Source organism: Kogia breviceps, chromosome 5, assembly GCF_026419965.1.
Source record: "Kogia breviceps isolate mKogBre1 chromosome 5, mKogBre1 haplotype 1, whole genome shotgun sequence".
Classification (NCBI taxonomy): domain Eukaryota; kingdom Metazoa; phylum Chordata; class Mammalia; order Artiodactyla; family Physeteridae; genus Kogia; species Kogia breviceps.
The window spans coordinates 42,183,459-42,255,547 of record NC_081314.1 but is presented as its reverse complement, the minus strand read 5'-3'; the positions used below and the strand labels follow the sequence as shown (position 1 = coordinate 42,255,547).

General features: G+C 40.8%; 1 protein-coding gene across 2 annotated transcripts; it reads right to left on the bottom strand.

Annotated features, from left to right (window-relative positions):
• Window positions 1-42,066: 42,066 nt before the first annotated feature.
• On the bottom strand, window positions 42,067-70,829 carry TIPARP (TCDD inducible poly(ADP-ribose) polymerase). Of its 2 annotated transcripts, none has more exons than XM_059065591.2 (6): window positions 70,496-70,829; window positions 66,729-67,685; window positions 51,500-51,668; window positions 50,019-50,179; window positions 44,877-45,155; window positions 42,067-44,167 (listed from the first exon to the last, which is right to left on the bottom strand). In XM_059065591.2, exons 2-6 carry the CDS (start codon window positions 67,643-67,645, stop codon window positions 43,720-43,722), a joined length of 1,974 nt encoding a protein of 657 aa, XP_058921574.1. In that variant the 5' UTR covers window positions 67,646-67,685; window positions 70,496-70,829; the 3' UTR covers window positions 42,067-43,719. The 2 variants fall into 2 exon arrangements, with proteins under 2 accessions (XP_058921574.1, XP_058921576.1); XM_059065593.2 differs by having other exon boundaries at window positions 70,391-70,802.
• Between the last annotated feature and the right edge of the window lie 1,260 nt (window positions 70,830-72,089).

The window sequence follows — 72,089 nt, the reverse complement described above, 5'->3', positions numbered from 1 at the left end:
TGCCAACCCATCCCCTGCGTTTGTAATCCCTGTCTTTCTGCACCACCCAAAATGTACTGCTGTGTTTTGTAAAGACTCACTCCTTCCCTGTGCTATTCCTCATTGGGGGTGGGGGAGAGGCAGAGAGAGACAGAGACAGAGAGACAGAGACAGAGAGAGAGAGAGAGAGAGAATGAAGAAGGGAAGGGCAAAGAGAGAGAATGAAGAAGGGAAGGGCAAGGGGCCATGAGAAGAGATGAGAATAGCTTGAATCTGGGGCCCCAGGCTGTGAGCAAGCTTCAAATTGAATTTTTCTTTTCAGCAGACATTTTCTAATTAAACTTTAAACCCAAACCCTTGTTCCACCTTTCTCCAAAATGCAAGATGTCTCCCTCCTAGTTAGCATGAAATGATTTCTTCTTTTTCCTTCATTAGAAACCGAAATTGATCTTCTTTAAAGATAAAAATTTCATTTGGAACCAGTGCATTTTCATCAGAGTAACTAAGAAGCCCTGTGAGAATCAGCTCAGAAGAAGGAAGGTGCATGAGTGTCACGATAAGTAGCACTTCTCATCAGACCTGCTGTCCAGGGATGTTAAAGTGCTTTTTAAAATGGGGACAAATAAGACCACTCAGCTTTTACTGTTTTCTAAGAGCCTTAGCTAAATTAATCATGGCACAGAATAACCTTTACTGTAAGGTAAAGTAATGATTCCCGGTATTTTGAAAGCAATCGCTGATCCACAAAGAGGGAGGTAACATCTCCTCGAACCAAGATTAAAACTCCACTCCCTTCCTGTCATCAAAGGCCAGCTTGTTTGTATCCGAGCAGGGCCTTGGGAGAGCCAGGCGCTGGGTCGGAGCAGCTGCAGCCACAGAAATGGGAGGCCATGCACCACTGAGGCTCTGGAAATGCAGACTCCAGGTGGAGGCTGTTGAGGTTTTGTTTACTAATTACATATTCTCTCTGTAAGTGGTCAGGCATCAGCCGGGCTTCCTGCTCAGGGACTCAACCCAGCCCAGGCCTATCCAGGGGGAGCTGGCTGCTCCCGCGGGCCCGGGCCACCCACAAACTGGCACTCTATGCACTTGGAGGCCAGCTCCCCTCCTGCATTAGCTACAGCGTGGATTCCTGGTCACATCTGCACAGCCAGAGTGAAAGCCTGTAATTTCCATAGAATCCAGTTCTTTTGAGTCAGAGCTGCAGATAAGTGTTTGTTTTATTTTTCTTTTCAAGGTGATTATACATCCTTTGGTTGTGGGGAAGCCTGGGCTATCACGAAGGGAAGAGGCTGGGTGAATTATTTTAAAAGTATGCTGAGAAGGCCTGAGAATCGCTGTGTAGGAGGGATGGAGTGCCTCCCTCATCTGGGGGCCTCTCTGAGGAAAAGTAGAGGGGACCCCAGGAGGCTTGTTGGAAGACAGTTTAATTTGGAAAATAAAGCAGCACTTCACCTCCCATGTGCTGGGTGGGGAATTGTAAAACAGGACGCAGTCAAAATAGGCAGTAAGGCCAAACCGAAATCAGCCCAAAGCCAGGCCGTGCATTCCCAGGAACCTGCTGGGCTGTGTTATTTGCATACATCAGTCTCCAGTCTCCATTGTCTCCCACAGGAAGAACTTGTTCCATTCCATTAAAGATGCCTGAATATTTTATTGACTAAAAACAAGGCCTGAGCCGGATGGTAAACAAGTTTGGAGTGCTGTTTTTGAGTTGTGTTTATGTTTTATACATGGGGCAGTTTTCAATATTTTTTTAAAATTCAAAACATTCCAGAAATTCTGCAGCTTGAGGGGACAACCACTACAAAAGTTTCAGAGCAACATTTGGACACTTTCAAGATTACTTCAGGGACTTTAACGGTGAGAAACAAGAAGGGAAAACTTTCATTAACGAAAACATTTTAGCAGCTGTATACAGAGATCAAAACCAAGGGCAGGCATTCCAAATTCACACTGTGAAGAACCTACAAAAAGATTCTTCTGTCAGCTTTCACAATATGGAGAGTTCATCTTTTCATCTCATCAAATAAAAATATGCCCCAATTCCCGAGTAGGTATTCAGTTCATACAAGGGAGCGGGGGAGGTGTTCTCATTCCGCAAACGCTCTGCACACTCATCCAGTCAAAGATCCCCGTGGTCTAGGCTAGTGAGAGAAAGGGGTGCCCTCTGCCTGGCTGCAGCTTCGCAGGGATCAGCTTTCGCAGATGCAGGCAAGAGAACAAAGGGCAGGCTTCATCTGCCCGCGCCCCACAGGCCCCTGTGCAGGGGGAGCGTCATTCCAATGCCCATCACATGGCCTCTGTGGCATAAAAGCCTTTTAATAATTCTGATTTTGAATATCAAATTGAAATGAAAAGTGCGTTTAGGAAGGATGGGCTGTATCCACGCTGAAGAGCGTGTTCTATGCAAACAGGTTGAGCAGGCGCTGTGGCTCTCAACTTGGCTGCACGTTGCACCACCTGCTCTAAAATGTACTGATACTGCCACCCTCCCCCACTCCTAGAGTGTGATTTAACTGACCTCAGGTGTGGCCTGGGCATCAGGATTTTTTAAAGCTCCAGGTGATTCTAAGGAGCCAGCGTGGGAACAGCTATAGAGTGATTGAGGACAGCACTTGAGGCCTCTCCATAATCTAGCCCCAGCCAAACTTTTTGACCTTTTCTTTCTCCACCCCTGCCTCAGCCTATACATGAGACACAGAGAGAGACCTTCTCACTGTGCCCGAATGTACTTTGTCCATTCATATTTCCATGCTTTTATGCACCCACATTTTCTCACTCTGGGCACCAAAGGAAGCCCAGCTAAATGTCCTTCTCTGTGCAACCTTCCCTACCTGTCACCTCACCTTCACCAGTGAGTCACTCCTTGTCCCTTGTCCCTCGATCACAGTACATAGCTTTATTAGAGCATTTCTCACATTATATTAACATCATCTGCTTGTAGATCTGCCTGCTCTCCCTCCCCAGTGGAATGTGGACTGTAATTTCAACAATAAGCACCGGACTTGGCAGGGTAGAGGTTTCTATTTCTATGAATGTTTATTGAATGAGTGAATGAATGAATGAATGAGTGAATGAATGAATGCCAATCTTGATATTGTTGATGTTTGATCACATTGAACCCAATTCTCTAACCATGGTCACCTAGGAGACTAAGTAATTTGGAAGTGGGCAATCTATATTTTTGCAAATCAAAGTGGGGTTCTTTGACCAGTGGTTGGCTACATTATCTGAGCACTTGTTACAAATGTAGAATTTGCATTTTAATAAGATCCCGGGGTAATTCATATGCACAGCACAGTCTGAGCTATATTTTTAAACAAGCTCCCAGGTGATTTCTACGTAGCCAGTCTGCCAGCCAGCATTGGGACCCACTGTTCTAGACTTCCATGTACTGAATGTAGTGAACCCTGTGTGACTGCCTACTGGTTGCCTCTATTCTCTCTTTTCCCTTCCTAACAAAGCCCTGATTTCCTTCAGTTATCAGCCCTTCACCTGTCAAGCCTGTGCCTCAGGGAAGCTTGACCCCACCTGAGAAGTGGACCTGATTGGTCAAAGGCACAACCCATCCTTCTGGCGAGGGATAGGTTCAGGAATGGACATGAGACCAGATTCAAGTCAATGAAATATGAGGGTAAGTAGGCTGGGGCAATCTAGAAAAAGTTTTCAGTTTCTTAAGAGAAAGCCACAAATGGGAAAAAAAAATCTCTCTTCTTCAGAGAGATTTGTTGTTTATGCTTGTTCTTTTTGTTTATTTCCCATTTCTTCACATAGAATATTTAAAAGATGTGAACCTAAAGGTCAAGATTTAATACAATGAATAATGTTAATGGATTTTTCAAGGACATTCTTAAATGAAACCGGTAGGGTTTTTTTGGCACTTCGAGTGTGTGGCAGTGAATGCAATAACTGCTAGTATAGTTTGGTACCACTGCCTGGACTTGAGCTAAAACACCAGTGGTTTTCTTGCCCATGGGTTGTGTATCATCAGTGTAAATGTCAACAGAGTGAACAAGACAAATGTCATCTTACTGCGTGGGCCAAAATGTTTGTTCAGTTTTTTTCTGTAAGATGGCTCTAGTACCATCTAGTTGTCTCTAACTTCATTTGAAACAATTTCATTAGATTGTATGTGACAGCTGTCATATCAACGTGCATTTAAAAAAAGACCTATCTAAATTGGTGAATTTTTGTGTTTTAATTTTAATCTTGAAGATGGAAGAAAAAAAGCATCATTTTCGGCATATTATGTTTATTATTTCAAGAAAGGTAAAAACACAACTGAAATGCATAAGAAGATTTGTGCAGTGTATGGAGAAGGTGCTGTGACTGATCAAACATGTCAAAAGTGGTTTGCGAAGTTTCGTGCTGGAGATTTCTTGCTGGATGATGCTTCACGGTCGAGTAGACCAATTGAAGTTGACAGCGATCAAATTGAGACATTAATTGAGAACAATCAACGTTATACCACATGGGAGATAGCCGACATACTCAAAATATCCAAATCAAGTGTTGAAAATCATTTGCACTAGCTTGGTTATGTGAATCGCTTTGATGTTTGGGTTCCACATAAGTTAAGTGAAGAAAACCTTCTTGACCATATTTCTGCATGCGATTCTCTACTTAAACGTAATGAAACATTCCAGTTTTAAAACAAATTGTGACGGGTGATGAAAAGTGGATACCGTATAATAATGTGGAATGGAAGAGATTGTGGGGCAAGTGAAATGAACCACCAACAACTACACCAAAGTCTGGTCTTCATCCAAAGAAGGTGATGTTGTGTATAAGGTGGGATTGGAAGGGAGTCCTCTATTTTGAGCTCCTTCCAGAAAACCAAATGATTAATTCTAACAAGTACTGCTCCCAATTAGACCAACTGAAAGTGGCACTCGACGAAAAGTGTCCAGAATTAGTCAACAGAAAACGCATAATCTTCCATCAGGATAATGCAAGACCACATGTTTCTTTGATGACCAGGTAAAAACTGTTACAGCTTGGCTGGGAAGTTCTGATTCATCTGTCATATTCACCAGACATTGCAACTTTGGATTTCCATTGATTTTGGTCTTTACAAAATTCTCTTAATGGAAAAAAATTTTATTCCCTGGAAAACTGTAAAAGGCATCTGGAGCAGTTCTTTGCTCAAAAGGATAAAAAGTTTTGGGAAGATGGAATTATGAAGTTGCCTGAAAAATGGCAGGAGGTAGTGGAACAGAGGGTGAATATGTTGTTCAATAAAGTTCTTGGTGAAAATGAAAAATGTGTCTTTTATTTTTACTTAAAAAACCAAAGGTACGTTTTGGCTCACCCAATATTACCCTGAAACTAATTTTGACTTTGTGGGCCACCTGAAATGGTTTTGGACTCCCCAGGGATCCGCAGACCACACTTGGAGAACTGTTACAGTGGGTGATAATTTGATAAATGAAACCTCTTAGGAAAAGTTCTGGATACAAAGTAATTATTGCAAGGGCCTGGAAGAGACTCAGTTCTGTGTTACATCACAGTCTGGCCCCTGCATCTGAGTCAACTTCACTATTGACCCAATGGCTGTATCACATGGGGCCATTAACAGAGGAGTCTTAGGTGTGTCCAGGTGCTGAGGTGTTTGTGAGGCCTTGGCTGGAGGGCACAGGAAATTAGCTTACCCAGTCCGTGTGCTGCCAGTTATAGAAACACTCCCAACACTGCAAATCCACAACTAAATTCTTTGTTTCCCTACTCAGCCCACTAGGCAATTTAACTGGTATTCTACTTAGAAATCCACTATTTAACGTGATCTGATACCTGTTTATAATTCTTAAAATATTCCTATTCGTGAAGTTGTCTAAGCCTTTCTCTTGGGATAAAAGTTATTTCGTGCTAAATAACTATGAAATAATGGAGATTTTGTGTAATTCTGAGGGGCATCAAGACCCTCTCTCTCAAGCAGCCTCTTTCACTGCTAGCTTGCCAGAAGCAGGCATCTTAGCAACACAAAACACCAACTCCGAGGGCATCGCACTGAGCCAGACCTTGTTTCCAAGAAAGAAAACCCATGTTCTTGAGCCAGAACTAACGCTCTAAGAGCTGGGATTTTCCTTTCCCTTGCTAGAGAGGGAAGAATGACAATGGTTTGCTTGAATCCCTACAGTGGGAAAAGCCATCCAGAAATTTCAGCCTGCTAGACATCTCCATGCCAGGTATACTGTCCCTTGACTCATGAATACACTGAGGAATTTGCCCTGGCACCATCTGAAGGGTTAAAAAAAAGGATCCTGTTCCTTATAAGCAGCGATGCTTAGGGCTGACGCAAACTGGGGAAAGGGCCAGTCATGCTACTGGCCTGCTATATGTACTGAATGGATTTCTTAAAGTGCAGAAGCAAGACAGACAACCCGAAAGATAGACCTGAATTTGTTCGGCAGAATGGTAGTTTCTGCCTTGCTGCTGCACTGCTGTAAAAAAAAAAAAAAAAAAAAAATCGTGATCTGAATATGGCAGAGAAGGAAGCTCCCAGATCATCAGAGGAATGGCTCTGAGTTTTAGCAAGTTTTTCCTAATATTTGACCTAAAATATTCTTTCTTTAAGGGTTTCCCAGGCTTTTTTTTTTTTTCTTAAACACAAAAGACAGCTGCATCATACATTCCTACCCTCACTTCTGTGCTAAGAACACAAGAGCTGTAGTGATCTCCTGGGCTCTGGGTCTCTAAATCTTCCCAGGGAATCTATCTAACCTCCATGCATCAAAGCCAGCCCAAGTCTTGGAAGGGAAGGAGGAGGAAAAGCAGGGGCTATAAACATACTTGGGGCAATAATTTCCCAGATCTGGATCAAGTTAGTTTTATCTGTGCGACATGCCTGGCCTCTAAATGCTTTTGAGTTTGGGAACAAATAGTATTCTGGGTGATCTGCCTTTACCTTCTTATCTCCCACTGCCACTTTCCCAGTGAGCTTTTAAAAAAAATATTTATTTATCTTTTTTAAAAAAATTGAAGTATAGTTGGTTTTCAATGTTGTGTTAGTTTCATGTGTACAGCAAAGTGATTCAGTTTTATATATATTCTTTTTCAGATTCTTTTCCCTATGGGTTATTACAGAGTATTGAGTATAGTTCCCTGTGCTGTACAGTAGGTCTTTGTTGGTTATTGATTTTATATTTAGTAGTGTGTACACAGTGGGCTTTTGCTTAGTCCTTTAGCTCTTATTATTTTGTTGGCAGAATGCTTTCTTCCCTCACTCTCAAACCCCCAAGCACAGTCCTGGTACATTATTTCTATGTTGTACTAGAAGGAGAAATAAACCAATAAGCTGGGGGAATTTGTATTCTAGTTCTGCCCTAAATGATCATAGATACTGGAAAACTCACATCCCTGTACTGGGCATCACCTGTAAACTGGGGATTGGGAGAATGTGAAATTTCTAGTGGCTCATAAACCTGGAGACCAGAAATACATTTTATTGCAAAACCTCCTTTTCCAGCATCTCCTTCTATTGGTCATTTTAAGAGAGCGAAGTCCTCCCCTGTGCTAAGACAAGCTTTGGGGACTACTGGACTTGATGGGTTGCAGATGCTTTTCAATCCTAACATTTGTTTTCTCTCTCTCTCTGTCTGTCTCTCCAAGTGCTGAGTATTCCCCCTCACCCCGCACTAGCTTGCACTTCATTTGCCATAGTGTCTGTGCCTTCCAAGTGGTCCACGTGGCTTCAGGCCACTCCTTATTTCACCAGGCTTTCGTGGTCTTGATCTTCCACAGCCTAAATTAAGAGATGAGCAATTTGGCAATTTTAAAGTATCTTTTTTATTTAAAAGAGTGAAATGGAGGCTCACAGAAGTCAAGATTGGGTCAGAACATTCCCAGGTTGGGTCAAAGGACAGCAGCTAGGCAAATAAGTGAGGCAAAGCCCCACATTCCTCAGGTGCCACGATGTAGTAGCCACACAAAGTTTCTGGAAAGAATAGATTCTTACCAGTTTCCAGGGGAGCAGATGGCCTAGGAGAGCTGCCTGGAGCTGTTCACCCCACTCTACCCCCTCCCCCCATCTGCAGCAAAGGCACCTAGGACTTAGCTTCCTACTGCTATGACCAAGAATGACCAGCTCACACCTACACTGCTGGCCTGAATATTTGAGAACTTGGAGCAGTCAGGGTGCACAAACTTTTACTCTCTGGAGGTGTTGTGTTGGTGCCCATATGACCAAGGCCAAAAATGCAGTTTCCTAAATCTCCTGATCCTGTTATAGGGCACACACTACAGATTAAAGAAAAAGATAAGTAAAAAAACAAAAACAAACAGAGAGAGGGAGAGAGAAGGAGAGAAAGCCAGATGGCTATGCATCTATAGAAAAAGAGGGAAAATCTGAGTGGCTTTAGGATAAACAAAGACAACCAAATAGGAAAAGAATGCAGGAACACACAGACAAGATGTTAATGATACACATGAAAAAACAACATAAAAGAAGATCCATTCATATAGAAGGTAAGCAATGAGAAGGGGAGCAACTTGAAATGATTATTCCCTTTCGTGTTTACTCCAGGAGGCTAGAAAGGCCTCTCATTTAAAACAGAAGCATTAGAAATATGATTTGTCAGTAAGATCAATGCTGATACAATATATGTAAAATTGGGACAAATATCTGACCACATCTACTTACATATTTCCTTAGGCGTCTATAAAAAAACAAGACACTTCCAATTAATATACTTATCAATCTGAACCTACTGTAAGAGAATTTAAATTGATAACATTGGTCAAGGGGTTGACATTCAAGAACTAAAGGAAAATATCTCAGCCAGTCAGAAAGTCAACAGTGGCACAACTGCTTAAATATTTGGGACAGCATGATGACTTAAAATCTTAGGTCAGTCAATTGTTATATAACCTTGGAGAAATTTTCCTAAATTTCCGTGCCTCAGTGTTCTCATAAATAAAATGGGACCATACTGTGTTGTCTCTGTTGTGAGAAAATGAACGATGAACAATGCCACCATAATTCTAATGAAAATGTAAACTTGAGTGCAGTGAGTGAAACCTTCTCATCTTTTAGGAATTAATAGAATATTGTTTTTAGAAAAAAAAAAGTCTTTCGAAAGTTAGCCAAACCACAAGGAAAAAAAGAGTTGAAAGAGAAAAAAATGGCTGACCCAGCTTTCAGCTCTATATCCTCTTTTTAATAAAGAGACAAGACAATCATGCTTTATATCTTTTACTAAGAATTCATTTGGGATGGTTTCCCTATATATTCTAAATAAATTTCAGAACCCAGTGAGTTTAAAGAAACCACATTTCCTTTGCAGGGTATGTTGCTTATAGAAATCATTCCTATTACCTGTCACAGGAACATTTGGCCTATTTAAATGCTGCAGGTGTGTGAGAACAGATGGTATTGAGAACAGGGACATATTCAGGCTGAGAAAAGACTGCCAAAAGCCGGCTGGAGATGAATACTTTAAGAGCGATGGTGTTTTTTTCCTTTCTCTTACTCAAGTGTGCATGGGGAGCAGGTACTCTGTTGGAGCCAAGTCCTGGAGACTTAATTTGGTTTTTTTTTTCCTTTCTTTTCTCTTCTTTAGTGAGAGAAGTGCCAGATAGTTCAAAATATAAGCTAGCTCAGAAAACCACCTTGAAATCCACGAAGCAAGCCTCCCTGTGAATGGTGGGTATAGAGTAAGTTGTCCCTTTATGCTGGGCTTAAAACAGAAAGGAAGAAGGAAGAGGGAGAAAGAAATGGAAAGAAAGGCAGAGGAGTGTTTTCTCCTGGGTGGGGTGGGGGCAGGGTTCACGTGTGTGGGACACAATGGTGGTTTGGGTAGAGAAGAGGCAGGTTGATGCTGGTGCCAATCCTGAGCCATCACTCCCAGCTTCCTGGCCTCTGCAAGCGTCTGTGTACATGAAGCGATGTGCAGGTCACTAAGAATGGCCATAGCTGGGTTCTTCCTGATAACGAGTGCAGGCCGCCCCAGTGCTGGAGCAACGTCCACTCCCAAGAAGCACTGTGAACTGATCAGCTCCATCCTGCCCAGCCTCCAACTCTGCCCCTAGACATGCCCTTCAGGGTTTGCTTCCAGGGAAATTTAGCCACCACTGGTCACTAAGCCACCCTATGCCCCATAAATGGCATATTGATCCCAGAGGTTTCTGTCACTTAGGTTGGAACTTCTACTATGCATCTGTGAGTCAGCAGATTCTAGCAAAGAGCTTAGCCCTCTGGCCTGGGCCAGCATACTGGGAGCCCTTCTGCCTGGCCTTTCATGGGGCAGGGCAGCCCCTGCCCACTGTGAGGACACCAGGACAGCTGCTGCCTCATGCTGGGGTTTCTGTCCAGCCTCTGAGCATCTAGGCCAGTCTCTGTCTACAGCCTTCTGCCAGCGGCTCACCTGAGACCATCCAGTGGCTCACCAAGATCCCTGTACATCCACTCTTCCTGCTCAAGACCACTTTAACCAAACCAAATCAGGAAGGGGGAGGGTGAAGTGAGGGTGTTCCTGGTGCTCTGGAACTGGCATTTAGAGTCCCACCTGAAAAAAGAGGCTAAATGCTTCACACTCTGAGCATGGATTCAGGGGTCAATACATTATGAATAAATGTATAAATTAAGCAATATGCTTTTAGCATGTTTAAGCAGAGGGGTCCCTCAAAAATCCCACCACAAGAATATTTTTTAATATATTTCATTGCACCAGGTGCCCCTCCACCCCTAAGCCCCCCAAAACATACTGTTTCCACTGGCCTGGCTTGTGAGAATTGAATGTGCCTACTACCCCAGAGCCAGCCCTTCATAGTTTAGTCATATTGTGTGCAGTTTTGTATGAAATAAAATATTATCTCTACCCTGTGGGGAAAAAAAAGGGGGAATTAGTATAAATCAAAAGCCACACTACAACACTCTCCCCTCCCCCTCACCCTTTCTAAGAGGCTACATATTAGGCTTCCATAGTCAACATCCACCCTACCACCTTCCTACTTCTTTTTACATGGAAAAGAGCAGGAGGCATCTAAGTCAACAGCGGTGGGTAGGGTTCACAGTAGGAAGTGATTCCCTCCCTATGCCCCAGTCCACCCCTGCCCCAGGCAAGAGAAATGGGAGGGGGGCCACTGCTGAAAGAGGGGAGAGAGTATCTCCCTCCCCAGGTGGACAACAGCTTGGGCTGTGGACTTGCAGATCTCCTCCTTTGCCTGCCTGAGTGAGAGATGGTGGCCGGGGGTCAGTACACAGAGAAATTGCTGGTCTCGAGCTTTCTCGCCAGGATCCAATCCAGAGGGCTGCCCTCTGGTAAAGGAACCCAGCAGCAAGAGGTTGTGTGGTCGGCCACCCGGGGCAGAGCTGAGAGGTGGCGAGGAGGCCTCACCGACCTATTGGGATCTCCTAGATCAGGAACGATGTGGTCCCTTCTTCCCGACCCCTTTCCACTCCAACAGGCTGGAGGATCTTAAAACTAACAGAGATGTAGGTTGGCAAAGGATTCTGAATTAGATTATGAGAAGGGGATTTTTAATGGGCTGAAAGTGACAAGAGAGTAATGGAATCTGCCCAAGATGTATTAAGGAAAAAGCTTTTTGTTTTTCTTCTGTTCGTTTGTTTGGTTTGGTTCAGAGCAAATCAAATTTGAAGGTAGTCATTGGAAAAATTAAAACCACTTCGTGTTTAGACCCAACAGAGTTGGGACTGCTCAGTGAATGGTTATGCAATCATAAGCAGTGAGGGGCCCATGGAACTGTGGCCTCGATAAGCTTCCAGATCCTTTCCCACCCTGAGATGCCAAATTTGATGGTATCAGGGTATTCATTTGAAAGCGGGCCACACCCATCACTGGGATTCAGTTGTGTGTTGGCATGTCTGGAGGACGGAGGGGTTAGTCCTGGGCTCCTATCTGAGTCCTGAGGGGAAGGTGGGAGGAAATTCTGAAAGTAAAACCCAAAGAAACCACTTCCATTAAAATTGGGTTAAGACATTGGAGTTAAAGCATTTCTCTAAAGTCACATTGATCTTAGTGCAGACTCTCTGCTCAAGATGAAAAGTTTTTTGTTTGACAACCACTGCATCTAAAGCTGTACTGTCCAATACAGAAGCCACTCATCATATGTCACTATTTTAATATAATCAAAAATCCTACTCATATCATACTAGTCACATTTCAAGGGATCAATGATCACGTGTGCCTAGTGGTTACTGTATTGGATGGTGAAGACATAGAACATTTTCATCTTGACAGAAAATTCTATTTGGCTCCTCTGCTTCAAAGAAAAAGTTATTTGTTCCAATGACTGAAGAGAAAATGGCCAAGCTGGACCTCTGAGATATCATATAGTGTGTACAAAATTACACATTCCAAACTTCATGGGCAAGTCAAAGGTTAAAGTGACATAGAGAGAGGACAAGAAGCAGCGTCATTCCTGCAGGGGACACAGCCCTGAGCTCACAAACGTCCAGGAGGCCTGAGTTCTTTTATGGGGAATTGAGGGCTGCCATAGAGGAGGCCTCAGGGCCAGTCACTTGGCGGAGACACTGACCCCTGGGAAAGTGATGGTGGCGCCTGGCACTTGAGGAAGGTGAGGGCCCATGGTGGGAGGGACTCCACTATGATAATCACTTCCCTTCTGGCAACTCTCAGAAACAGAGTGAGACTTTGAGGGATAAGAGCCTGGGACCTATGTGTTACAGTACCCTGTTTTTCTCATCAGGGTCAGGACGTGAGAAATAGCAGAAGAGGTCTGGTAGTTACCTAATGCTGTGTTAATTACTCCAAAACTTAGTGACTTAACACAACAATAATTATTTATTATCTCTCAGTTTCCCACAGTGGGTCAGGAATTGGGGATCAAGCTGGTAGGGTAGTTGTAGCTCAGGATCTCTTATGAGGTTGCAGTTAAGATGTCAGCTGGGCTTAAGTGGGGCAGGAGGGTCCACTTCCAAGGTGGCTCATGCACACGCCTGGCTAATTGGTGCTGGCTCTTTGCAGGAGGCCTAAGTGCTCTTAGTGTGGACTTCTTCACATGAGTTTCCTGAGTGTTCTCCCAACACTGTGGCTGGTTTTCCCCCAGAATGAGAGACTCAAATAGCCAAGGCAGAAGCTGCAATGCATTTTTCTGACCTAGGCTTGGAAGTCATACACCATTGCTTCTCCCGCATCCTCTAGTCACACAGCCCTAATTCAGACTACTCAAGGATGTGACTACTAGGAAGTGAAGTTCACTGGGGGCCATCTTGGAGGCTGGCTACCATGAAGTCACACAGAGCCAAGAACTGCCTATTATCAGGATGCATGATCAGAACTCCCTCAGCTGAAAGTGATCAAAATCCAACTCAAATTGTCCCAAGGGGGGAAAAATGATAAAAGAGAATGTGCCTACTAGCACATATAACTGAAAAGTCTTGCTACGGTTGAATACAGGTGCTTAAATGATGTCCCCAAGATCTGTCTCTTTCTCAGATAAGATTTCCTCTTGTGGTAGCAAGATGACCACCCATTGCTCCAGGCTTGCATCTCCAGTTTAAAAGAAATAAACTGCCTCTTTCCAGTTAGCACCAACAAAAATGCCAGTGGAGCTTCCATTGGCTAAAATATTTATCTCAGAAGCAATCACTGGATCCCTTTCAGATGTGGTGCTCTGGTTGGCCAGACCCAAGTCACGTACCCATCCCTGGACTGAAGTGCTGTTACCAAAAGAAGGCTGAATGGTGCTGAGCTGGCAAAATCAACCACAGTTCACTACAAAAGCACATCTGTATCTGTCTGCTTTCATAACAGATGATTACACTCACCCCCCTATGATGAAGACTGACAATGCCAAACTGCCAACCCAGAAACACATCATTGGTTTCCATTACCCCTTCCTACAGAGCCAGAGGTAGACATTCCTCTGTGAGATTTGTTTTGCACATTCAGGACTAGAGATTTCTCCTGGGTCGACAAGCATCTGATATCTCTAAATCTGGATGGTCCTTGGAGGAGCTATGGCTTTGGTTTCTATTAATCACAATACATCACTTCTGCATGCTCTGGTGTGTCTCTTTGCCAGGAGGTGGAAAAAGTAACTTCTTAGCAAGACCTTAAAGATGTGTGATTAAAACTACTTTATAGGGACATCCCTGGTTGCGCAGTGGTTAGGAATCTGCCTGCCGATGCAGGAGACATGGGTTTGATCCCTGGTCTGGGAAGATCCACATGCCACAGAGCAACTAAGCCCATGCACCACAACTACTGAGTGTGTTCTAGAGCCCTCGAGCCACAACTACTGAAGCCCACACACTCTAGGGCCCGAGTGCCACAACTACTGAGCCCACATGCTGCAACTACTGAAGCCCACATGCCTGGAGCCCATGCTCCACAACAAAAGAAGCCACTGCAATGAGAAGTCCACGCACCGCAAAGAAGAGTAGCCCCCACTCGCCGCAACTAGAGAAAGCCCACACAGCAATAAAGACCCAACGCAACAACAACAACAAAAAAGAAAACCCACTTTATAAAAAGAAATACGTGCTTGTATATGTAGGGAATAATAAATACAGCTTACTCATCTAGACCCTGGAGAGCTGATATATGATGTATTCAACCCTTCAAAACACAGACTGCATTCCTGGGTGGAGGAAAGCACTCACACAGCTATACATTTAACCACTCATTTAGAGATTTATTGATTCTAATTGAGCATATACACATACAATTCTGGACATGTTAGATTTTTCTAGTTTCCCTGTCCACAGTAGATAAGAAACAGCAGACTTAGCAGGGGTGTGGCAGGGAGCTGTTGGAGAGTTACAGTGTTGCTAGTCAAGGAGATATCTGATGGTTGGAGCTGCTAGGACTGAGTGGTATCCTGATTCTTGCTGTCATTTATTTAACACTGATAATGGGTAAGGTGCTGTACTAGGCACTCCATATGTCATGTCTCATTCAATCATGAGAATACCCCTATTAAGTCAGGGCTATTGTTTTCTACATTTTATAGATGGGAAAACTGAAGTTTAAGGGTAATGTCAAGTTATTATGAAAGGGTTGTATTTTCATTAATACCTGTTTTATAAAACAGGTGTTAGTAGATAACATCATTTAGAAATGCTTCCTTCAAAAGTGGCTTACCAGAGACTTTGTAGGGCTTAAAGGGATAAGAAGAAAGTTCAGTTACAGAATCTATTGTATTCCCTGACCGGGCATGACAAGATGGCCCTGTGATGACTTCTGGGTCTGAGAGTCTGTATTCTCGGAGGCCTGGGCCTCAAAGGTCACAGAACTTTATAAATGGTTCTGAGGAGGTTGTCTAGTGGCACCACCAGTGTCCCTGTTGGGTGCCTTCAGAGTCCCCCGTCAGGGCCCAAGAGGGGAATTCTGGGACAGCAGCTGACCATGCAGTCTCTCCTCAGAGCGACTGATAGTAATAGACCCCGTGTCTCCGTGGTGTGTCTGTTCCTACAGCTACATTTGTCCAGACAACCTGGCATCCTGGGCTGGAAGGACACGAGAGCCACTGCTACTTTGGGTGCCTGTAGGCCTCAGCCGCCTGCATCCCCTGTCTCAAGATTGCATGGACACATTCAAAGAATTCTTTCTTTGAAGGAGGACATCATCTTTGGACTTGAGGTCAGATGTAGGAATTACTGAGGTTCCTGCTCTCATTCACTCCCCTACCCTTGGTTCAGCTGGTTGAAAGAAGCCATGGGCATGAATGTTTTCCTAGCCTTGGCAAGCAAGCACATGGGGGAAAAATGCAGTGTTGGTTTCCTTCCCTCACAGTGGCATATTATGAGGCCCTTCTGGATCCCTCACAGTGAGGGTGGATATGGTATTGGGAAGGATAAATATTTTTAACATCTTTATTGGAATATAATTGCTTTACAATGGTGTGTTAGTTTCTGCTTTATAATAAAGTGAATCAGCTATACATATGCATATGTTCCCATATCTCCTCCCTCTTGCGTCTCCCTGCCTCCCACCCTCCCTATCCCACCCCTCTAGGGGGTTCCAAACCACCGAGTTGACCTCCTTGTGCTATGCGGCTGCTTCCCACTAGCTGTCTCACTTTGTCGCAGCTTACCCTTCCCCCTCCCCATATCCTCCAGTCCATTCTCTAGTAGGTCTGTGTTTTATTCCCTTCCTACCCCTAGGCTCTTCATGACATTTTTTTTAAACATCTTTATTGGAGTATAATTGCTTTACAATGGTGTGTTAGTTTCTGCTTTATAACAAAGTGAATCAGTTATACATATACATATGTTCCCATATCTCTTCCCTCTTGCATCTCCCTCCCTCCCACCCTCCCTATCCCACCCCTCTAGGTGGTCACAAAGCACCCAGCTGATCTCCCTGTGCTATGCGGCTGCTTCCCACTCGCTATTTTGTGTGTTAGTTTTTGAAGATCTTCACAACCTGATGCAGTCCCCCGAGGCCTGAAATTAAGTTGAAATCATCCATGCCTCTGAATGCCGGTATCTCCAAAGAGCTCAGGAATGTCATGGTTTCCTGGAACTCATACCTATGATGTGAAATGCTTCAGTTTCTGACCCTTGGCAATTCTAATGCGCCCATTGTTCTTTCTGGCCTGGAATTGACCCTTGCATCCATTCGACAAACACTCGCTGCATAGGGCAAGAGAGAGGCATCGAGGAAGAAAATCCAGATATCAAAATTGGCCTTTGAAAGATAGAATTATTTACTGGATTCAAATCCTCCACAAAAACTGAGGGCACAGTGTTCCCTTTCAAAGGCAGCTCTTTTATTTTTAGACTTTACAGTGCATAAAGACCAAATATACACCCATAAGGGTGTGGTGTTGGCTGCTGCTTAGGTGAAATCACAAAGGAAAGGACGCTGGATTTCCCCACTTTCCTTTTTTGTAACCTTTTATCACCTCTTAGTGACTCCCCTGCCCCAGATATCCCCGCTCTTAGGACATTCTCTCCCAACAGGGAAAAAAAATGAAGCTGAGGAATAAATTAACTCAAAGGGAAAGAATTAGGAATGTGTTGAAATGTTTTATGCCACCCAGAAGCAATACATTTTTAAAAGACAGCCTCTGAAGCGGGGACACTCTGAGGAACAAGTTAGTTTCCCTTTTTTTTTTTTTGGCCGGGGTGGGGGGTGGGGGGTGGGAATCCAGGAGCCTCAAATCAAGGAGAATTGGAGAATTCCCTAAATTCTGTTTCCATGAGAATCAGCTGGAAGGAAACATGGCTTTCCCCTGCCTTACTCCTGACCTTGGAACCACTGGTCTAGGGAATCATGCACTCTGCACACACACAAAGCTGAAGTTTGTGTGGAGTTGTGGAAAGTTCTTCTTAGGGAACAACAGGTCTGTGTTCCAGTCCTGACTCTATTACTTGACAAGTGGCTTGAGCTAATCATTTAGCCTCTGTGAGTCTCACCTATAAATTGGATTAATTATCCTGTTTTTGCAGGGTTGTTGTGAGGCTTGGAAATCACACATGTGAAGGCTTGGCACATAGAAGATCCTCAGATCTAAGGCTGAGTGTTCCATTAATGACAGTTCTTAATAGTTCTTGAGTAAGAATTTGCATGTCAGTTGTCTTTGTATCATTTCAAATGGGTGTTCAGAGTCTATTTAAAAATTTTATTTAAATGCTTTCAAACACACATAAAGTATAGAAAACGGTATAATAACTCTCCCTGTATGTATTATCTAGCTTCTATAAGGATCAACATATTGCCTTGCCTTTTTGTAATTCTGTTCAATTTTTTAAATGATAAGAAATGTAACAATTCCTATGGTAACCTATGCTTGGTATTTTTTAAACATTCTGAGAGCTGATGCTACCTTTTTTGGGAAGGTGAAAAAAGCACGCTAGAAAAACCCAGTGTTATGTCAGCACCCTGATGACAGATGAACATAGTGACTCTCCTTTTGATTGTATAAAATTCATCATCTTGACCAGCCCCTGAGTCCACAAGGCATGTCCACAAACAAGCCAACTGCCTGGACCATAGTTAACCCCGTCGGTGGCATTGTAGCGTTAACTCCAACTGAGACAGATGTGTTTCCAAAAAGCACAGAGAGACTTGCTGCTCTGAGCACAGGAAGGGCGATAACTGGAAAAACTATAAAGTGGGATCATGTCTACCCATCCCTCCAGCTGGACTGCATGTTTTATGCAGAACACTATGTCAGAGCAGCTTCTCCTTGGGGTAAAGAAAGCACTGTGAGACTGAAAGCTTGGGCCTGGCACGCTGGGAGGAAGGTCTGTTATTCCAGAATGTGAGGCTGTTCATGACAGACCCGGGGACGTGAGCACGTTTACAAGGTGACCTGTGTCACTTGTCATTAGTTTCTAAGGCTCAGAGTTCTTGAATCACCAATCTGATGTACTAATACCCCCAGTGAAAACTCGCAGCTCCTAATGTTTATTTATTAAAAAGATAACCACTGAATGGAAAACAGACCAACCTATAAAGAGAGACCGTACCCCAAACAAACAAACAGCGTTGTTCAGAACTCAGCTCTGCTGACTGTTCAGAGTAGAAATCAGAATTCGGCATCATCTAGGTCTCATTCTATGAACCCAGGGCAGAGGACAACTCCTGGGGTGTCAGGAAGGATGTGTTGCAGGGAATCAGGGACCCATGAAGAGAGGGTGTGGGGACTCAAGGTAAAGGCAGCGGTGTGTTTGGTTTGGTTGTTTTGTTTTGTTTCTTTCTTGCCCTGCTCACCTCAGGAACACATACAGTCAGACACCTGGCCCAAAGAAGGCTGCAAGGCACCTGATCCCACTGTGTGCCTGCCTGGCCTTCTAGAAGGGACGGCTTTCCCATGGTGGAAGCTGGCTTATTGTAAAACTCACCAGAGCTCACATTCCTGCAGGGTCACTAGCCTGCCTGCCAGCCTGCCTGTCTGCCTGCCTGACTCTCTCCCTAGAAGTTGATAATCCCCCGAAACAATGTGCTGTGACCACAAAGTGGTGAGACTTATCTCCCCAAGCCAGACCTGGAAGTCTGTCTCGTAACTGTGCAGTCACACTGGACAGGTGACACACTTGGAACACCTCAGAGGACAGAGAGGTCAAAAAGGTGTCGCTTTTTACTTAAAGCACTAAAACCTGTTAATCATGGTTAAGAGCAGGGAGGGGGAAGAATGAAGGACAGAAAGGAGAGGAATGGGGAAGGAAGGAAGTTTCCTTTAAACTGTGGGAGAGTCTTGGGGAGACAATCCATTAATGATGCCACATCTTTTGCCCTGACAGCCTTTGAGCTCGTTATGTCTTTTTTTTTTTTAATTGCAGTATAGTGATGTATAGTAGTGTATAAGTTACAAGTGTACAACACAGTGCTTCACAATTTTTAAAGGTCATACTCCATTTATAGTTATTATAAAATATTGGCTATGTTTCCTGTGCTGTACAATATATCCTTGTAGTTTATTTTATACATAATAGTTTGTACCTCCCACTCCCCCACCACCACCATCTTGTCCCTCCCACCTTCCCTCTCCCCACTGGTAACCACTAGTTTCTTCTCTATATCTGTGAGTCTGATTTCTTTTTTGTTATATTCACTAGTTAGTTTTATTTTTTTTAGATTCTACATATAAGTGATATCATACAGTATTTGTCTTTAACTTATTTCACTTAGTGTAATACCCTGCAAGTCCATCCATGTTGCTGCAAATGCATTATTATTATTTTTTTTTTATGGCTGAGTAGTATTCTGTTGTATATATGTGCAACATCTTCTTTATCCATTCATCTGTTGATGGACACTTAGGTTGCTTCCATATCTTGGCAATTGTAAATAATGCTGCTATGAACATTGGGGTTCATGTATCTTTTCGAATTAGTGTTTTCGTTTTCTTTGGATATATACCCCAGAGTGGAATTTTTGGGTCATATGGTGGTTCTATTTTTCATTTTTTGAGAAACCTCCATACTGTTTTCCAAAGTGGCTGTACCAATATACATTCCCATCATCAATACTGTACAAGGGTTCCCTTTTCTCCACATCCTCACCAACATTTGTTATTTGTGCTCTTTTTTTTCAGTACGCGAGCCTCTCACTGTTGTGGCCTCTCCCGTTGCGGAGCACAGGCTCCGGACACACAGACTCAGCGGCCATGGCTCACGGGGCCCAGCCGCTCCGCGGCATGTGGGATCTTCCTGGACCGGGGCACGAACCCGTGTCTCCTGCATCAGCAGGCGGACTCTCAACCACTGTGCCACCAGGGAAGCCCTGTATTCTTTTTTGATAACCATTCTGACAGGAGTAAGGTGATATCTCATTGTGGTTTCTATGTCTTACCTTCATACGGAGTTTACCTTTGCATTTTTTATTACTATAGTGACAACATGGCTTTCTCTCACGCCTTGTGTTTTAAAGGCATTATAAATGCCTTTAAAATTCATTATAAATCGTCTCATCACAATATTAGTTATTTCCCCAAGTGAAGAAAGACATTGGACAAAATGGGATATAGAAATTTAACCATTAACTCCCACCCCTCCCCCATCTCTGTCAGAGTCACAGGACCAAATGCAGTTCATGTCCCACGCCCTACTTAGCACAGCAGACATCACCATATCGGGTAATGGCAGCTTCCACCTGAAATATCTGGACAAGTGCCCACAGCTGCTGGCTGCCCATGGCTTCTTGGAAAATAAATGCCTGCCAGGGGTAACTTTTTGGGTTTTTTTCTGTGTGAATGAAAATCAGCAGTTCTGGGACCCGTTTGCCCACATTTGGTAAGTCATTCCTCCCTTGAAGGGATCTGAATAAGGAGCCAGAAGAAAGGGCTTCTTCTCTCCCAAAGCCTGCCCAAATGTGTCTCTCCTGGGCCACCTGGCCCTCCTCAGCCCTGTACCTTTGTTCAGCTGGTGTTGACATCAGGTTAATTACACAGTCCTGTGTTTATACGTGGATCTCCTAAAAGGCAGGCAGCAAGTTAGCTGAGTGAAGGCAAGTTGTAAAGCTCATTTACTTGTCTTTCCACTTAAGTGGGCTTTCCAATCTCTGACTGGCGGGTGAAATTCACACACATCCCTAGGACACAGGTAAATAGCATCATCCCCTCTTTGTCAGTGAAGAAATGGGTGCATGTTGGAACCGTCTGGTCCAGGGCCACTATATGATCAGGCCATTCAAGATGGCTATTCTTTCGCCTTCTGTATATCCCCTGCTCAACCAGGTCCTGCTTCTCTCACATGACTACCCAGTTCTCTTAATTATAGGGCTTAATTAGTCCCTGGTAACTGAGTCCACCTGACATTAATCCCCCTGTATAAATGGTAGTCTCCTCCCAGACGTAGCAAGGGTCGCTGCTATGTTCTGCTCTTTGTCTGTCATGCATTTGTGTAAGAGTCCCCCTGTCTGATAAGCCATTGATGTCTCTGCTCTTCCTTCGGTCTCTAGACTGGACAACTACAAGTCTTGCAGGTCAGTAGCGCTCAGCCCAACAGCCAGGCAGCAAGTATGTTAGCCACAGGGCCAAGCAGTACTATTGGGGTGAGGCTCCCACCCTGGCTGGTTCCACCTCTGAACAGCATGTACTCCTGGGGTGTCTCAAAACTTGACAGGGCTTTCCTGGTGGTGCTGTGGTTGAGAGTCCGGCTGCCAATGCAGGGGACACGGGTTCGTGCCCCGGTCCGGGGCTGGGCCCGTGAGCCATGGCCGCTGAGCCTGCGCGTCCGGAGCCTGTGCTCCGCAGCGGGAGAGGCCACAATGGTGAGAGGCCCGAGTACCGCAAAAAAACCCCAAAACTTGACAAAGGGAAGAAACGTGAAACAATGCACATCTTAAAAATGCAGCACTGGTTGAGTGCTCAGACCTTAGCTTGTCAAAGCCTCTAGCTCTGTATCAGAATTACTGAGGGCCAGGCTTTTGGTGGAATATATAAATTGGAAGCCTCACTAGGGCAGGGATTGTCAATACTTTCTTGGCTGCCGTATCCCCATTGCCTAGACCTGTGCCTGGCTTACGGTAGGGGCTCAATAAATACTAGCCGAAGGAGGAAGGAATCTGGACTGTGTTTTGTTAGCCTTCAGTGTGGATAGCTGGCCCTTGCCTGGCTGGTGCCTTTGTGAGCCCTGCACCTCCCAGGGTGATGGTATTTGTAGTGTGGCTTTTGGGTGGGTCACTCATATTCTCTCGTTCTTCTTTTTCTCTGACACAGTAAGAAGATGGCCATTCGCAAACCAGGAAGAGAGTCCTCACCAGAGTCTGGCCAAGCTGGCACCCTAATCTCAGACTTCCAGACTCCAGAACGGTGAGAAAATAAGCTTCTGCTATTTAAGTCACCGAGCAATGGTATTCTGCTATGGTAGCCCCAGCTGACTAAGATAATACCCCACATCGGCTTTTCTCATACAAACTTGACTCAGGCTATTCATAGACACACTGGTCACCCGGCCACAGGTCCTTGACAGAACAGTTCTGTACAGGACTTTAAAAAAAAAAAAAAAAAAAGGAAAAAAGAAAACCATGTTCTTACATTGTGCCTCATCTCTGCAAAACTGAGTGGAGACACAGGTTCTTATTAGGTACTCATTCAAAGGGCAGACATCATTAGGACTGTAAGCAGGGCTTGGCAAGATAAGCCTTTCTAAGGGGGCAGCGCTCTTAATTAGAGGGCATTTTGTTTCAGCAACAATCTCAGTGGATCATATGAGTGGGAATCATAACATCACTCCTCATTCCACATACCAGGAAGTATGTGTGTCTCTCCACCTTTTCCCCTTAGGCAGCTTAGGTTACTTGTGGGAAAATTCTTATTTCCTGGACAGAAAATCTAAGGCAGGCAGATGGATGTTTGATAACCTGTAAGGGAAATCTATTGGAGAATCTTAAACGGGACAGGATTCTAGGATTAACCTTTTATCAAAATCTTGTGTATTTCTTAAACACAAATATATCCTTCATTTTTCTTTGGAGGGTATTTTACAAAAGGCCTGGAAAATATATGGTATGAAAAGGAGTATCTTGAATCCTTCAGATTAACTTTGGTCCTTACATCTTAGAAATCATGTGTTTCAAATAAATCTTGAATGCCTCTAGTCACTCCCAACTTGGCTTTGTACTTTCCTCCCAGGTTTGGAGAGGGCACCTGCTCAAATGGCCCAGTCTAGGGCGCTCAGGGTTTTGTGCAGCTCTCGGAGGGAGGGTCTTGTGTGACTATCAGGCCCTTTTACAAAGAGTTATATTTGGAAGTTTCCACTTGTAGAGCCTGGGCCTGAGAAGAAACCCCTTGGCTGATTCAGCAAAGTTTTCCTGAACCTGTTCTGTTCCACACAGGACAACCCAGTACCACAACATTCTTCCGCAGAGTCAGAAGTTCACTTAGGCCCTGGGTTTGCTGAGATCAGAGCAGGGAACTCTATGAAAGGCCACCCAGAATGAATTCCCTGGAGGTGGTATGTCTGGTGGGGAGGAAGTAGTGAGCTGACAATCGAGGCTGTCTTTGGACAGATGGCTCTGCAAGGGCTGCTTTCTCCAGGGCCTTCAGATCTAGAGGACCAGGCCCAGGGGTGCCTTCAGGACTGCTCTATGGGGGTGCTCGGGGCCAGCCATGCAGCTGGAGGTGGGGGCCAGCTAGGAGACTTGTCTAGGAAGCTGCACTTTCATAACACTTTAAGGTTGAGAAAACACTCACTGTCCATTTAAAGAATTGGCAAAGGTGACTCCAATGAGGATTAATGGGGTCTAAACCCCAGAAGCCTCCCCTTGACATGGCACCGGCTCATGAAAGCCTACATGCAAGTTCTGTATAAGGAACTGAGTAGCAGGCTTTTGTAAGAATTCTGAGAAATGTACTTTCTTGGACAATGAAGATGAATCTACTTCCTGTATTAAGACTGAGAAATATTTTCCAATGGGAAAATTCACACGGTATCGCCTGTATCTCCCAGAATATATAACGTCCTGTATCTCCCAGAATATATAACTTCCAGAAAGCTCAAATGGCATTTTCATGTCTTCCTGGTGCCAAGCCAGTTAATGGGCAGTGAGAAATATTCATACCAACAGTCATTACTAAAGTTTCCCACACAACTGAATCTAATTAATTAGGCCTAGCTGAGCCTGCCAGCCATACCTGGCACCCAGCGAATAACCCACAGAGGATTTAGAAACACCCTTTCGACAAACACTCATTTATTACCACCTGTATTCAGTGAATCACCTCTACATCAGATACCACCTGATAGAACTTCCTCAAAAGAGGGCACTTTATGAACTGAAAGTAAAAAACCACTTCTTTATTTTTCATTAAGAATATCTCTCTATTCTCTTAATAGCCATAGCAATGGTGCTTGACACTCTTCAAACCACTTTACAAATATTAATTTCTATTCCACTTTGACCCATAGTTTGCTCAGAACTAAGGATAATGTGATTTTTGTTTGGGCCCAAATCAAAGAACTGGATGGTTTCTACCAGCCCTATTTGTTTTCCTCAAAATTGTGGGAGCCTGTTTTCTCCCTGAGGCCTGTAAAGTATTCCCAGAATGTGTTAGAAACTCCTCTGAGTAACTCCCATCCCCTTTCTTGGAGGGCTCTGGAAAGTTATTCCAGAGCAAACTCATATCCACGGGTAACAAAGGTACCTTTGAAGTCAGGGTTTCACTCAACACACACATGTTGAGTGTCAATTCCGTGCCAGGTTCTGTTCAAAGTACTGGGTCATCATGCTTCCTGTTCTCCCAAGGCTTACCCTCTAGTGAGGGGTGGCAGGGTAGGGGGAGAGAATAAACAAAGAAGCAAAGTAATTTTCTGATAGCGATAAGTGATGGTGATACACAAAGGATAGTGGGCTAGAGTGTGCTTGTGGATGTGTGTTTTGGGTGGTCAGGGAAGCTTTGTGGAGGGAATAACAACATTTGAGTTGAGACCTGAGTGATAATATTATGTCAGTTGTGTTATATTCTGATATTCTCTACATTTAAAGCAATTCCACAAACTCAAATAGAGCAAAGAGACTGATTAGGAGAGCATTGCTCTTTCATGCTTTTTTTTTTTTTTTTTTTTGAGTTGGGGGAGGTATGCAAGGAATGCTTGTAAATTGGTTCAGTCTCTAAGGAGGTCAAAATTGCAATATGTACTAAAATTAAAAATACATTATTGGGAATTCCCTGGTGATCCAGTGGTTAGGACTTGGTGCTTTCACTCTCAGTTCGATCCCTGATGGGGGAACTAAGATCCCACAAGCTGCGCTGCATGGCCAAAAAAAAAAAAAGAATTATCCTCAGACCCAATAATCCCACTTGTAGGAGTTTAATCTATGGAAACAATGGCATATATGCAGGAAGATATATGGGTATCTATCTATCTATATATATGGATATTTACCACAGCATAACTTATAATAGGAAAAGACCATAAACAACCCAGAAGTTCATCACTAGGAGATTGGCTAAGTAAATTATGGAACATTCATATGAGAGAAATTTCTTATCATTAAAAAGAATGAGGTTGAGCTCCAAGATAAATTTAAGCGAGGAAAAAACATGCAAGAATTATGTTCAATATGCTATCATCTTTGAAAAAATATATACACATTATCTTTGGAAGGGTATACAAGAAACTAAGTTTTTGCCTCAACAGGGGTTAGGGGAGAATTAGGGAAACTCTATATATTCTCTTGTAACTTTTGCATTTTTTACTTGTGCATGTCTTAGCTATTTGATAAACATGTTGAAAAAGAGCATTGCAGTATAATTATATAATCTTCATACAAAGTTCTTTTCATGTGTACTTATACATCACAGTTCTGGCTGGAATTAATTTCAAATGTTAAAAGTGGAAAAGCTCCTGGACTTCCCTGGTGGTGCAGTGGTTAAGAATCCGCCTGCCAATGCAGAGGACATGGGTTTGAGCCCTGGTCCGGGAAGATCCCACATGCTGCGGAGTAACTAAGCCCTTGCCCCACAACTACTGAGCCTGCGCTCTAGAGCCCGTGAGCCACAACTACTGAAGCCCACGTGCCCTAGAACCCGTGCTCCGCAACAAGAGAAACCACCGGAACGAGAAGACTGCGCACCGCAACGAAGAGCAGACCCGGCTTACCGCAGCTAGAGAAAGCTTGAACGCAGCAAGAAAGACCCAACGCAGACAAAAATTATTTAAAAGAAAAGTGGAAAAGCTCCTAAAATCAGTGTGTAATCGTCTTCTTGGCTGGTTCAATATGTGGGCATTTCTTAGTCAGGCTTAAATATGGCTTCTGTAAGAGGAAGTTTAGGAAATGTTTCAGGAAAGGCATTTTCTCTTAGGATGGACTTCCTGTTTTTGGAAGACAGTGCACTCATTTCTAATCCATTCGAAGATTTGAACAACTAACCTGACCAATGTTCAGATAAAGAATTGGAAAAAGACTTTTCTTGAAAAATACTGTCTAATGCATATACGATATTACAATTTTCTTCTAAGTTGTAAGAGGTCTTGGTTTCTAAGAATGAACTTGTTCCAGCAGGAAGGTCTTTCTTAGCTCTCACAGCTATTTCATGTTCTGGTCCATTTATAATTATGGCCCGATAAGGGTCTTCAGCAACCAGTAAAATTTTTAAGAAATACGATGGAAATCAAATGTTTTTCAGATGTCTGTGTTCGGAGCACAGTCTCTGTGGTTTTCCTACATTGCTGTGCCGCGGAGGACAGCAAATAATACTTATAACCTCTATTCCTCATGGTAGTAAAATCTGCCCCATGTTAAATAAATCATTTATGCATATAAAAGTTTATTGAAAAGAATTTGCCATCGATAATCTGCAAGAGCCATGGAAATGACATTCAGTATCTATTTTAAAAATGCATTAAATATGTATCTAGTAGAAGCATGAGGATTTAACTTGCTTGCAGGCAGAATTTCCATCAGCTGCAAGGTCGCTGTGAGAATCCATGCTGAGGCAGAGGCTGGGGAACTGGCAGAGTGACCTGAGGTCTGAGTCCCATTGCGGCTGCAGGAAGGAGAAATGGCTCATTAGAAAAAACCGTGATAACACCCCAGGGAAGAGCTGCATGTGAAGCTGAGTCAGAGCACAGCCTGACCAAGGAGGGGCACACGGGACAGAAATGGCTCACCTTCAACACGTGGCAACAGCTCTGAATGCTCCATTCAAGAAGAGGATGCCATCCATTCCTGGCAGTTTCCCTGCTCTGGGAAGCCGGTACAGATGAGAGGTGTTTCCGAAAAACCTCTGGACTCGCAGGCCGTTGGGCTTGCACTGCAGCACGAGCCCCAGGGGAGAAGGCCAGAGTTAATATCACGGGAGGCCTTTCCAGCCTGCAAGTTATCCATTAAAAAGTGGGTCACTGGAGAGGACTGGGCTGACTCCAGATCAGGGTCCCCTGTGCTGGTGATCAGGTTTCAGGGCAGGCTTTGGTGCCCCTTGAAGACACACACCCTCTGGTATTCTTGGAGGAGGGAGGGAAAAGTTTGTGGTGTGGGCACTGGCTAGTGGAGGTGGAAAGAGAGAAACCTGAGAAAGAATAATTCACACGACTCTAGAAATCAAGACTGAGATTGGCTGTCACAAAGAACGGCTGCCCTTAGAGGCAGTAAATATGTCTGAGAGTCCTGTGGAGATGCGGGAGTGTGAATAATCTTGAGTTTCGACTTGTACTTTCCACCTTCTATTTTTGAGATCCTTCTTTGCAGTCAGCCTGGAATCAGATGACTTTCTTGATGAAGCATATTATGTCACTAAGGTCAAGGTCTTCAGTATTAAAGACAGACGTATTAATTCTTCATTTGTCTTAGAATCATAGAGTTAGAAGTCTTAGTACAGATTTGACCCACTCATTTTAAAGATGAGGAAACTGAGGCCTAGGAGGGCTGGGTAACTTGGATAAAGCTATCAGAAAAGCTGGGAATATAGTTTAGCTTTTCTTTCTCCAAGCAGAGTCCTTTGCTACTTGAAAAGTAACATTAATTTCCTACTTTTACATTATACTCACACCTCTGTTCACTCCTTTTCAAACTGTGTGGTCCATTTCCCTATCCCAAAGAGAAGCGAATATGTTGATTCAAAAGGAATTTTCAGAGAGCTAGCACAAACCTATATATAAGGCTCACAAAGATTAGTGTGACCGAAAGAATCTTAACTGACAAATAATATCCAGGTTTAACAACACTTGAGATATATAAAATGATACCAGGTCAAACATATGAAATACAGAAGATAGGATTAGCCTTTTTTTCAGGGGAAGCCATGCCTGCTTGAGGACTACATGTCATCAGCTGGCTGATATCTTGACATGGTCTGGGATTCTGCCCTTAATAATTGTAGGTAATATTTATGCAGTGCCAAGTGAAAAGTGACTTGGCCTTTTCCAGTTCAGTAACATAATTTGGCATGAAGTAGGTTGTGTTTTACCAGATTTTTCCAGTTCTGCAGTCTGTTGATCAAATCAACTAAATCATTACCACTCTGGCTATCTGTGGAAAAAATGCAATTAAAAAAACTGGTTGCTTACCTTGCATCTCCTGGTGATGGTGAAATATCCCTTTCTCCTGAGTCATAGTAATTTCCTCCCTCCCTCACTTGGGGTGGTGCTGAGATGCACAGGGACACTTTGGAGACATACACTGCCTTATATTTTTATGTGTCTGTCTTATTTTAGTTAATCTTAAATTAACCTTATTCCTTAAGAAAGAGTCCCAAATCTTTTGGCACTTCTTCTTTACCTCTGCATTCGTTCACTCAGCAAACATTATTTGAGTGTTCATGACACCTGGTTTCTAAGAAAAGAAAAAAAAAAAAAAAGGGTACTAACGATATAAAGATACCCTCATAGAGCTAGCTCCCTGTCTACTGGTAGAGACATACCGTTAATTAAATCATAGTGTGGTAAGAGCACAAAAGACTTTGGATGGATGGTGATTAGAAAGTCTGTCCAAAGCCCAAGCCCTGTTCTGTTTCTTCTTCCATTGGTTCACCTCTGTAGTCTTTGACCTTCATCCTTGAAGGCTGCCATCACATTGCCGCGCCCCACGCCCAGCCATCTGAAAGTTGGCCAGTGTTAGAGGCCGTAAAGCTCCCACAACCCGCTCCTTCACTTCACTTCCCATTTTTATCCCAATGACCTGCTTTCACAGCCAGATGTGCCATAGTTTTGAATGAAGATCTCCAAAGTGGGGTGTAAACAATGATCAACTGAGATGAAAGACAAAAATTTGGAACATCTATTTACATTCATTTTTTTAATCTAAAGATATTTAAGAAAAGTCTTGTTTCCCCAACTTTGAACTTTGACACTGGCACCCTCAACAGGCCTGTCTGTTGGATGGGGACACATCACATACAATAGACATAGTACCCTCGGGAAAAAGTGAGAGGTTCCCAGAGGAGACGGAGGCACTAGCACTCTTTTCCCTTTTGGAGTAACAAACGGCAGGTTATCTGCGCTTCATTGAGTGGATTTAAGGATTATACCACCCTAAGTCTTGCGTCTGCGAAGTATGGCCACGTTCAAATCCCGCCTGATACCTGTTTTTGTAAATAAAGTTTTATTTACACAGTATGCTCCTTGGTTTAATATTATCTATTTAGTATCATCAACAGCTGAGTTGAGTAGTTGCAATAGAGACTGTATGGCCTGGAAAACCGAATATATTTACTATCAAGGCCTTTACAGAAAACATTTGCCAAACCTTGTCTAAATAGTTTTATTTTTGTAAAATTTTATAAGATAGGTATGCGAGGATTGTGGCCATGAAAATCTTTGTCTCTTACCTAGATTCACTGGTTATCTCATGATGAAATGCTTAAAAGAAAGGTAGCATTAAAGATGAGTTATACATTCTTATTTTTATGAAAACACTAATGTTTCAAAGTTTCTGACTTTTTCTTCTGATGACAAGTAGCTGACGCTAGTGACTTAGAAGACATTTTTGAAAAAACAAAACATTTTTGTCTTTTCAAGTGACACTGTCTTTTCACTTTCAAACGATGCATAAGAAATACTTATCTATTTCACAAGACACATACTTTGGAGAGAACATTCTGAAAAAGAATATTTTGATGTGTTTCCATTTTATGTGATTCTATTTCTAAAAAAAAGTATATCACATAAAAATATTCTCGTGCATTCTTAAAGACATTCGGAAGTGACATTTTCCGTTTAAAAGTCATCTAAATGAAGAGTTTCGATGGAATTTGAAGCCATAGGTTAAAAATATAAAAATACAACACTTCTCTATTAGTTTGCAAGAATGACTGACATCTGGAAATATGAATATTTACTAGCTGAATTTCAACAGAAATCTTTGTCTAGGAGGTTAAGAATGAAAAAAATGGGTATCATGATTTAGTAAGCTTAGTCAGTGATAGACATCTTCCATTTGAATATATTCATGATATAATTTTTCCAGCTATTATTATTTTTTAGTAAGAACAAAAATATTTGTGTACATTTAATAAAAAACATCTTGTTTTTAAAACAGTTTTTAATTTTTATATTAGAGTATAGTTGATTTACAATGTTGTGTTAGTTTCAGGTGTACAACAAAGTGATTCAGTTATACCTATATCCATTCTTTTTCAGATTCTTTTCCCATATAGGTTATTAAACAATATTGAATAGTGTTCCTTGTTCTATACAGTAGGTCTTTGTTGGTTATCTATTTTATATCTAGTAATGTGTATATGTTAATCCCAAATTCCTAATTTATCCCTCCCCCCACCTTTCCCCTTTGGTAACCATAAATTTGTTTTCAATATCTATAAGTCTGTTTCTGTTTTGTAAATAAGTTTATAGCATTTTTTTAGATTCCACATATAAGTGATATCATATGGCATTTGTCTTTCTCTGACTTACTTCACTTAGTATGATAATCTCTATGTCCATCCATGTTGCTACAATGGCATTATTTCATTCTTTTTCATGGTTGAGTAATATTCCCTTGTATATATGTACCACATCTTCTTTATCCATTCCTCTGTCCATAGACATTTAGGTTGCTTCCATGTCTCGGCTATTGTAAATAGTGCTACAGTGAACATTGGGGTGCATATATCTTTTCAAATTATGGTTTTCTCTTGATATATGCCCAGGAGTAGGATATGGTAGATCTGTTTTTAGTTTTTTAAGGAACCTCCATACTGTTCTCCATAGTCGCTGTATCAATTTACATTCCCACCAACAGTGCAAGAGGGTTCTCTTTTCTCCACACCCTCTCCAGCATTTATTGTTTGTAAACTTTCTGATGATGGTCATTCTGACTGGTGTGAAGTGATACCTCATTGTAGTTTTGATTTGCATTTCTCTAATGATTAGTGATGTTGAGCAGCTTTTCATGTAGTTTTTTGGCCATCTGTATGTCTTCTTTGGAGAAATGTCTATTTAGATCTTATACCCATTTTTTGACTGGGTTGTGTGTTTTTTTAATATTGAGCTGCATGAGTTGTTTGTATGTTTTGGAGATTAATCCTTTGTTGGTCACTTCATTTGCAAATATCTTCTCCCGTTCTGTGGGTTGTCTTTTTGTTTATGGTTTCCTTTGCTGTGCAAAAGCTTTTAAGTTTCATTAGGTCCCATTTGTTTATTTTTGTTTTTATTTTCACTGCTCTAGGAGGTGGATCCAAAAAGATCTTGCTATGATTTATGTCATAGAGTGTTCTGCCTATATTTTCCTCTAAGTATCTGGCCTTACATTTAGGTCTTTAATCCATTTTTAGTTTATTTTTATGTATGGTATTAGGGTGTGTTCTAATTTCATTCTTTTACATATAGCTGTCCAGTTTTCCCAGCACCACTTATTGAAGAGACTGTCTTTTCTCCATTGATATTCTTGCCTCCTTTGTCATAGATTAATTGACCATAGGCGCTTGCATTTATTTCTGAGCTTTCTACCCTGTTCCATTGATCTATATTTCTGTTTTGTGCCAGTACAAAACTGACTTGATTAGTGTAGCTTTGTAGTATAGTCTGAAGTCAGGGAGCCAGATTCCTACAGCTCTGTTTTTCTTTCTCAGGATTGCTTTGGCTATTCAGGGTCTTTTGTGTTTCCATGCAAATTTAAAAAATTTTTTTCCTCTGAAAAATGCCTTTGATAATTTGATATGGATTGCACTGAATCTGTAGATTATCTTGGTAGTATAGTCATTTTCACAATATTGATTCTTCCAATCCAAGAACATGGTATATCTTTCCATCTGTTTGTGTCATCTTCAATTTCTTTCATCAGCATCTTATAGTTTTCAGAGTACAGGTCTTTTTCCTCCTTAGGTAGGTTTATCCCTAGGTATTTTATTCTTTTTTGATGCGATGGTAAATGGGATTGTTTCCTTAATTTCTCTTTCTAATCTTTAGTGTATAGAAATGCAAGAGATTTCTGTTTATTATTTTAGTATCCTACATTCATTGATGAGTTCTAGCAGTTTTCTGGTAGCATCTTTAGGATTTTCCATGTATAGTATCATGTCATCTGCAAACAGTGACAGTTTTACTTCTTCTTTTCCAATTTGGATTCCTCTTATTTCTATTTCTTCTCTGATAGCCATGGCTAGGACTTCCAAAACTAAGGAAGTTAAGAAGGAAAAAAATGACTATCATGATGTTGTAAGCTTAGTTGGTGATGTACATCTTCCATTTGGATATATTTGTGATATGCTTTTTCCAGCTACTATTATTTCTTGGCAAGAATAAAAATATTTGTGTACATTTAATAAATATAAAAACACTACATTTCTTTTTAAACATTTAAAAAATTATTTACTTCAGCTCTTTTCTATTTTCATGTCTTTTATAATGCATATAATTTATTAGTAGAGAAGATATGTACATTATATATAATTTATGAGTAAATAAATAATACAAAGATTGTGGTGTATGCCTCCAAAATTTTTAATGATGGGAACGTATCATCACAATGTTTGGAGACCAGTGGTTTCTGAGTGTGAGTTTGGAATTTAGCAGATAAGTTTAAATAGGGCTCTGCCACTCACTGGCTATGTTCTCTTGATCTAAATAATTTATTATAGGTCTTATTTTCTCACTGTAAATTGAGATAAGGCCCGGCATTTAATACATAGTGTAGCACATAATAAATGTTCAGTAAATATCATAAATATTCAATAAACATTTCCAGCCTTCCAGGGTCCCCATTTTCTTTAATATTCCAATGAAGTAACTCAACCATCTCACTTTTTTATGAGAAGGCCAGCACATGCCCCTGAATTTCTGCAGAAGGTTCTTAAATTCTTTTGGTGGTTACATTTTCCTGGTGGTTGCTTGATATCTCTCTCCTCGCTCAGTTGTCCATCACCTGTAGTCTCCCATCCTATTCCTTCTCCACATGACTCTCAAGAGTGGACATAATCTCATTTCCAGCATTCCTTGAGACTCAAGGCTATCATAAGCCTTAAGACTTATGTGTGTGGATAACACAGGGTAAATACAGTTCTGAACAGGAATCAACTTAAAATTTCGATATCACACAATGCCCTTCCTAAGTTCATGGACTGCTGTCCACTGCTGGGAGTATCTTATCGATTCTGTACAGCTTTGGGCCTGGCCTCTCTCCCTGTTGTTGGCACTACCCTTTCTCTTCTGAGAACTTTCTGCCTTCTTAGCTCTTCCTTGAATTGCTGCCCCAGTTTCTCAGACAACTACAGGCTACTCTATCATGCCAAGGCCTTAAGCATAGCTGCAGTCTGAGCATTAAACTCCTCCAGGGTGCTATTCACACAGATGCGTGAATAACACTCCTTGGAGTTATACAATAAGGCAGCCCTGACCCTCTCCATCAAGCCATTAAGAGTGGAGGTGGTGAAAACCTTCACTTTCAAAATCAAGAATCCATTAACATATCTTCCAAAAAGAAGAAGAAGAAGAAGAAGAAGAAGAAAACCATTCACCATAGGTCTCTATTTCTCACTAAACAATCAATAGAAGCTTTTGAATCTACTGTTTTTCTTTTCTGGCTCCAAAGTTATCAGATTGAATTCTGAGGCAGGGCTCAAGGTCAAAATTTTTGTAGTTTCCTTGTGAGTCTTTATAGTGGAGCTGGACACTATATAATTTATTACCCCTACTTTCTTTCAAGATCAAGTACTAGGTGTCTTTATTTTTTTCTCTTTCAACCACCACCGCTACTGATAGCAACAATGCTATCATCACCATCACCACCGTCATGACCTACATGACCACCTTGACGATGAGCCTGACTCCACTACCACCATCACCATATCATCTCCATCACCACCACTATCATCACAGTCAACATCAACCTGAAGGGGGATTTCCTAGAGGTCCAGTGTTTAGGACTCCATGCTCTCACTGCCAAGGGCCCAGGTTTGGTCCCTGGTGAGTGAACTAAAATCCCACAACCTGCACTGCATGGCCAAAAAAACAAAACAAAAACAAAACCATGAAGGACCAACATCATCACCCCAATGATCATAATCACTACCCCCATAGCCATCACTACCACCTCGCTGGCTCTTCTGAGGTCCTGTGGCAATTCTATGAAAACCTGCCAAAGTTCTCTAGAGGTCTTTATTTTGTCTCTAGGTATGTCTGCAGCTTCTAACATTTTTTTACTCATCAGATACCCTCTTCTCCCATTTCTGGAGAGAAGACTAGAATAAAACCCATGTCCCAGTGCTGATCTCTTGCATATCTGACATTGAGGCCTCTTTAGACTTGGGGCTGATCCTGAGCCTTGTCAAATATATGGTCATAGCTCTGTAATATAGTTTCTACCCTTTCCATCCTGTTGTCTCTCTTCATCTCCAGTGAAATGGCCTGTACTATTTCTTGGCTCTGGGGAACCCCACCACCAACTCTAACTCTTGAAAAAGGGGATGAGGATTATTATAAGTGACCTCTTGCCTTTAGGGACTTCTTTAGGCCCTTGGCCACCCTATGACAGAAAATTCCAAAGTCAGAAAAGGTTTCCGTCCACTTGGAACCCCAGTAAGAGACTGACCACCTGCCCCTATTTCATCCAATTGGATTCTCATCTATTCTGTCCTCTGATGGGAGGTTTCTATTGAACCAGAACAGCAAGGATGGGACTGCCTTTCAACTGGTGTGTCTATCAGTGTAATGATGGAAGCCTTCTCATAGTGACCTCATAATCCACCACTGACCCCAAAGAAGTGGAAAACATGCCTTTACAAGTAATGTCAGCCAAAAGGGCTTAGACATCTTAAAGATTTTCAGTTTTCTTTTTGAGTTGAACATAGTCTAATATAGGATAGGGAGGGAAAGAAAATAAAATATTAACAAGTAATAATAGTACATTCCCTGTAATTAGGAGCACAGCTACAGTAGGAGCAAGAAGCAAAAATTTAATACAGTACCTGGACATCTCAAGTAACAAATCAAATTAACTATGGTTCAATTATTTACATTGAATGAAAAGTGGTATACAGCACAGATGACCTCAGGCTAGTAGTAAGGTTTTATTGGAACACAGCGATTCTCATTCACTTACACATCATCTGGGGCTACTTTTGTGCTACAGTGGCAGGGTTCAGTAGCTGTGAGATTCTGTGTGACACACCAAGTCTAAAATATTTATTATCAGGCTCTTTATAGGAAAAGTTTGTTAACCCTTGCTCTAAATAATGAATACTTTTCTCTTCTTAGAGCTGAGAGGAAAGTGAATTAAACTGGTCTGTCTTTGTATCATAGAAGTAAAGGCTTAATCCCAATTAAGGCATTGGAAGTAGGGAGTAGTTGAAGCAGGGCTTCTATATATCCTGCTAGATCCGAGGGCATTTGGTCCTAACTAATAATAGAAAAAGTAGCCTTCCACCTTCCAACCCTCAGTCCAGTTTACTTTATTAAGAGATTGGAGTCAAGACCCCAGATGATAATAAAGAGTCTCTTTGCTTTGCTTCCTTTGGGCAAATACCTCCTCACAGATCTTGTGGGAAGGTGAAGTGATGGGTCCAAGGCAGAATGGGGCACATCCAGGATGAGGTATTCCTGAGTTTCTCAGTCAGGTACTGCCTGGTAATACCTTAATTCCATGATATGTTTGTGGAGAAAGCTACTGAGTTTGCCTGCTGATAATGAGATAATTTATCATCTCCACGTAGGCTTATCTCACTGCCACAAACTCAAGGCCTATAGTGTCCCAGCAAATTCTGAGGGATGAGTGTCCATTTCTGATGCTGCCCATTGCTAATGCCATTACCTCCCCTCCCAAATTCTGAGAGAGAACCCCAGCCTGCTGTAGCAGTTCCATAAAGCTGAGGGGTTGGCATTTATGCTAAGAGATGGGGTAGACAGTTAACTTTTTTGTGTGTGTGGTCAATTCTATTTTTTCTTTAATTGAAGTATGTTTTCATTATTTCCTACTTAGCTGTATTTTTTTTAATGTTTATAGTTTTAAAAATTGTGATTAGGAAGTAGGAGATCTTGAGTCTAAAATGAAGGAAACTGGATACTTTACAGGGATTTATCCCTACTCCCAAATATAGATCTTCAAGTTTGCCTCATTTGAGTCCTTGGGCTGAAGTAACAAGTCAGCTTTATTATTTATTTAATATTGTGCTAAACATTTTACACGAATTCTCTTTTATTCCTTATACAGCCCATGAGGTTATTTATTATAAGGAAACTGATGCTAACCTGCTAAAGTTACCCTACATGGAGATAATGGTGATAAGATTTGTTTCTGCATTCCATGCTGCATGGTCTTTTTGATGTCAGTCCATTATAAGGGCCAAAGTTTCATATTAAAAATAGCTCCACTTAGAATCTGGAAGTTTCCAGACCAGACAGTGGTAAATCCAGCTTTAAGTCAGTTTATAAGCTTTCTGAAGTAATGTTTTTCTTCCATAACCATTTGGTCTTTAAGTAAATGGGTACCCAGGGTCTTTGTGAAATAGATTGAAAAACTTCCCCAAGGGGTGCTCTTTAATACAATTCCTTCATTTAACCTTGAAAAACAATATTTGAGATAGACAATTGTTGGTTTTTCTCCCCAATGGTCATTTTCCTTTTCCTAACAAAACCCCAGTCTTGTTCAGGCGTGGGTCATCACTTGCTTAATGAATGAGTCCCCTGCCCTAGGGAGTGACTGTTGGTTAGTCCACATCTTTCATAGTGATTCTGTACCCCTTGCCAGGGACTGGTTTAAGCATGGTCACCAGATGCAACCCAGGACAAAAGACAAAACTGGTAGTCAACTAGGAGGCTTTTGTAAGATTTACTAACTCTTGAAAGAAAACATAAAAGGCACTAGATGAGGATCATCCCTTCCTACTTTTGGATGTCACAAATGAGATGTATTGTAGTACTTGGAGCCAGAGCAGTTATTTTGTAATCATGAGGGGAGAACCAAGAGAATCATGGGAGCTGTTGCACCTTTGAATTAATCAGTGTTGGAATAACCTGTTCTGGATTTCTGTTATGAGAGATAAAGAATTCATTGTATTCATTATGATTTAAGACATCTTTATGTATTTTTACCTCAACAAACTGATTACCTTGACCCTCTCCACAGGACTCTTTGGAGGAAGGTGTAACAGAGAAAAGCAAAGCTAAGTGGATGTTCATTCCTTCAAAACAAAGCTCCAAATGAGGTCCTATGTTAAGAGTTCCTGATTACAGAAAAATAGGAGCTGGTTAGGAGTGGAGTTAATCTTTCAGTTCGAGGCAGTAAAAAGACAAGGGTTTCTGATATTCCTTAACAAGGGGCTGAGGAAAACTCTGTACCTTGCTAAGTTAAAGGAAGCTACTTTATATCCTGGAGCAGTGCCCTTTGAAGGAGGAATCCCCTGGGTTCTAGGAGCTAGTCAACAAATGTTTTCTAAATAGATGTGTACTCTTTCCTAGTAGGAACAAAAGATCACTCAAAAGAGGCTTGAATCTTCAAAGTATATCCACTATTAGACAATCTCAGTGCTAACATTTTTCATCCCTATATCTTTTTCACCAACCATTTCTCAAAAGCAATTTGCTTTCTCTCCTGTCTTTCATGAAGACTGGGCTATCTGACCAACTACGGTGCTTGTCTATATTCAGTCTTTAAATACCTCTTAGAAGCAGCCTTATTTTAAGTGAGGTTTGTCTTTGGTATGCATGTATACCACTCCTGAGAAGCCATTGGCGGTCTATGCTCTTAAAAATTTCCAACAAGCGTTGGAATTTTTCATAATTGTAGTGTTCTTTTTAATTACTAATTTATTATGTTAGAACAGCTTCCTGATGATGCTTCAATATAATTTCTATTATATTTACTACTTGTATTAGCTTCCTATTGCTGTTGTTAGAAAATTACCCAACTTAGTAGCTTAAAATAACACAAATGTATTATCTTACAGTTCTGGAGGCCAGAATTCCTAAAGTCAAGGTGTCAGCAGGGCTGAGTTCCTTCTGGAGGCTCTAAGGGAGCATGTTTCCTTACCTTTTCTAGCTCCTAAAGGCCACCTGCCTTCTTTGGCTCATGGCCTCATCCTCCATCTTCACAGTCAGCACCATAGCATCTTCTAATCTCTTTCTGACCTTCTGCCTCACTCTTACAAGAACTCTTGTGATTACACTGGGCATCTTAGGATAATCCAGAATCATCTCCCCATCTCAAGACCCTTAATCATGTCTGCAAAGCCTTGTTTGCCATATAACATATTCACAGGTTCCTGGGATTAGGACTTGGATATTTTGGGGACATTATTCAGCCTACCCTACTACTACTTCCATTATTACTACCACTGGCTAAAATTTGATTGTATAACATGAGCCAGGCACTGTGCTGCTTTACATTCTTTATCTCAGTCCGCAAGCCACACACTAAGATTGTGTAACTTTCTCAAACAGGCTTGTGACCAAGCCACTGCTCTCTGATGACAGGAATTCACTGCAATATTGAGTAACAATGATTCACAAAATCTGCATTCCTACTCCTATCCAGAACTGACTTATATATGCCTACAAGTTAATATAAATGAGACCACAAACTTGTATTTTTAGAAAATATAGTCATATGGGTAGAAATTTACATTTAGAAGAAATTCAGCTACATTTATGAGTGGTTGGAACTAAAGCTTGTAGTTACTGGGTTCAGTTGGCTTAGATCATTGAGAGTAATTCTCATTAGATTTATGGCTGCTACTCCTAAGTGGAACAGTTCATTGAACTCAGCTTAGAAATTATGATTTAAATCCTTAACCAAGATACTATGAAATGCAAACCTTCAAGGAGGACCTTTGTCAGAAAAGTGTGGGTTAATGCCCCAAATCCATCACTGTTCCTCAAAAAAAATTTATAAATTGATGGTTGCACAAGAATTTCATATTAGCATTGAAGAGTCTTGCATTATCATATAGTTGAATAGCACCTGTTTAGTGTTCTCTTGCCACTCAGATCTGTTAGATGCAGTCCTTAATGTGCTGTGAAACACTGAAGTGCAGCTAATGTATGTGGACATAAGGCCCCACAAATGACAATTTGGCACCTAAAACTTGTTATTTTAGAAGGGCTAGAAGCTCTTGAACACTGGGTTGAGCCTCTTAGCTGATTTCATTAAGGCTATTTTAGAACTGGATATAATTGAGATAGACATAAAACTTGAATATAGAAATAGTCCAGCCCAGTGGTTTCCAGCCTGTTGGCTGTAAACTTTAGCAGCATATGGGAGTTATCGTAAGGAGCCCATTAATCCATGTGAGCACTAAACGTTGCCTGTAGACTAAATATATCCTATATATCAAACGTAGATACTGTTGTGATGTTAATATGAATTTGCTCTAAAAGATCACTGAATTCATAGAAGCTTTTGGTCATTTTTCATCTTTTTAATTAGGTACTTAAGAACAATTAAGCCCATAAAATTCTGACATCATCAAAGTGGGTGGGCATCTTTGCTCTGGTTTGGAGGATTTAGCAGTGTTCATGAAACACTTCTAACACACAAATCTTCCACATTCATGTAAGATTAAAGCCTTAAAAGAGCTGCCGTCTGAGAGTTCTATTCAGGCGTTAGTCTCCCCAAAAATATGCTGAAGACTGAGTAAAGCAATAAAATAAGACCAACTAATAATGCTGATGAAACTCTTCAATAACATCTTTTTCTACCTATGATGATGGTAGCTTATGAGTAAGGTAAGCAAGCTAAGGAAAAGTACTGTTTTATTTCTCTAACTTGCCTGCAATAAGAGTACCTAAGTCAATAAACTACATGGGTCTGTTTTTAAAACCCAACACTATCATTTCTAAGGAAAATGCTTCTGCTTTTTCTTTTTCTTGACGTATACTTGATTTATAATGTCGTGCTTATTTCTGCTGTATAGCAAAGTGACACAGTTACACACATGTATACATTCTTTATATCCTTTTCCATTATGGTTTATCCCAGATTTAGTATAGTTCCCTGTGCTATACGGTAGGACCTTGTTTATGTATTCTAAATGTTAATAGTTTGCATCTACTAACCCCAAACTCCCAATCCATCCCTCTCCCTGCCCCCCTCCCCCTTGGCAACCACAAGTCTGTTTTCTGTCTCTGAGTCTGTTTTGTAGATAGGTTCATTTGTGTCATAGTTTAGATTCCACATGTAAATGGTATCATATGGTATTTGTCTTTCTTAATTCACTTGGTGTGATAATCTCTAGTTGCATCCATGTGGCTGCAAATGGCATTATTTCGTTCTTTTTTATGGCTAATATTCCATTGTATATATTTACCACATCTTCTTTATCCATTCATCTGCTGATGGACATTTAGGTTGTTTCCAAGTATTGGCTATTGTGAATAATGCTGCTATGAACATAGGGTGCATGTATCTTTTCGAATTAAGAGTTTTGTCTGGACATATGCCCAGGAGTGGGACTGCTGGATCATATGGTAATTCTATTTTAGTTTTTTGAGGAGCCTCCATACTGCTTCTGGCTCTTAATTTGTAAATAAATGCTATTGATTTGTACAGCACTTTACAAAAATTTGCATTATAGGGTCTCAAAGTTGGAACATTCTTATCATTTGTAGTCTTAAAAAACCAGAAAAACCCTACAAAGATGAGTAAACTAACCACATGAAACTATCTTACCTTCCTTAAATAAAGGGGGGAAAAAAACCCTGATTTAAACTGACCATATAGGACTGTTTGGGTATTGAATATATATTTTTTTTTTTTTTTTTTTTTTTTTGCGGTACGCAGGCCTCTCACTGTTGTGGCCTCTCCCGTTGCGGAGCACAGGCTCCGGACGCACAGGCTCAGCGGCCATGGCTCACGGGCCCAGCCGCTCCGCGGCATGTGGGATCTTCCCGGGCGGGGGCACGAACCTGTGTCCCCTGCATCGGCAGGCAGACTCTCAACTGCTGCGCCACCAGGGAAGCCCTATTCCTTTTTTCTTAAAGTCATTTTCAGACCTAGTATAACAAAAATTCTTCCTCAAAGATCAGTATTTCAGGCCCTAATAATTATTTTTATATCTAAGCCATTTACTAAAAGAGGTTTATAGCAAAAGGTGGAGTTGGGTTTTAGAATTTATAAATACAAAGGCCCAATATTTATTAACTCTGCACACATAAACCTTCCTGTCTACAGAATTGTATGACACTGGAATATCTTAGTTTGCAGACTCCCCCTGAAAATCTTAACCATAGTTTAAGAGTGAGTTCCAGCTTTCTGAAATGGTGTAAATTACAGCTGTGCCAGTAGAGAGATAGATTTACTGAATGCTTTTCAGTATGTTTTAAATCCATGGAACCATTACAAAATTTAGTCTGATTCCATAGTTCTTACTTAGTTAAACATAGTATACATGAATTTAAAAATCATTACACTGGAGGGAAAGTACTGTCAGAGAGGCTCATATTTACCAATTAGGTCACTTTAGGTTAGCTGAAAGCGGAGGTGCTTGAGAGCAGATGAGATTTTTACACTTCTTATATTTCCTTTAGCACTTGTTGCAGGGGACAACCTGGTCATATTTTTTACTACAGCAGTTTGCTGAAATAAAACTTGTCCCTTTCCCTCAAGCACTTACCTGCAAAATAAAATATTCACTATTCTCTTGTGACTTATAGTTGACTGCCAGATAATGTATATTTTGCTGATTCTCAGAGCACAAGTGTTTAGGCAGCAGTTTCTGGTTAGGTCTGTTCATTCAGTCATTCAATCATACATTCATTCAAGCAACTGACCAGCATTTACAGATCACCCACTACGTGTTGAACGCAGTCGTCTTAAATGGAATCAAAACCACAAGAAAAAGTTTTAAAGAATTACCAGAACTTTTATTTTTGCTTAGTTTTATTAAAAAAATAAATATGTCATAAAGCTTTTTTTTTTTTCCTTTAGGGAGAAAAAACGGAACAAGTTTCATAAAATCAAATAAGCAACGGTAAGGTGTCTTAACTTGGAAAAAGATTGGGAATCACTGGTTTACAAGTTACAATTGAATGAAACGACAACTGTACCAGCCTCGGTTGGCTGCTTCATGCCAATGGCAGCAAACAACAAGATCTACTAGGGCAAAATAAATTACTGTGTGGAAGCCCTGGTAAGTGCTTAAACAGGCCGAGTCACTGAGACATCAGGATAGATACATCTTGCTTTAAACAACACAGAAGTTCCTGAAGGGTTGTGTGTAAATGAAATAACCACAAACATACTAGGGGAGCTTGGTACCTGAAAGAATTCCGTGGTGAATTCTTTTGTGAACAACCACTACCGCTTTTATAAATTCAGGTCCATTTGTTTTACTTAAGGCGAAGTACACCAAGCTGCTACCTCTCTGAGCTGAGGCAGTGGCATGTTCACCTAACACTGCTCCTGCTGGGCCAGTAGCACAATTTCCAAATCTGTGTTTCTGTGAAGTAGTGTAAAATACAGAGTTGGCCAGGGAATCCAGCTGCATCTGGCAAAGCAGGCGGAAGGGTGGGAGCTCCACCTTTAACAATATTTCCATGTCAACAAAGACTTCTTTTGAGGGTCTACTCTGTGCAAAGCACAGTAAAAAACCTGACCAATTCAGTTACAGATGTACTTCCTTTCTCTAAAACCTTTGGTCAGGGCCTAGGTCTGGAACCCTAAAATAAAGTTATACTTCTAATTCTCGAGACTGACTTTAACCAAATTAGATGCCCAACGCCTTCAAACTGGGGTGGGATGATAATGAAAGAGACTGACTTTTCCAACGCTGAAGTTTAACATGAGAATCACATTTCATGTAACTAGTTAATGAAAAATTTTGCTGGTGACAAACTTTTCAAATGGTTCCTTTTTTTTTTTTCTTACTTCCTCTAAACAGAACTCTGAGTTCTCGGGTAAACTCTGCAGAACAGTTAAAGTCATTGATGTTCTCTGGTTGGGTGACATATTTCAGTCCTGCTGATAGGAATAGAAATTTCTTTCCACCCACCAGAATGTCATGAACTTATCCTACACCACAGCGGTGATGCTTTGCACAGGGATTAAATATGGTAGTACTAATTCCAGTCAGTTTTAATCTTTGTAAATAAATAGAATCCTCACTTTGCTCACAGCCTCCGTTTCATTTGGCCAAACTTCTACCAGGCTTAAGCCACATGTAATTAGTTAGGCTGTTCAGTTTCTTTATAAAAAATGCTTCTAATAACACTGCTGCCTATATGTACAGGTGTGAATGAAAAGAGTATGCAATCTGTAGTCTTTTCCACACTGAGTACACTAACAACAATTAGTAAATAATTAAAGAATAAGTGGTCATTTTAAAACCTGTGTTTTTCCTTAAAAAAAAATTTCACTTTCTAGCAACTTAAAAAAAATGGGTCTTAAAAGTGCCCTATTAATGTCAATGCTGTTCCCCACTCTGGCCCACCCATCCAAAACCTGCTACAAATGCTGGATTGAGTTTATACAAATAATTTAGCAGTACCAAGATTTTTCAAATGCAAACAGTGTTACTGACTTCTTCATACTGGATAACAAAATAAGGGTAACTCTGGTCATCATTGAAGATGACAAAAATCTGAGGCTCAAAGAAATTATCCACACAAGAGTCATATAGGTCACTGGTGACACTTCCGGGATTCACAGGAGGGGGCCTTCTCATGCCATGGCTGCCCATCGTGTATCTGCCAGTTAGCACTTTGGCCAGAAACATGAAATGGACTCCTTTGGAGGACTTCTTAGAAAAGTTATGCGAGTAGCTTGCCTTCTTTGCAAAATAACTGCCTTGTCCAAACATTGTAGCATGCTTTCCACAGACTCGAGGGTCAAAGTTGTGCTTGCAGATTCCATCTACCACATCCTGGGATGTTCCATGAAATAAATGTCTCTCATTTATTATTCTGTCACGGCCAAACATTTTCCTGTTCATATATTCCTTTTTCCTAAGGCAAAGAGTGGACAGGGAATTCAGAAAAATGAAGGTATAGATCAGTTTAGTAGGCATGATGTAGTCATAAACTTCTTTGTATGGTTTCAATGGGGGAGGAAATGTGAAAGTAGCTACCAAGGGCAAAATGTCATCAAAGATCATACTAGAAGTCTAAACTTATCTTTTCCACTGCAGACAAGAAAAGCCCTTTCCCTTTTTTCTCCCTCAACCATTTGTTCACTTGCTCTCTCTTCCATTTCAAATCTAGTTCTCACATCTTCTCAGGGTGACTTCCTTACCTAATTCCACCAACATGAGAGTCTCTTAATTCTGAGGTTCCTCAAATCTACATGTATCCCCTCTGAATTACATTAATTTGTTGCTGACTTGAGAGGCAGCATAGTAAAGTGATTAAGAACAAGGCCTCTGGTGCTAGACTGCCTGGGTTCAAATTCCAGCACCGTATCGTATTAGCTGTATGACCTGTGGCAAGTTACCAAACTTTTCTGTGACTCAGTTTCCTTTCTGTAAAATGCAGATTGTAATAATCTTTCTTGTAGGTCTGTTATGAGAATTATATGTGAGTTAATACATGAACAAATATGACATTAAGTTCTATGCAAGTCTCTACTATTATGTTCTGCATTTGTCATTAGCTACATCAAGAAAAGCTCTTGAACTTTTTTTTTTTTTTTTTTTTTTTTTTTTTACTGCTGACTCACCTTTTATATTTCTCCCAAAGAAACTGGTTTTGGACTCTCAGTATTTGCAAAATTCTATATTTAAACTCAGGCACAGTCTTATGAAAAAGATTATAAATGATTCGATAACTTTTGTCCTCTGCAGAAACAGGCACTTGGATGAAGTCCTGAGATGGATGCATATACACCCAAGTTTCAGGGTAAAAGTTTGCTGAGGTGACCCCATCTGGGCAGATGATTTGCGATGATGAGGCTGCTTCAAGAGGCGGAGGTGCCTGTGTGGGAACACCACCAAGTGTCCTAGAAGGGAGACAGAGAACGTCAATGTAAAACCTAAGCAGTAAGGTGCTCTACATCAAAACCTCCATCTCACATACAGTGCTTTACAGCAGTATCTAATATTATAATTTGAATAGCTTCAATGCTTGTTTAAAAAAACAACATAGAAAATGTTATGAACTAAAGAAACAAAATCTTAGAGCTAACACTGCCTGTATAGAGATAACCTATTATTAGCTTCCCCTGGCCTCCTCCTTGTGGAGAAAACTCTGGAATGTACTGCTGCAAGGCAAGCAAGCAAGTGCCAATTTATAAATATCTTTACCTTCTGAATCCTGCATTCCTCTTTCGCCTATATAGTTATGCTCCGTTTCAAGGGAGCAACAATTTATATACGGTCCTCAAACTTTGCTGTACTAAGCACAAAACGTATCATTGCTAGAGGCTGGGTACATGGGGAAGCATAGTTAGTGGAGGCAAAGTGAGGCAAAGTGAAGCAGGGCAAGAGGGAGCTTACAGGGAGATGACAGAAAATATTAAAAATAAAAAGCTTATACTTTGGTTTTTGTATAAAAACAAACAAATCATGGAGTAGGCATTGAAAGTTGGCATTTGCTTCAGTTTTAAATATCACATGTAACAACAAAACCATCAATACAAATCAAATGTTACAGCTTTAGATGTGCTTAAGATGGAGCCAATTACTTTCAGCCCTAGACACTAGAATATCCTTGAACCTTAAATTCAGGCCTGTTACTTTGAAGGATGAGTTTAGACAAGCAGTACTTATTCCTGCCTGATTAAATGATTTAAATCATTTTTCTTAGCCATTTTCAAAACAGCAAAAGAGAAGAAGCAGAGAGAAAGATAATCCTGACCCTGAGACCCAGATTCAGGGCTGGCATACTACTCCACTCATCAGCATACAGTGGTCACGGGGAAGCCCTGAGTCTGCCAAATGGATTAGGAAACTGACATTTTCAAAAGAGCTTTGGGACACAGAGGTTACAACGATAGGTGAACATGCATCTAATTTCCAGGAGGATATTTGCCATCAGCCACCTTACACTAAGCACATACTGTGGACCAGGCACTTCACACCCAGTGTCACTACTTGTCATTAACCCCACACAATGGCTTGGTTATCCCCACTTTTCAAATCAAGAAACTGCCAGCATAGCTAGTAAAGAACAGAGACAGGATATGAACCCAGGCCTATCTAGTTTCTAAGCGCATACTCCTTGCATTTCCATATATTTCACAATTCACATGTACATATATTTTCTTCTTCTTTGTCTTCCTTTTTTTTTCTTTAAACAAGGCTTGAAAGTGATGGATGGATACCAGGATTGCAATTCAGGTCTGCCTGATTCCCACTACCACTGCCACCACCCCACAGCCTTTTGACTTTTAAGAGATGGCTTGCTATAGAGGTACAACCTGCCTCCTCTGCCCCCCCACCTCCTTCAAGTAGCTGTGCCTATGATTAACGTGCCTCAAAGTCCCTTTGTTAGACACAGACAGAGTTCTGGGTGGATCCAGGGCTTGCTGAATCCCCCAGGTGCTTTTAAGTTTAGGAGCAGATTTAAAGGGGTGCTGTTTTCCCCAACCTTCATGACAGAGGGCACAACAGTTCTTGTCTTCTGGAGCGTTTTCACAAAGCCCTGACAGATTCCTCCAGAGCCTTCCTTCACTGGTACATTTTTTTGAAGAGAGGCCCCTACTGCTTTAATCAGACTCTGATAGGTCTGTAACTCCTTAAAAAGTCACCACCATTCATGAGGAATGGCAGGAAACAAAAACTGTAAGCTCCTTATTTTTAGCTGTTCCCTCTATCCCTGCTCTGCAAAGAGTGTAAGCCCTAACTCACCAGTTTTCCCAGTATTGTTAGGGGTTGAAGTTACCAACAGAGGTTTCTGGATTGAAGGAGGAAGGTAAGAGTCTCCCAACCACTCTGCCCAAAATAGGTTTTAGGCTGTCACAGCCATGCTGAAAACGTGGCACCGACAACAGAAGAGACTGTTCCTTTTCCTTCTGCTAGCACTCCTGCCTAGAAATCAGTTTCACAAAATGAAAGCTTCAAAGTCTCCTTTCCTTTTTCAGGGGACTGGGGGTCTATTATTTCCTTACATATGCTTGAAGATGAGCCTGTGTAAATAAATCCCATCTATCCTAAGACATTAAATCAGATTTTATGTATTTGGTTAAGCGTCCATTCTTATCCATAGATGCTTACTTTTAATAAGCCAACATCTTAACCTGGGCTAAAACATAAGAATGTATATAGACATCTGTCTGATGGAACTCTACACTCTGGTTGCCAAGGGTTAAAAATACATATTCTAAGCACAGTTACAAATGTAGCTTTATTTTCCAAGAATGACCAGCCTTCTTTAGAGAGGCAAAGTCAAAGGCTATGGGACTTGTACTCAAGGGCCTCTGAAGAACACATTTTCCTAATCCAAGGTCACCTTTTATCACTCTCCTTCCCTCCCCTGGCCATTCTGAAAGATGTTTCCTAACCTAACTTCGGTGATGAAGTAAAAATTAATTTTATCCTTTTTGGGGAGGCCTCTCAGGCCTTCTCATGACCATGAGGTGATTGCACAGGGCAGATGTCCTTCCAGCTGAAATGGACTTCCAAACCTTTAAATCTGATATTTGTGTGCTTATGCAGCCTTAGCTCAAGTATTCTAAGAATAGTAAAGAATAAGATCCTTTTTATCAGCCCTATTAAAAATCAGCAAGCACATGGAAAAAAATTTTAACACGAGGAATGTTAGCTAAACTTGATTGTGGCAGCCATTTTACAACATATAAATATATTAAGTCATTACGCTGTACACTTTCAACGTATACAGTGTTTTATGTCAATTATATGTCAATAAAACTGGAAGAGGAAAAAAAGCAGGGAAACCCTTGTTTAAAAAGAGCCAAGCTTTTGCTGTAATTCATGAACTAAGCCCTCGCCTCACCCTCCGCCTCCCTACTCCAGCATTCCCAATTCTTAGGCATCTCTGATTCCCTGATAATTGTGGCCTTTTTGACACCTACGTTTTTATTTGACCCTTTGTGTTTGCTAACACTTAAAAACAAAACTTTCTTCCTGGCTAAGATCACAGTCTGTCTAGAAATCTACTTCTGAAATCTGCTTTTTGGAATTAGTCTCCCTCCTCTTTCTGCCCTCTAGGCCAGCCCCAGACTGTAGGGCAGACAGGAACTGAAGGCTGCATTTACCCATTCCACCCTGGTGAACTTGCTGCTTCTCTGCTCTCTTCCTCTTGAAATGTCTGCAGCATCTCTTTGACTTGCTAAGCTCCTACTTTATACCTGATGATCACTGTTCCAGATAAGAAGACTAAACTAGGAAATTTTTAAAAGAAAAAGAGAGTGACTTTCTTTGTTCTCTTGTAAGCCTATGTTATTAAATAGGAAGGCCGTATCTGTGGCATTAATTCTACTACTGCTCATATTATTTTTACAGTTCATACTTTTACAAAACAAGCCTAAGTTTAAAAAAAGGTGGGGGGAAGAGGGTATTCCATAATTACTTAGGATGGAAACAAATCAATTTTCAGTATTCTGTAAAATTCCCCCAACAATGCAGCACTTGAATGAGCATTCTTCCTCTCTCACAGAAGCTGCATCTCGCTTGATTGGCTCAGCATGCCAAGCTGCCGGTCTCACTAATGAGTTCTACTGTCTCACTAGGAGGACAATATGTTCCTAACTACTGGACGCTGACACCATCTCCAGCTGTGCTAGTGAAACGGCATTTTTATTAGTTTCTAATAATAAAAAAAACCCCTATACTTGAACTAAGAAGAAAGCACGTATTTACCTCGTCAATATATATATTTCTAAAATCTGCCTTATTAACAAATTGTTTTGGGGTACCTAGCATTTCAGGGATTTTTGTTTAAATTTTGTTTTTAATGTTCCCTTTGCAATCTCAGAATTAGAATCATTAACACTCTGCCATAATGATCTGGGAAAAACACACTTTGGGCTTGGAATAAAAAACTACTAGTAAGAATATAAAAGAAGATTTTTACCTCAAAGATCAGCAGAAGAGACCAACCAATATTACCCTAGACCTCCCCAGTTCATAAAACCAAGTAAACCTAATAGCATTTTAAAAATCAAGCTCCAAATATGGTGTATCTGACTAGAGTAGATAATGATTTCCCTAGAGATACTACCTTTCAGACATGGCCTTGCTAATGGTAATGTGCCCCAGCTTTTGGGACTATGGAGATGTGCCAGTGGGCTCTCTAGAGAGGGAAAAGAAAAATGGCACTTGGGAAAATGGAAGGAGAGCTCACCTATAATTCAGAAGGATGAGTTCAGTCTCGACCTAAAAGTATGACAGGTAATTTTAGTGCGTATTATAGGAAGATGGGGCTTACTGAGCAAATGAGAATGCAAATTATTTGAAAAGGTGAATTCTTCCCATGCAAATTCACTCAAGGAAGAAGAATGGAGAACACCACCTTGAGGGACTCTCTCTCTACTTGCCAAGGCAGTTTACCTGGGCTGGGAAATAGTCCCATAACATGGAAGGGTATCTCAATCTTCCATGAAGGAGGCAAGTGCAAACTCTGCCTTATTCCAGATACTGTATAAGTACTTTCAGCTGTGGAAAAATGTTAACTCTGCTTTTCAGTTCAAAAAATCCAATAGGATACTCACTCTTTTAATGCTGGGTTAATTGCAGCTTATCTGAACTATATTTTTTGAAGAATTAAATCTAAAGAATAACTCAGAATTTTATATTCTAGAGGTAATAATCAAGTTAGTCTTTTACAGTCTTTTTCTCTTTGGCATTAAGTGTACATTTAGATGAAATGGAAGCACAGATGAGACACTCTGCTGGACACTTACTGTAAATATGGAAGCAGTATAAAACAGGAACGGAAGAGGGGTCTCCTTTTTATTTCTCTCCTGAAGAATGAGTTGTGAAGAATGTAGTGGTTGTTCCACATCATAAATCGGACCTCTTTCAAACCCCGAGAGTTGGCTTCTTCAATCAATCGAATAACAGACTATGGAGTAGAAAACAGAAGGTAAAGGAAAAAAAAGCAAGTTAAAAAAGCAATAAATGGTAAATAGTCACTATAAAATATGAAAAATGTTAATGTAACTAAAGGTAAAAATAGTTAACTTTGTTGTTAACATCAGAAGTGTTTCAATAAAGTACAGTGAGTCAAATTACCTCCTGTTACACGTAGGAATTTTATTTTCTTTAAAGACGCAGAATAGAAAAATGCTTCCTGTTCAGAACATGGATTTCCACCTTATGAAACATGTGAAGGATTAGTCTATTCTATTTTGAGGCTTTAAGAATGTCCTGGAGATTTTTTTTTTTTATATTTCTTAAGGGAGTTCCAGAACATGATTAAAGATGGTAGTATATACAGTTCAAATAAACCAATTAAGTTCCAAACCCAAGAAACCTCTCTGAGGAAAAACACAGGGACAGTCCAACTATTCTGAGGATACATTTTAAACAGCCTCTTATTCTCTTTGAAAGGTATTAGATCCTAGTGACTACTTAAGAGTCAGAAATTTTAACTCAATATTGTGTTTTACACTAATTAACATACTATGTCATTTTCTTTTGCTATTGCCTTAAAAGAAAACCTAAGGTAGATAAGTCAATTCTCCCTTTTTGTAATACTGGAAATTAACTTAATCAAATTGAGTAAGTCACATCTTCGGAATGTGAAATTAATCTTTAAGTCCATTTCAGGGCATTTAAATGTGACTCAGAATTCTCATTCACAAGCAAAATAAACCACCATCATTTTAAAACCTCGCTTTGTGATGGATGAGCTATTCTTACCATCTCAGACTAAGGATGCATGTGCACATGTGATAGAATTTTAAATGACTGATTTGCCTGACCACAGTTCAGTAAACATTTCCAAGTACTTCTTCCAGGGGCTTAAGGGTGCTTGTTTCCCCCTAGACTTCTAAAATGCTAATAGTGTAGCACATGATCCAACCACCAGGAGCCAGATACAGCCAAAAGTTACACCAGTGCTCATCTCATTAAAATTACTCCAAAGGCGGCACTGAGTCTGAGTACTTACCACATTAAATACTTGGCTCCTATAGTATAAGATACTGGGAAAATCATTTTCTCTCTGATAATAGTGGTATTCTATTTATGGGTTCCAGATTAATGGAAAAAAATATATTTTCAGAAAAATCAAGACAGAAAAGCGTTACTCGTATCAACAAGACTCAATTTTACATACATAAGCTCTTTGATCTGTGGTTCTGTCTAGTTATTGTTGAAAAGGAACAGTGAAAGACAAAAAAATTTAAACGCACTTTTGGGAAAAAGAACCTGTAAATACCTCAGGATACTCTCTCCATCCAAAGTGGTCCCTACAGAAGAATTTCCAGACTGTGTGGTAAATAGAGTTGACATTGCTAGAGGGTGGTGTGGACAGCCTTCGTAGTTGGTCAAATTCAGCTGTTTCATACACATTCATGGCATTCAAATCTGCCCAAAATTCTTGTCCTCTAAAAAGACCCAAGAAAAAATTGAACTGTTAATAAATAATGGAAATACCTAACCATCTCATGTGACATTACAAATATCTAGTATAGCATACTGTAGAATTTTCAAAGCTTGTCTTGTTTGGAGTAAAAGGACATCATTGCTGTTTTTTTCCCCATTTCGTATATGCCTTAAGACCAAAACGTGCAAGCCATGGAGTAGGGATTGATTCTATCCTATAACATCACTGGCCTAAACCAATCAACACAGTCCCACCCTCCCTACCACAGTGGGATGAGCCAAACCTGGTCTCAACCAATCAGGGAGTCAGCTCTAGGACGAAGCTGACACAGACAGCAGACAGAGAAATGAACTTCTCTTGAAGCTTGTCCTTTTTCAAGAAGCATTAAGTTTTCCTAAGTCAACATAGGAATACACAATATTGTCTGATGAAAGACAGGAAAAATAAAATGATCCCAGATGAGGCAAGTACTGCTCATCTACCCAACATCAATATTGTCCTTTATCCTGTGGGTAGAAAAAAAAGTTGACGAAACATGGGAAAAAATAGTTTGGATTATTATAAAGTTCAGCTATGAGAAGTTTCATCATTCTGTTATCTGGTCTGCTGCTGCTTAATAAGCACTTTACACGTGTGTGTGTGTGTGTGTGTGTAGGTCCTGCTACATAAATCAGAATCACTTAAAAAATTAACTTATAAAGGGTGGTCTAAAAAACGTGTGCTCCTTTCTTTTTGCGGTACGTGGGCCTCTCACTGTTGTGACCTCTCCCGTTGCGGAGCACAGGCTCCGGACGCGCAGGCTCAGCGGCCATGGCTCACGGGCCCAGCCGCTCCGCGGCATGTGGGATCTTCCCGGACCAGGGCACGAACCCGTGTCCCCTGCATTGGCAGGCGGACTCTCAACCACTGCGCCACCAGGGAAGCCCCGTGTGTTCCTTTTTTAATGGAACTTCATCTAGTGTTTGAAACATCTAAACCATTAATGGCAAAATGTTTATTTTTCTCTCTCCATGTATATTTCAAAATTTCCCTAAGAAAACATAAAATAATAACATCACAGATATAAGCAGAGTGACTAAGCTTCCAAATACATTCTTTCAACCACAGGTTTCTCAATGACTGTCTATAACACACATCCAAATACTCCAGATCCAGTGGCACTCAAAACTGGCTCAGGTGAAATCCAGGTGTTTGGACAGATATTCCTAATAATTAACATATTTCCTTTCAGTAAATCAGGATTTTGAAAAAGGTATTAATTTTGATCTATGGGTTTTGTTGGTTAGTGTGACACTCCAGATTGCTCTTGGAACATTTGTTTCAAGGACTGTTAATAGGTATTCTGGACAAAAAGCATTCTGTGGTCAAAAGTTTGAAAAACTTGGTTAAACAAAGTTAAACAATTTACTTACTGCAGCCACTCCTCAGTCCCTTTAATATGCTAAGGTAGATATTGAAGTACCATGATGAGGGCTAGTAGGTACCCTTCTAAACCTATGACAGTGCTCTCCCTTTTACCCATGAAGACCTATTAACATCTCTCACTAAACACCCCCGCAACTATGAGGGAGAGAAAATATTTCCCACCCTCCACCCCAATGTTCGTAATTTGTGAAGTGAATCACGTTCTGTTGGAAAAAAGAAAAAAAAAAGTCATATACCAACTGATGGTGCCATGGAGCACGTAACTTGTAAAAAGCAGTATGTTCCTTTAAAAATTCCTAAAAAGCTTCCAAAACCCTAATTTCTTGCTTAATTTCAAGTTAGGATTAGGATGCTTAATTTCAACCTAACTAGTAGGATGTAGTCTTAAATGGAACATACAATTTTAAGTGTGAAATGGGAAGACAATAAAATGTAGTTTACATCACATTTGAACACTACTTCGTTTAAAATTATTTATGGCCAAAATGAGTATTTAATCCAAAATTTTAAAAAACATTTCTGGGAAATTCTTCAAAAAAGAAAAACACTGAAAACTGGAACCCCTATACCTAAATTAAATTTCACATCAAGTTGCTTTAAACAATTTTTCCTTAACTTTAGGAGAATCTGATGTTATCAACTGAGTGGAGAGATATTAACCTCCTTCTCCCTGTTAAGATCATTTCCAGTTTCTAAACAGATTTTCCTATTTTAAGTTTATTTCCCAGTAACTGTTCCTAATTATGAGTTAACAAATCCTCAGTATTTTCTTTATGGAGTTCTTAGAAGAACAGTCATTATGTTAATAACATACATTATAATATAAACAGCCAATGCTTTTTGCTATTAAAGTATCAGATTTTATTCTGGACATCTCTCTAGAAATTTCTGTTTACTCCTGTATTATTAAGACTTCATAGATAATGATTTGCATGAGAAAGACATCTAAAACTGCAGCTTTTGCTACATTCTCTGTGTACTTCAGTCCTTTGGGCATTATGAAATTTTTATTACAAATCCTAATTTACTACAATCAACTGTTCTGTGGATTGATGTTATCAAAGTACTGTTTTAGCTCTATTTGATTTTCAATATGCTTTAGTAGACTTGAAAGAGACAAAACAACAAATCTGAAAAACATTAAATTATCTTTTTATAAGATTAATTTTACCACCTGTTCTCCCTTAAATAGGGAATCCTTAGAAAGTCCAAAGCTGGGACTTCCCTGGTAGCGCAGTGGTTAAGAATCCACCTGCCAATGCAGGGGACATGGGTTCGAGCCCTGGTCCGGGAAGATCCGACAGCCGTGGAGCAACTAAGCCCGTGCACCACAACTACTGAGCCTGCACTCTAGAGCCCGTGAGCCAAAACTACTGAAGCCCATGTGCCACAACTACTGAAGCCCACGCGCCTAGAGCCCATGCTCCGCAACAAGAGAAGCCACCGCAGTGAGAAGCCTGCGCACCAAAAAGAAAAAAGTAGCCCCCACTCACCTCGACTAGAGAAAGCCTGTAAGGCAATACACAAATAATTAAGCAGATGTAGTCCCTGGCTTCCAGGGCTTCAAGAGGGAAATAACTAACAAAATCTAAAACCAAAGAAGCAGTACATTTGCCTATCTAAACTCATCAGTGGCAAGTACACTCTGGGAATGAGAGGACAAAGAATAGAATGAGAGGACAAAGAATAGAATAATGCAGCATTATGGGAGAGGAGGTGGCTACTCCTCCAGGAATGGATAAAGGTCAGGAAAAGTAAGAGGCTTTCCAGTATCAATCCAAGATAGCTTTCTGTAAGAGAAAGAATTTTAGGAATAGTTTAATAGGAAATAATTACCAGTAAGTGAAGGTTGTGTGGAAGAACAAGAAAAAAAGAGTTCTTCAAGCATTTTGCTTGAAGGGTAGGGACAGGGAAGGACAGGAACAGAGAGCTGGGAAAGGAAACCTAAACAAGGGTACATAAGAGATGAGAAAATGTGAACAGGGTATATAACAGACACTGTGAGAGATGTTGAGCCATAAACTAAGGAGCTAAGTCGAGAGTCTCAGAGCCTTAAATAAAGGTTGGAATTTAGAGTATTGAGCAGATTGTGGTAAAAGGGCAAAGTAGTAAATACAGGATGTGTAAAAACTGAGCAACAGAGACAGTGCTAGAGATGGGGGTGGAGGTGGGGAGGATAGGGCTTCCTAAAGGCAAGATGCAATCATCCTGGCAGATGAGAACCCTATCTGACTTAATGGTAGCCCTATGAGGGATGGCCAGAAAAGAGCGAGTATGGGAGATAGCCACTGGGCAGTAGGATTTAGATTTGGTTAAATATATCATGTGGCTACAATTAATCAATCTGGACTCACCCAAAATATAACCTTATCATGATGAATTAAAAAAAATATTGTGAACAGATTGCTGATTTTTGCTTTGATGGGAAGAATGAACATGAACTGTTGAAATACTAACAATTCTGTGTCCACATGCTTCACCAACAAACATACCACCATATATACAAGAATCCAGATACAAAACTAGTTAAAAATTCTGAAAAGGACACCCATTCTCATAATTTAGATGCTTTCTAACAATGGTTTTCTTCCTACTTAACAAATACCTTGACATACCAACATTTCCAACATATATTATCAACACATAGAGCACCAACACCCACACTAAATCTGAAAGTCTGCCCCACACACCATCATTTCTTCTATGTATATTTCAGATACTAAAAAGTAAAAAGGGCCTGCGATATAAATAACAGAGCTGTAATGAAAACCAAAACTATTAAATAATAGTTGCTGAGTGAAACAGAAATTAGGACATGATCTCTTTGCTGGATAAATAGTTCTTGGGACTATGCATTTGGGAGCTCAGGAAAGTGTAACCATTTTAGGCAATTTCTCTATAAATTGTTTGAAACCAAGAAAGAAATGTGACAATTGAAAACAAACAAAAGTAATCTTAAGTAGATACACTGATTAGGCACTGGACTACATGTTGGGATAAGAAGATGAAAAAGGCAAAATACCCAAAAGTCAGTGGGGAGAGAGAGAGACAAGCAAGCCCTGTGGCACAGTGTGAAATGTGGCACAAAGGTGGTCTGGAACAATCCAGAGGCAGAGGGCCTAACTCTGCTGGGAAAGGGGTCACGCAAGGTGGTCAAGGAAGGTGTCCCAGAATGGATGAAATCGGAGCCACGTTTGGCCAGCCACCAGGCAGACAATGAGAGGCAGGACACCACATGCAGAGTGATTGACATGTGTAGAAGCCAACCAAGCGAGGCACAAGAGACCCAGAGTGAGCAGCACATGCAGTTCATGCGGGAGGTCAGGGTGTATGTGTGTGTGAGTGGGATGATAAGAGATAAGACTGGACTGGATAGGCTGGCTGGGGCCAGATAATGAAGAGCTTTGTTTGCTAGGTTACGAAGTTAGGACTTGATTCTGTGGGCAGCAGAAATCACTGGTGGGTTTCACAAAGGGTCAGACTTGCCTTTTATAAACGTCACTCCAACAGTAGTGGTATGGAGGACTGATTTGTTTATTTTTGGTAGAGGAAGGTGGAGGAAGGGTGGAGACAGGCCCTTATTTGCTAAATATTTATTAGCATGTTTATTATTAATATTTATTATTCTATGCTTAGCCACCTATAGCTACTAGAACTGCATATACGGCAAATGATGGTAGAGAACTCAGGAGGTAGCAGGGAATGAGATGATTTGAGGGTATTTAAGAGTTAGACTCTAACTGCACTGAGGGGCTGAAGGGAGTAGAAAGGGTCCAGGATGTGTCCCATGTTTCTGATCTGGATGACTGGATAACGGTGCCATTAAATGAAACAGGAGTCACAGGAGACAGAAAACATTTAAGTGGGAAGATGATGCAAATAAGATATAGAACTCAGACTTTATCAAAGGTCAATTAAGTATAAAGTTTTCTGGACGCTACTCTGTACAGTTTTAACCAGGTGGGTTAGACTTCAGAACCTTGGCTTCCTGCCTATAAAAGTTAACTGGTTTCTACAAGGATAAACCTGTGACCTCAAACTAATCAACACCCACCCTCATCAGCTGGATTAATCAGACACATTTATTACTATGATGTAAAGTGAAAATGTCTCCCCAAACTAAGGGTCATAATGATAGAAGGCTAAAGATCAAATGCAATATGGAGAGTATTTAGGCTCTTCTGCTACAGACTTGAGACAGGCATGACAGATGGGGTATGTTTGCTGCCGCTAAAGAAATTTCACAGGCGCACGAAATATAGCTGGCTTTTGATACCTGGCTTTGATGTTTCCAGGAACTCATTTAGCAATGTTGGAATATCTGGCAGATCCCTTCAAATATATTACAAGGTGATGAGAATCAAAGCCATGGCATATATAATACCAACATACTTTGTGACAGCAGTGTAGTTATTAAACTTCAGAGGACTATGTACTCTTTCTGCTTTAGAAGCATAGTAACTGTCATTTATTCTGTTACTAATTAAGACTTTTGCTAACACTGACTCGAATAAGCAGTGCACAGCTATTTGGGGAGGCAATAAAAATTATCTATAAAATTATCTATCTTCGTATGTTGCCTATATACAAAGCAGTATCTTTCAATATGTACCAGAGGTTAAAATTCTCTACTTAATTTCTACACTATGACATTGGGCCCTGGTAACAACTGGGTTTTCCCCTTTGTATCCAGAAGTAGTTGTAGACACAGACAAACCTACAAATCAAAATTGGGAGTTTTTTTTTTTTTTTAATTATTTTGCATATGGCCCTCAGTACTTATGAGCAGACTAAGAATCAAATGTTGACTCACAATTAAACCTACCCAACTCTAAGGAGACCCTGACCTATTCAAGGCAGGATTGCTGAGATTTAGATCACTCGGTAAAACAATTAACATTAAACCTGGTTGATGGATTTACCTCAAAAGATTTCTGGGTAGGTAAAAATATTCCGTACTTTAAGAGTCAATGAGCTTCTGGGGATCAACATTCTTAGGGCAAACTTCTGGCTGTGTGTGCTGCTTTCTTGGTCCCTCCTAGGACATCTTCGAAACAGGTGAATGAGAAGGCAGTAAGTTAATGAGTGGATGCTGTGTGGAACCACATTCATTTGTAAACCCCATGTTTGATTTACAAATTGTCAGACATATAATCTGAGGTATTAAAGTGATTCTAGAAGTGAACACAGTGAAATAAAAACAAGAGGATAAGAAATAGGAGAAAAAAGGCAGCCAGGTAGGCTTTCTAAATGAAAGGATACTTGTTTTTAAGCTTTTATTATTCTATATTCTCCAAAAGCATGTGGGGAACTAAACAAATATGTGTAACAGTTTATTCTCAAAAAACTCTGTACTAAGACACGGCCATCTGAGTACACCTGTTTCCTAAACGCCTAAATATATCATACATTGAAGTCCCCTCTACCCCGTGCAACCACTTAAAGCAAATTATAATAGCCACCTGAGGAAGAGAACCTACTAAAACACTGTTATGTTGGGCTTTTATTTTTTTTTAATTACAAAACTATCAGTTCAAAGCAAAGAATACATAAGAACTTTTTAATACAATGTGGATAAGCCTAAAATCTTTCATAAATAAAAATTATGCTTATGAGATCAGAAGATCTCACTGCTATCTATTTATGGAGACACGGGCTTAAATTTTGCACACTGAAGACATCAAAAATGTCATACAGCCTTAACTTTTATCCCAGTTCAGTCACATGTCCTGAGACTCCTAGAAGGTAACTTAAGTGAGACATACTTCTCAACCATGGCCTGAAAAGGAAGTGAAACAACTTCTACAAGAACAGCTGGGATAGAAAGCACGCAACAGATTAAAAAGAAATGTATCATGCCTTATACTACCTTAAATTATGCAGTTATTGCTTTTTATGAAGATGAGTAAATACTCCCTTTAAGTGAAATATTTTTAAAACTGAGAGGTTTCTATCAAGAAAGGAGGTTACCTGTCTCAAACTGGACAATAAAAAATGTCTGCTGTGTTCTCAGCTGATTAATTAAATTTTGTTTATATGAAATTTGACGTTTAAAGTGGGCTGAAATATATTTACTTATAAAACTTTTCTACATAATTATAAAATCAGTTGTATGCAAATGCTAAAATTTTTTAAAAGATAATTGTTTTCAAATAACTTCAAACAATTTGGAACTCATTTACACATAAATGAAATACTAATTATAAGTAATTATCATAAAATATATCCCCTAATAACTCCTAGTAAGATACAATCTATTAGCTTATTTCTGAATTGACTTTTAAAATTATAATCAAATCCTTTTTATTTAAAATTTTGCCTTGTCTTTTTCCCCAATTAGTACAGATAAACTAACTGATAAGTGAGCAAATCAAAAATATACTCATTGATGGCTTATCATGAGAACCCAGATATAAGTAAGAGGCTCTTAGCATGAGAGACTTAAAGGTATACAAACTATATAAAGAATTTATCACTGTCTGAGAGTTTTTAAAGCAAATTTCTGAAAGAAAAATAAAGACTTCCTACAGAAAACATATTAAGAGAATTTTTTTTATTGTCTAGGTTTTGTAAACTATGACCACAAAACCTTTCAAAAGGGTCTTAAGTCAGTAACTTTTCCTAGGGGAGAGAGATTCTACAAAGCCAAGTTTCTCTTTCAATTTTATCAATTAGTTAAGACAGTCTAAATTAATTTTTAATAACAAATTAATTGTATCAATAGAAGACTTTACACAAAGTTTTTGATGTGTGAAAGCATTTCTGACAATCGGAACATCAGAAGGCAAGCAAGCTAAGTTCCTCCTGTTTCACATACTCTACCCCCCCACCCCCTGCATTCAATGATGTCTTTCTTTTATTACCTTGGAAGGCAAACCTGGTATTTCTCCTGTGCTTATTTTTATTCTCACAATGCCTGGAAATGAAAGAGCGAAGCCAGGTGACAGTCAGAAACCAAAGACCAACCGCAGCAGGAAATTACTTAAAGTATTTTGTGCCATTTGCCCTCCCTATGCCCAGATCAGCTGCAGGAGCTTTGATGATCACAGGGTGCAGGCAAGATTCTGAAAGCACATGTACTACACTGCAAGCAAAGTTCACCCTGGGACCCCTACCCCTGCCATTCTTCCCTGACTATTCAGTGCTGGTAAAAACCTAGAGCAAAGAAAGTCACACAAACTCTATGGCTATATGTCAAATGAGAGGGACAATTTAAGAATCTCTTAATCCAAAAAGGAAACAAAAAATTAATGTAATAAAGAGAAATTCCTGTAAATGTGGCTTAAACTAAACAAAAAATTAATGTAATAAAGAGAAATTCCTGTAAATGTGGCTTAAACTAAACATTTAGTTTATGAGAAGTGCTAAGTTTCAACATAAGACTATTCACAAATCCTTCCTTAAACTCAGAAGCAATAGCACCAAAACAAAGGATATCTATTTGCATAAAGAATACAAATTTCCCGATCTCTTTCTCAGATAATTTAGTCACGAGGGATTCTAATACACTCCTCACACATTTTGTGGCACACATACTCGCAAATCACTAGTTTCTGTAGAATGTGAAAAGAAACACTTGCTCCAGCATTCCCACTCTCATACATGTTTATCCTTTCATTGTGATGACCATGCAAAGGTTCTTTACTGGTCAAGTGGGTGTACCAGTAAGTAAACAGCAATAGCAGAGAAAGATGGAGGAGACAGACACATTTTGCGGCGTGGTCACGGCAAACAGGAATGCTCAGTTAACTCCCTTCTATGCTTGTCGTAGCAACAGCGACTGGACAGGTCAGCAAGGAAAACTGGAATTTTCATAATCAGAAGTTTATTAATATAAGCAACTTCTAAAATTTGAGTGCCTGATCACAGAATTAGTCATATTTATTTAGAACAAGACTGCAATACTATCTTTTGCACAATCAAATATATATCAAACTACCAAGCTAAATAAGTGGAATTTATTTTTACCTAAAATCATTTATTTTCAAAGACTTCAAAATGTATTTCAGAACCCATCCCTTGTAATTTAAAATCCCCCTATTCACAAGGAATTCATCTACATTAGAAATTTGAGGCTTTCAGTTAATGTGTTGGGGACTGGGCTGGATTATGTTTAACACTTACAGGGACTTTTAATAGAGGCAAGTCTGTGCAGTATGATCCCTGGTCCCTAGAAAGCACTGCCATAAATACAAAAATAATATTCGGTTTTGTTAAGGGAGTTCCTTCATATTTAAAAACATGACTTGTTTGCTCCTAGAAATGAACTTTAATTAGAAATATTTTATTCTTTTGTACAGTTTCTGTTTACGGTGTTGCAAAGTACAGTTCACCTCAAGGGCTTAAGCTATTACCTAATGATTTCAAGCCCAGAATGAAACACAAAATGGCTCAATCCTCAGCACTCTGGTATCTTCCAAAGATACAAATATCATTCATATTCACTTCCTTTTAGCTTAAGACTCTCAGACTTATTTAAAGAGAAACTCCACTGCTTTTACAAAGGGAGTTTCTTGCAAAACTTTACCAGTGTCCAATTTGAATCAGCCTTACAGAAAGTTGTTCCAGGATAATCAAGAATCATCTTGTAGCTCAAAAGTACTTAAGCTTTCCTTCCACAAAAAGGCAACTACAACTCATAAACAGGATACTGGTAATTATCAAAGGTTGATGACCTAGGTTAAGAGGATCTCAGGTCCTATTTTAAATGTGATCAAAATTATTGCCATTAGACAAAGGATGCAGAATCTGGTGGTCTCAAATCAGGGGATGAGATATAAGAGGCCATAGGAAAACAGTCACCATCTCAGATGGCTGGATTTTAGTAGAATTCCATAAGTAGTCAAGGTTTGTAAGGGCTACATATTGCTTTACACCCTTTAGAAATAGCCCCCCAAACCCAGTATGAAACTAAGGATCACTAAGATGAAAGATGTACCCAGATGGAATTTATGAATTTACCTTTGTTTTACGGTAGAATGCAAATCTAGAATCTAGAACTTCTAGTGTAACAATGGAAGTAGTTTTACAGGAACACAGTAATCAGTCAAAAGTTGCATTTTTTGCATGTTCACATATGCAGAATAAAGTTTTAAATGTTGAATGGAGCTATTATTTTTTTGTTTATTTACAATAAAAAGTAAAAGCTTTAGAGTCAACTCAATGAGAAAATGTATAATGAATGTATCACGCAATTATTTTTAGGAACTGTGAGATAACCTTGTAAGTTATTTCCTCCAACTGTCTGATTTAAAAGTTACACATCTTTGCAAGATTCATTTTCATTACCATGAATATATCAGGAACAGACTGACCCCAACCTGAAGCCAGGTGACAGCTGCTTCAAAAAGTCTAATCTGCTTAGAAAGGGAATAAATGAATGATTGCTATTGATTCCCATGACAGCTCTACACAGACCCATTAACTTCCCTGGATTAGTATAGACAGAAGCCAATTAGTTTTATTTCATATGTAAATAGCATCATAAAGAGGTACAGAAAATAATTCACTGGATTGCTCTCTCCTAAAGCACAAGGCACATATTTTGAAAGTCACTTCAAACACAGTTCTTGCTTATGGAGCTCTTGCTTTCTCTTAGGCAGGAATTTTTTAAATAAATTCAAACTCATCCAGCTGTGTATATTCAAGAAATACCAGAAAGTCACAGGCATAGTAAGTTTCAGCTGTTCTCCTCTCTCCAGTATTATCAATAACACATAATGAGTTAGTTCATACATCATCACAGCTGTGCAGGCCAGAGCTAACTTGGCTAATTTAACTATTCCAGTAGAGTTCAGTCAGGAGCTTGCTCTACTCTAGATAATCCACTCTGCAAGTCATATAGAAAAGAACAGCATATGCTCTTTATTATCACTAATATGCAATTCTCCTTGTCTTCTTTCACAGAGTCCCTGTGAAGTCTTCTAATGGTATTGTCCCTTGGACAGTTTTTAAAAAAACAAACTTCTAAGAGCCACCAGCAATCAAAATCACTCAAAACTAATTAGCTAAGGCTATGACAACACTCTAGGCTTAAGCTATAAAATTTAAACTCCTTTTTTATCAATAAGCTTTAATTCTAAAGAGGAGAAAAGAACTGTCTTCTAAGAAAAATTAACCATGGAGTCAGAGTTTGCAACTTTCTTCTTCATCCTCCCCCCTTTGCAGGAAATTCAAAATTAGAAATAATCACTGGTCATATTTTCACTGTAGGTGAAATTACCTACAAAATAAGGTCAGCACAGTGCCTCTTCCTTATGGGCGATAATAACTAGAAGACAATTCTGGCACACTTTAAAATGAATGTAATGTGAAAACCAATGGTGATAGCAGTTGCTAAAGGGAGATTTGCACATCCTCCACAATTTCAATTATCCACAACAGTATTCCGCAGAGTTACCGAGACCCTTTTAAAACTGCTTAGTCCTGCCATTTAATATCATTTTCTACTAAGCATGAGTGCCTAAACTGTCAGAGACTATGTTTTCTTAATGGAAAACACAACATTCGATGTTGTTTTCTTAACTGCTTATCTGGAATTTGGAAATTCTCAAAAGCCCATCCCATGTGCAAAAGCCTTAGCATCTAAATATGGGGAGTTCATACATACAACTAGTTTCCAGTTAATTTTGCAGATGTACAAAAGGAATGAGAAAGCAAAGTGGAATGGTATAATTTGGGGTGAAGGCAAAATTGGAAAAGAGTAATTAAAATAATTTCATTATAATGAACCAAGTAGGCACTTTTATTATTAAAATCCTGTTTTTACACGTGTCTTTAGTATCTAAGCATCTTGACTAAAGAGTTGGAAGGCACCTGTGAACTTATCTAGCTCAACTTTCCTTCCATTCACTCTTGAGAATAAAATGAACACTGCACATCTAATTTGGATTAAGTTAGATGTTAAATCCATTTGCAAAAACCAAAGAATTTTATCTACACAGTTTGAAACTATGAACTTTTGTCTCTGCTAGAGACTCAGAACTATGAACTTTCCCCAAGTTCTGCACAATGAACTATTATGGGTATAGTATATAATAATGATTTACCAAGTCATATAAAATGCTGAAAACAAGTGGGATAAACAACTGCCATTCATCACTTCTGAATCTAAAGACTGGTTCGACTTGGGCATATACACAGCTGAACACACACTTCCTGGTTATGTGCAATCTGCACAGATAGACCAGCTTTACAGGCCTGACCACAGAGATTAATAGCTTTAGCCAAATAATGTGGTAACCATGTGAACCTGGGCTGCTCCAGCTTGTTTGTGAATCTCTCAGCAAGGCTCAACATGCCGTTATCTGCATCTTGTTGCCAGGAAACACAACATCGCTTTGGAATACAAGGAAAACCAGGTTGCAATGACTACAGGTCAACTTCCCAAAAGCCTAATTTTTGACATTTTAGCTATCTACAATCTTATAAAATTTCTTACTGTAGCACACAGAGAACTTCACTCTACTAGTAATTAACTGTTAATACTTTTTGCCATTTTTATCAGGGCAGGACCACTTATAATAATGCACTCATACTTCTCCTCTCAAGTGTCAAATAAACATTAATTTACTTCCTTAAAACTGATCCGGAAATCAAGCACTCACTGCAACTACTTTATAACTGATCCAACAATGAATGCGTATGGGCTTTTATCTGTGTCTATTCTTCAGCAAAGAAATTTTACGAAAGGATAAAATACTCAGTGTGCTGCTATCCTAAGAGTTCCTGGATTTTCTGGGAATCAAAATACCTGTCTTGCCTTGCTCAAGGTAACAGAATGTAATGTGTTGGACAATAATCCTGCTAGTTTCTTCCTGAGCAATTCAAACAGATAGAAACTTAATGTACCAAGATGCTGAAGTGCTTAGCAGACTGGAAATTTGCTTTATAAGAGTGAAGTGGGAGGCCACTGTTCTGCACAGTTTTGCAATCTGGAGATGGAAGGATTAGAGTGGCTTTGAGAGTATATAAAATTAATTACCCTTGACATACCAATCAGAATTGCTAGCTCATGAGCAACAGAGATTTTGGACAATACCTTATTAAAAAGATTTTTAAGACAAAATGGAAAACATTTTTCTCTTCCAATGCTGGCTAAAAAAAATAAGTCAGAAGTACTTAGCTTTGTTACAGGATCTGAGAATTTTGCTACCCAAGCAAGACAGAATCTTGAATGCATTTACATTAACAAGAGAATGCATTTATGATCAGGAAAACTACATTTTTGATATAAGCTTTACTTTTATCCAAAGAGGTCTTCTACATAATAACGCCTTTAAACTTGGGCTTTATATTGTTTCTCATCTTGTTCCATATGTCGCTTTTGAAACACAAGACGCAAAATTCCAGTCTCATGGTAATTAAGTTGCTAAAAAAGACACATAGATATGTGTACTATACAACTGAAATATTCAAAGAAAACCACCTAGCTAATACTAAATGGGAGCAAGAGAAGTTAAACAAAGACCAGGTTACTGCAATGCCAACAATGCTCTGGCACTGTTAGAACACGGAAGGTTAACATCAAAACTAGTAAAATGAGACAACATGAAAATGGTTCACTGCCACCATTTGCCTTCTAACTCTCCAGACACTTGGGTAGTGTAACCTGACTTACCTGTGAACAAAAATGACTCTCCACAAAGTTTTTCTCCTGAACTTCTGGATTAGGATAGTCAGCCTACTATTTTAAGTCCCTTTATACTACAGGAGAAACAACTTAGGAATATAAAGATCAATGCTTATTATACAGCCATTTTTGCACTAGCAACTTTACATGTGGCAAGTATTATTTTCTCCACTTTCAAGTTCATTAAAGAACTGAGATGTGGAAATTTCAGTTCCCTATCAGTGAATAATGTTTGGACATCCATAAAAGAACCAAATTATTTATATACATGTCTTGCTTACAAAAACATGAGAATAACTTTTTTTAATGTAAATCACAAACAAATATGTCCATTAACATAAATTTTCCCTTCACTCATTGTTAAAAGATTCTTTCAGGTTTAAAAAAATACCCTGAGTTGTGGAACAATTTATCTGTAAGATAAACAGAATAATAAAATTAATGGTAAAAAGCTTTAAGGAAACTGAAAAAGAGATTTAACATGTTTCGGCATGATTCAGAAGTGTGGGAGGTACTTCGGAATCATTCACAGAAAAATTGTTTGGACCATTTAAAATGTAAAGAAGGCCACAAAAATCTCCAAATAATACTATTTTCCTTTAAAAAATAGGAACTACTCAATATACAAAACTTTAAAATTAGATAACTTAGGTATTCATAATTTATAAGATTCTCCATGGATTTTCTTTCAAAAGCAAGCTCTCCTGTGTGATTAAAATAGTATTTGATTCACAACACTCAATGTATATGCAGCTTCTCAGTCACACACATATCGCACAGAGTGACATTTGAATTGTTCAAATCATAAAACCTTCATTGTCTGGTTAGATAAATAGCCTGCATTCAACTGCCATGAAAAATCAGGATAGCATACAGCCAAAAGAATAACAGTAGAAAAAAAAATAAAACCTGTTAGGTTACTACTGAAAGAAACCACCCTACTAAAGCCTCTTTACCTTCTCTATAGGATTTAACAATAGCTTTAAAGTAGTTATAAATACATACCCATACTTCATTCTCATTCTGTCATTCTCTGGGTTACAGTAAAATCTTTCCAAGTGCTCCTGGGAATCATTGGATACACTCTGCCACTTCTGAGTAGTTGTCCTCTTGATCTGCCAATGATACGGCAAGACCGTGTGGTGCTTCAAACAATCCCTGCCATAAATACAAGTGCCTTGCAAAAAGTCCATGCAAATTTCAATTCCATTCTCTTGGTGAGTGTGGTACTGTAGCTGGTTCACCAGCTCAAACACAAGGTCAAGGGAGGCCTCTTCACTTTTGTCCTGAAAGAGCTCGGTACTCAACTTATCACTGGTATCCAAAATGTACTGGATTGTAAAACTGTTGTCTTGGAAAACCCCTGGAACGTAATCCATGACTTTGTCTATGCAATCAGGACTAGCAGGAACATCACTTGAAACTGGGTGCAAAAGGTCAGCCTGGAAGTGCCCTGCTGTAGAATCTGCCACTGTCCCACTGATGGTTTCTGATGGAAAGCTATGATCCTGGATTGGAACCACTTGTTCAGGATCATCAGTGGTAGGATGGGCTTCTGGTATCTGGCCCCCAACATTTGTTCCATCAGGAATCAGGACAGACATATTGTCTTCTGCTGGTGGACACGATGGATTGATTTCCAAAGGTTTTTTCACCATAGGTTCATGTAAGCTGCTCTCTTCTGCACTCTGATTTCTAGATCTAAAAACCCCATCAAGTGAGCCAGATTCTAACAAAGTATTTAATATTGGTCTCAGAGACCTCAGGGTTCCGGCTCCCAATCTCTTCTGATCCTTTTTCTTAAAACAAGTCTTCAATGGAGTGATCTTCTCAGAGAGTCTCATTTGGCATGAAAAGTCATCAGGAGGAGAGGGAGGCTGCACTACACAGTCTGGCTCAGGTTCGGTGGTTTCCATTTCCATGATGTGGATTAGCTCCAATTGCTCCTCAGTCTAAAAAATCCTACCAGGAAAGGAAAGAAGATTATTTACAAGCTGACAACAACCAAATCCTATTCATTCATCAATGTGTTTTGTTCTAGTCTCTAAGTCCCTGAAATCATTCCTCTTACACTGTATTTCACCTTTACAGGTCAGTTTTAAATTTTACTGAGAAATCAAGGCTCCAAAGCAGCCAAGGTTATTCAAAAGCCCACAACAGGTAAAGGTGAAAGAGAGACAGTATCTTCCAATAGGCTCTTGACATTTATTTTTGGACTTAATATACGATTTGTAATTCTGCTGGGGTATGAATTTTTATAGTAAGTCTAGGATGGGGTGGAGGGTGAGGGGTAGAAATAAGTGCATCTAATGACAGTGGGGAAACCACATCTCTACTGCTTTGTGGTTCTCTTCACAGTTGTTTATGTATTGCCTATCTCATGAGGTGACAAAAACTATTTCTTTGTTAAAAAAGTTTGTCAAACGCAGGAAAAACTGCAACTTGTGAGTGAATTTGGGGTGTGAGGATATACTCAGGAAACAGGGGCTCTCAATCGAAATATTATATGGGAGAAAGCCTACTAAAGCATTTCTAGGTTCAGAAAGTTCCAATATATTCCCCAAGGATGTTAAGGGTCTACTTTTGCAATCCCCAAACATTACCACTACTGGAGGAAGAATATCAGGGCTTGTTAGTAACAGAAGCTACATCAGCAACAACCACTGCACACTGTTTTAGAAACCAAACACAACTTCCTAATACAGAAAGGGGCCTCCTTGTCTTCAGAAAAGTTACATATATGCATTTTTTCAAAAAGACAAATGAAGGCACAGAAAAACAACACAAGGAAAAAAAAAACCCCACCTAATTTCAGATCCCTAATGAACTACTCAGTGACTAAAAAAGTCCTTTCTTCAAAGAATCAGACCCCTTGAAAGAAACTGGAACTTAAAAGTAAAAAGCAAAGAAAACTTTGTAAAATGATGAATGGTGTCTCCTCCACAATCTAGCATTCATTAACTAATTCTGAAAATATTTACTGAGCATTGTGCCAGGTGGTAAAGGGGTGGTGATGAGCAATTAATCTTCTCCCTTGTCCAACAGACTGAAAGAAATCTTTGATGCAAGGGCTCATGACTTCATCAAGTATGCATCCCAGGTACCCAGTACAGTGCCAGGCACAATGCACATAGTGGGTGCTCCACAAGATTTTTTTGCTGAATTACTGAAGAAAAAGCACCTATTAAATGCCTAGTTCTGTGAGGCTTTATGGGTCAACAATAGCAACAAAACGATAAAACTGATTACCCAGAAAAATGAATATTAAAGAATTGGAGAGATTCATAAATCTACATGTGTAAAAAGTGCATAATGGCCAAACTCAAAAAATTAAAAACACAGTATATAACAAGGTTTTAATACACACAGTAAGTACAAAAAAAGGTAGAAAACGAAGAGTTCAGTGTGAGCTGGCATTGTTATGTTAGGGAAAGCTTCAAGAAGAAGGAGGGACTTGACATAAGACATAAATCAACTGGAAAGCAGCCAAACCAGGCGTTATTATTCATTTGGTGCTCTTGCCTCAAGGCACAATTGGCACAGATTGTGGTATTCCCTCTTCACCACACCAAACCGGCCTGTGCCTTCCCCCACGCACACACACTCACCACTCCTATCACACCCAATCAAGGCAAAACAGACGAAACCCAGTTCATTTATACGGATGCATACACACACGCCACAACTTTTCCTATTTTTGCCCTCTGTCAACCTCAGAAATAAAACCGAGAAAGGGGCAGAGAACTGGAGGAGTGGTTGGAGTGGGGAAGTTACTAGAACCTAGTTCCTCAATCAGTTTGCATAACAAAAAAATAAAGATTGGAAGGACACCTTCCTCCCGTTCCCGCTGTAGGCGACCGACCGCTTCACCCTTCACCTCGTGATGCCCCCGGTTCTCGGGCACTCTCGACCCCTCGCACCATCCGGGGAAACTGCCCGCTCCAAACGCAGCACTTCGGCCGGGCGTAGCGCAACGGTCGGGTCCGAGCGACGCCTCCTGCCGGCTGCGGCAGTTTGCTCAGCTAGGCCCCCCAGGGCCACCCCAACTCCGCGTAGCGCGGCCCATCCCGTGTGTTCCCGAGCATCCTGCCCCCGCCTGCCCTCACAACCCCGGGCCAGCCTCCTCCCATCCAACGAGAGGCTCCCGCCCTGGCTGCCCTCCCTTCCAGAAGCCACTCGCGGCGCCTTCCACAGTTAATTTCTTTCTCTCCTCGACCGACCTTCCCGCGAAGATCGTCCTGCAAGGCTCGGAGGCTCGACCCGAGAAGAGCCGGGGAAACGCGGCGGGCGCTTCTCGGGACGGTGGAGAGGAAGGCGACGACTTCAAAGTTAAACTGAAAACAGCTTTCAAACTTCTGGGCTGCAGCCGGAACGCGGGTCCGCCGGAAGGCTCCTCTCAGCGGCCGTGCCCTCCCCCTCAATCTGCGCCCCAGAGCACGCAGGGTCTGCCCAGCGGGGGCAACCGCACAAACGCACTCCCGAGTCTCCCCGACCCAGTGGGAATGGGGAGACGCCGGCGCCGCAGACTAAACCCTTCAGCGAATTACTCCAATTTATACACCTGCCAGAGGCCCGAAGTGACTAAGAAGTGTAAACCAATGCCGTCCTGATATTGACGGGATCCGAGTGAATTCAGTACAAAAAGGCACAGTCTAAACATCACTCACCCCAGATCCGTGAGAGCCGGCGGCAAGGCCGGCGACCCCTTCCGCGCCCGCCTTCCCAGCTAGGGTCCCTCTTCGGCCCCTCAGAGCCCACCCGTAGCCCTTTACCTGAGCGGGCAGCCTTTGAGAACGGACCACAGGAGCAGAGTCGCGGTACCGCCGGCTTAAACTGTTCGCGCCGGGCAGGGGGGGGAGGGGGGGGAGGGGGACGGGCTCGGGCGTCTAGGGGTCGCAGGCCGGAGACGCGGCGAGCGGCGCTCGGGCCATTCCGCAGCCGGGAGCGCAGAAAGCCGCGACTGCACTCCCGACCCGGCTCGCTCGCCTGTCACCTCGAGCTCTGCTTTAAAGTGGCTTCCGGTCGCCTCCTCTCGGCAGCCCCGTCGCGGAGGCGGAGCCTGAGAGGCAGGGAGGCTGGGGTGGGGTGAGGGGACCAGGAGCTCAGTGGGTGACGGGAAGGCGGCCCGCCCCGCGTGCGCATGCGCGCTCACTCGCGGGGAGGCGCGCTCGAGGTGTGCGTGCAACGGCCCCGTGCTCCCTGGAGGGGGCGTGTCCTTTCGCCGCCAGCTGGGTCCGGGAGGGTCTGCGTCCGCAAGCGTCTGGGATCGCGTGGCTGTGAGGCTGTGAGGAGGGAAGGTTGGCGCCGTGCGGCGGGCTCCACCTACCTGCAGACAGATGGAGGGTCACTTTGTTGGGAGGAAACTCAGGCACCCGAGAGAGGAGAGGAGAGGGAGGATGTGAAACGGAACAACCCGTTTCTGTGCGGTTGGCTTTGTTTATTTGCCTCCTCACCAGAGGCCTCCTACCCCTGACTCCGCCGACCCCGAGAGGAGGCGATCAGCTGCTATGACCGCTGCGGCCAGACGGGGTCGCCCGCCCCGTTCCGCACAGGCAGGCCCTGCGGCGCACCATGGCCTGCGCTTGCCCGACCTGGTTGCGGGCATTACTGTTTCACGGGAAACATTCTCAGCATTGCAGAAGGGAAACCTAGCTTTGGGTTTTGACGGTAGAAGCACTTACATGTGTTTTAAAGGCCACAAACACGGTAGTGACTTGTTTATTCATTCAACAAATTTGTCGAGTGTCTATTGCATACCGGGTGAACTGGAGGCTTAGACTACAGCCCTGATCAGCCAAGACACCTTGCCTGTCCTCATGGAGCTTCCGGAGCACCATGTACTCACCTCTAAAATATACACCGCCTGTGAATTTGCCATATTTTCTGGATTGTAAAATGCCCTGGATGGTGAGTCTGTTGAATAGTTTTTCATTGGTGGAGGAAGAAACACTACGTTAAATTCATATAATCGCCATATATGTGTGTGTGTCGTGGGGGGGGGGAGTCAAAATCAAAGAAAATTTTGGTCAAAATCAAGGAAAATTAATCACGACTGTATCCCCAACAGCTGGCAGAAAAAGGAACACAGCTCGCAAAGAGATACTCTCTTCATGCGGCCTGAAATCTAAAGTGACTTAATTCTGTAACTTGGTGGCATTCTGGGTTGAAAAAGTCAGCTATTACCTTACCAAACATGGAAGCCTGTAAAAAATAAGAGGTGGTAGTAATAAATATTAGGGTTCCAAGCCTTTCTTCAACTGTTCTAAACCAAACTGAGTGACACATCAGCAAAGAATAGATTAAGGGTAGTATCCTCCCCCAGCAGGCTTATTACAAATGGCATCAGGCCAGGTGCCTTGTTGCCAT

Bases quoted from the DNA above. Each gene is read 5' to 3' on its own strand.
- TIPARP (XM_059065591.2), bottom strand. From the start codon at position 67,645: ATGGAAATGGAAACCACCGAACCTGAGCCAGACTGTGTAGTGCAGCCT. The intron at 51,669-66,728 runs GTATGTATTTAT...GGGTCTTTTTAG, and splicing joins AGAATGAGAATGAAGTATGG to AGGACAAGAATTTTGGGCAG. The intron at 44,168-44,876 runs GTGAGTCAGCAG...TCTTTGCCTTAG, and splicing joins CTTTGGGAGAAATATAAAAG to GAAAAAGGAATATATGAACA.